The sequence below is a fragment of the Quercus lobata genome, chromosome 2, assembly GCF_001633185.2.
Source record: "Quercus lobata isolate SW786 chromosome 2, ValleyOak3.0 Primary Assembly, whole genome shotgun sequence".
NCBI lineage: Eukaryota > Viridiplantae > Streptophyta > Magnoliopsida > Fagales > Fagaceae > Quercus > Quercus lobata.
This window is the reverse complement of record NC_044905.1, coordinates 101,804,146-101,875,562: the sequence shown is the minus strand read 5'-3', so window position 1 is coordinate 101,875,562 and position 71,417 is coordinate 101,804,146. Positions and strand designations below refer to the sequence as shown.

Below are 71,417 nucleotides of genomic sequence, written 5' to 3'. Positions count from 1 at the left end.
AAGCTTTGCATGTGAGATTTGGAACTAGTTCCTACGATGATCCTATGGACGTGCTGACCAGGATGAGGCAAATTTCAACTGTGGCCTTGTATAAGGCAAAATTTGAAGCTGTGTCTAACAGAGTCAAAGGGCTTTCTCCTTTACATAAGCTTAGCTGCTTCTTGAGCGGTTTAAGGGATGAAATAAGGTTATCTGTAAGAATGCTCAATCCTCAATCCTTGAATGAAGCTTTTGGATTAGCCAAGATTCAAGAAGAAATGTGTGGAGCAGCAGGAAGAGCATAAAGAGTCATCAAAAATCAGGTAACACTTCAATTCTTGGTTTACCTAAGAGTAATGCAATGAACCAAAAATACCAGTTAAGAGAATTACTCCTACTCAAATGGATGAAAGGAGAAAGAAAGGTTTGTGTTATGCCTAGGCATAAGTGTAAAAATGTTAAATTGTTTCTTTTAGAGGGGATTGATATAATACCAAGATTGCAATCTGGAGTGCAAATTATTGAGGTGGATGAGGAAGTGGGCAGTGATTTTAATAAACAAATTGAACAAGAAGAAGATGTGGGGATTACATTGTATGCTGTAACTGGGACTCCTACACCAGGCACTATGAAGGTTAGAGGCAAGATTAATGGCAGTGGATTAGTGATACTAGTTGACGCAGGTAGTACTCATAATTTTGTGGATGAATTAGTGGTCTCTAGTTTACAATTAAAGGTTGATGTTTCAAGAATTTTGGAAGTTAAGGTGGCTAATGGTACTGTGGTGAGAACTCAAGGTTTTTGTAGTAGTGTTCTAATGTGTGTGCAAGGAGTGAAATTTTGTGTTCAATTTCATGTTTTGACATTGGAAGGTTGTGATGATGTGTTAGGCACTCAGTGGTTAAGTACCTTGGGTGTAATACACTAGAATTTTCAATTGTTAACTATGAAATTCCACTATAAGGATCAACAGGTCTTGTTGCAGGGTTTAAGTCCCTCTTCAGGCATTTCCTTCATGGAATGTAATCAGTTGCTTAAGGGATCAGTAAGGAAGGGTTTACTGCTTCAAATTACTCCTACAGCTAATGTGGTGTTGGAAGATAGTGTACCTACAGAAGGGGAGTTGTTATTGCAAGAATTTGGAGAGGTTTTTGAGAATTCTACTGGTTTACCACCTGTGAGGGGTCATGAACACCAGATTACTCTCATGGAGGGCTCTCAACCAGTCTGCTAGAGATCCTATAGATACCCTTTCTATCAAAAGAATGAAATTGAGAAGATTGTGAGAGAATTGTTGTCTATTAGGTCAGTTAGAAACAGCACCAATCCTTTTGCTTCACCTGTCTTGTTAGTAAGGAAGACAGATGGGTCTTGGAGGATATGCATTGACTATAGACCATTGAACAACATCACTATGAAGGATAAGTTTCCAATTCTAGTCATTGATGAGCTGTTAGATGAGTTGAATGTAGCAATTGTCTTTTCCAAGCTTGATTTAAGATAAGGATACCATCAAATCAGGATGAAGGAGGAGGATGTGCCTAAAACAGCCTTCAGAACACATGAGGGGCATTATGAGTTCTTGGTAATGCCATTTGGCTTAACCAATGCCCCCTCAACCTTCCAATCCTTGATGAACCAAGTTTTTAACCCTTATCTCAAAAAATTCGTTTTAGTTTTTTTTTTTTTTTTTTTTTTTTTTTTTTTTTTTAATGATATCTTGGTTTATAACACTTCTTTATCTGAACATGTGACCTATTTGATATCTGTTTTAGAGGATTTAGCCTTAAATAAATTGTATGCTAAAAGGTCCAAATGCAAATTTGCTTGTAATGAAGTGGAGTACCTAGGGCATGTCATCACTGGTGTTGGGGTTCACACTGAGCCTAAGAAGATTGTTGTACGATCTACCCCTACTGATCTTAAGTCCTTGAGAGGTTTTTTGGGGCTCAAAGGTTACTATAGAAAATTTGTTAAGGGATACGGACAGATTGTTGCTCCCTTAATTGCACTATTGAAGAAGGATGCATTTTCTTGGTCTGAGGAGGCTAAGCAAGCTTTCCAAAAATTGAAAGTTACCATGGTTCAACCACCTGTGCTAGCTTTTCCAAATTTTGATAAGCCATTTGTCATAGAGTGTGATGCCTCAGGCAAAAGGCTAGAAGCAGTTTTGATGCAACAAGGTAGGCCTATTGCCTTTCATAGCCAAGCCCTCAAAGGTAGGAATTTGGCCCTGTCTACCTATGAAAGGGAGTTATTAGCTTTGGTTACTGCTGTCAAAAGGTGGAGAGCTTACTTGGTTGGTAGACCCTTCATTGTTAGAACTGATCAACGAAGTCTTAAGTACCTATTAGAGCAGAAAATTGGTACTCCTACTCAACAGAAGTGGTTTGCCAAATTATTAGGATATGCATTTGTGGTTCAATATAAAAAAGGTAAGGATAACCTTGTGGCTGATGCATTGTCTAGAAAAGTTGAAACTGAGGCTGATTTGGCTGCTGTTGTGCAGCCCCCAGCTTGGTTGATTGATCTCAAAACAAGCTATGTCATGGATTAGCAGGTGCAGGGTATTCTACAAGCCTTGAGTTCAGGGCAAGCTACTCCTAAGGGTTATTCTCTGCAAAATGGCTTGTTATTGTACAAAGGGAGGATCTACCTAGGCACTTGTGAAGCTTTGAAGACTGTTGTTCTACACCAGGTTCATGACAGTCCATTAAGAGGTCACTCAAGATTTCTTAAGACCTTGCATAGGGTTAAAAGAGATTTTTATTGGCCTGGGTTGAGGGTAGATGTGAGGAAGTTGGCCCGAGAGTGTGACACTTATCAAAGATTGAAGTATGAAACTTGTAATCCAGCTAGTCTCCTGCAACCTCTATTAATACCAGAAAAGCCTTGGATGGATGTGAGTATGGATTTTGTTGAAGGACTCCATAAATCTTAGTTGAAGGATATGGTGTTAGTGGTGGTAGACAGATTCACTAAATTTGTTCATTTTGTGCCCTTGTCACACCCATATTCTGTAGCCAAAGTAGCTCAACTATATATGCAATATGTCTTTAAATTACATGGCATGCCTACCACAATTGTGAGTGACAGGGACCCTGTATTTACATCACACTTTTGGCAAGAGTTGATGAGGCTATAAGATGTGCAACTTGCCATGTCTTCAGCTTATCACCCCCAAATAGATGGCCAAACTGAGGTAGTCAATAAGAGTTAAAACATTACCTAAGGGCTTTTGCTACAGACAGACCACAATCTTGGGTGGAGTGGTTACCCTTAGCTGAATTCTGGTTCAATACCAATTTTCATATCTCTTTTAAGATGACACCTTTTGAGGCTTTATATGGTTTTGCTCCACCAAGATGCTTGGACTACATTCCTGGCACTACTAAGGTAGACAGTGTGGAGGTGCATTTGAGAACCAGACAGCAGCTCATTTCCTTATTGAAGCAGAGCTTGGTGGCGGCTTAAGAGAAAATGAAGGTTGCTGCTGATAAGCATAGGACCATGAGGGAGTTTGCAGTGGGTGATTGGGTATACACCAAGTTGCAGCCAAACAAATAGATGTCATTAAGGCATAAACGTTTGGGGAAATTATCACCTAGATATTATAGTCCTTTTCAGATATTGCAAAATGTTGGTAGTGTTTCTTACAAATTGGATTTACCCCCTGAATCAAGACTCCATTCCACTTCCATGATTCATGTTTAAAGCAGAGGTTGGGTCAACATGTGGTGCCTCTTCCTTCCTTACCCCCTGTAGATTCTGAGGGCATTATCAGACCAAAACTTGATGCTATTTTGCAAGAGAAGTCTCATCAGTTGAGGCATAGGACTGTTACTCAAGTCTTAATTCAGTGGCAAGGGGAAGGTACTAAGAATGCTACTTAGGAGAATTTGTACCAGCTGCAACAACAATTTCCTCACCTTGTCGGTAAGGTGTTTTAATTAAGGGGGGTTATTGTAAGATATAGTTTGTATGCTGTATAATAAGATGGGTTGTATGGCAGTAGTCTATGATGCAGAGGCTGTGATGTAGTGTTATGATGTAGTGTTGTGATGTAGTACTGTGATGCAAAGGTTATGTTGCAGTGCTGTGATGCAGAGGCTATGTTGCAGTGCTGTGATGCAGAGGCTATGATGCAGCAGTAGTCTACAACTAGTCTGGATAGTGTAAAGGCTGTGATAGAGTGTTAATAGTATACATGCCTAAGTGTCCATATGAGAGTAGTACATTAGAGTTGGTTAGGACTGTGCAAGTCAGTTAGAGTTAGTTAGAGACTGATGGGTCATTGACAGTTGTTTTGGTATTGTATAAGAGACCAATGAGTTGTATAGTGGGTAATCAAGTAAGTGTATTTTTCAATGCAACCCCCAGCATCAAGACTCCATTCCACCTACCATGTTTTATATTTAAAGCAGAGGTTGGGTCAACAGGTGGTGCCTCTTCCATCCTTACCCCCTATGCATTCTGAGGGCATTATCAGAACAGAACCTGATGCAGTTTTGCAAGAGAGGTCTCATCAGTTAAGGCATAGGGCCGTTACTCAAGTCATAATTCACTGCCAAGGAAAAGGTACTGAGAATGCTACATGAGAGAATTTGTACCAACTGCAGTAACAATTTCCTCACCTTGTGGGCAAGGTGCTTTAATTGGGGAGTATTGTTAGGCATAGTTTGTATGTTGTATAATATGATGGGTTGTATGGCAGCAGTCTGTGATGCGGAGGCTGTGATGTAGTGCTTTGATGCGGAGGCTGTGATGCAGTGCTTTGATGCAGAGGCTGTAATGCAGTGTTGTGATGCAGAGGATATGATGCAGTAGTAGCCTATCACTAGTCTGGATAGTGTAAAGGCTGTGATAGTATGTTAGTAGTATACATGCCTAAGTGTCCAAATGAGAGTGGTACATTAGAGTTGGTTAGGACTGTGCAAGTCAGTTAAAGTTAGTTAGAGACCGATGCATCATTAACGGTTGTTTTGGTTTTGTATAAGAGACCAATGAGTTGTATAATGGGTAATCAAGCAAGTGTATTTTTCAATGCAACCCCCAGAATCAAGACTCCATTCCACCTTCCATGTTTCATGTTTAAAGCAAAGGTTGGGTCAACATGTGGTGCCTCTTCCTTCCTTACCCCCGTGGATTCTAAGGGCATTATTAGACCAAAACCTATTGTTGTTTTGCAAGAGAGGTCTCATCAGTTGAGGCATAGGGCTATTACACAAGTCCTAATTCAGTCGCAGGAGGAAGGTACTGAGAATGCTACTAGGGAGAATTTGTACCAGCTACAGCAACAATTTCCTCCCCTTGTACATAAGGTGTTTAATTTGGGGGGGGGGTATTGTTAGGCGTAGTTTGTATGTTGTATAATATAATGGGTTGTATGGCAGTAGTTTGTGACGCAAATGCAGTGATGCAGAGGTTGCGATGAAGAAGCTGTGATGCAGTACTCTGATGCAGACGCTGTGATGCAGTGCTCTGATGCAGAGTCTATGATGCAATGCTATGATGCAGAGGCTACGATGCAGTAGTAGTCTATGACTAGTCTGGATAATGTAAAGGCTGTGATAGTGTGTTAGTAGTATACGTGCCTAAATGTCAAAACAAGAATGGTACATTAGACTTGGTTAGGACTATGCAAGTCAGTTAGAGTTAATTAAATACTGATGGGTCATTGACAGTTGTTTTGGTGTTGAATAAGAGACCAACGAGTTGTATAGTAGGTAATCAAGCAAATGTATTTTTCAATGCAACCCCCTGAATTAGTACTCCATTCCACCTTCCATGTTTCATGTTTAAAGTAGACGTTGGGTCAACATGTGGTGCCTCTTCCTTCCTTACCCCCTTATGGACTCTGATGGTATTATCTATCCAGAACCTGTTGCTGTTTTGCAAGAGAGGTCTCATCAGTTAAGGCATAGGACCGTTACTCAAGTCTTAATTCAGTGGCAGGGGGAAGGAACTGAGAATGCTACTTGGAAGAATTTGTACCAGCTGCAGCAACAATTTCCTCACCTTGTGGGCAAGGTGTTTTAATTTTTGGGGGGGGGGGGTATTGTTAGGTATAGTTTGTATGTTGTATAATATGATTGGTTGTATGAAAGTAGTTTGTGATGTAGAGGCTGTGATGCAGAGGTTGTGATGCAATGCTGTGATGCAGTGCTGTGATGAACTAGCTATGATGCAGTGCTGTGATGTAGAGGCTATGATGCAATGTTGTGATGCAGAGGCTATAATGCAGCAGTAGTCTATGACTAGTTTGGATAGTGTAAAGGCTGTGATAGGGTGTTAGTAGTATATGTGCCTAAGTGTCAATATGAAAGTGGTACATTAGAGTTAGTTAGGATTGTATGAGTCAGTTAGGGTTAGTTAGAGACCGATGGGTCATTGACAGTGGTTTTGGGGTTGTATAAGAGTCCAATGAGTTTTACAGTGGGTAATCAAGCAATTATATTTTTCAATGCAACCCCCTGAATCAAGACTCCATTCCACCTTCCATGTTTCATGTTTAAAGCAGAGATTGGGTCAACATATGGTGCCTCTTCCTTCCTTACCCCCTCTAATTCTAAGGGTATTATTAAACTAGAACTTGTTGCTGTTTTGCAAGAGAGGTCTCATCAGTTAAGGCATAAGATTGTTGCTCAAGTCTTAATAAAATGGCAGGGGGAAATTACTGAGAATGCTACTTGGGAGAATTTGTACTAGCTGCAGCAACAATTTCCTCACCTTGTGGGCAAGGTGTTTTATTTTAGGGGGGGTATTGTTAGGCATAGTTGTATGTTATATAATATGATTGGTTGTATTAAAGTATTTTGTGATGTAGAGGCTGTGATGCAAAGGTTGTGATGCAGTGCTATGATGCAGTGCTGTGATGAACAGGCTATAATGCAATGTTGTGATGTAAAGGCTGTCATGTAGAGGCCATGATGTAGTGCTGTCATGCAGAGGCTATGATGCAGCAGTAGTATATGACTAGTCTGGATAGTGTAAAGGCTGTGATAGTGTGTTAGATTTATATGTGCCTAAGTGTCTATATGAGAGTGGTACATTAGAGTTGGTTAGGATTGTGCAAGTCAGTTAGAGTTAGTTATAGACCGATGGGTCATTAACAGTTGTTTTGGTGTTGTATATAAGACCAATGAGTTGTATAGTAGGTAATCAAGCAAGTGTATTTTTCAATGCAACCCCCTGAATCAGGACTCCATTCCACCTTCCATATTCCATGTTTAAAGCAGAGGTTGGGTCGACATGTGGTGCCTCTTCCTTCCTTACCCCTGTGAATTCTGAGCGTATTATCAAACCAGAACATGTTGCTGTTTTGTAAGAGAGGTCTCGTAAGTTGAGACATAAGACTGTTACTCAAGTCTTAATTCAGTGGCAAAGGGAAGGTACTCAGAATGCTACTCAAGAGAATTTGTACCAACTGTAGCAATAATTTCCTCACATTGTGGGCATGGTGTTTTAATTTGGAGAGGGGTATTGTTTGGCAGATTTTGTATGTTGTATAATATGATAGGTTATATGGCAGTAGTCTGTGATGTAGTGGCTGTGAGGCAGAACTGTGATGCAGTGCTGTGATGCGGAGTTTATGATGCAGTGCTGAGATGCAAAGGCTATGATGCAGTGCTGTGATGTATAGGCTATGATGTAGTGCAGTGATGCAGAGGCTATGATGCAATAGTCTATTACTAGTCTGGATAGTGTAAAGGTTGTGATAGTGTGTAAGTAGTATAAGTGCCTAAGTGTCCATATGAGAGTTGTACATTAGAGTTGGTTAGGACTGTGCGAGTTAGTTAGAGTTAGTTAGAGACTGATGGGTCATTGATAATTGTTTTGGTGTTGTATAAGAGACCAATTAGTTGTATAGTGGGTAATCAAGCAAGTATATTTTTCAATGCAACCCCCTAAATCAAGACTCTATTCCACCTTCCATGTTTCATGTTTAAAGTAAAGGTTAGGTCAACATGCGATGCCTCTTCCTTCCTTCCCCCTATGGATACTTAGGGCATTATCAAACTAGAACCTGTTGTTGTTTTGCAATAGAGGTATTATCATTTGAGGCATAGGACTGTTGCTCAAGTCTTAATTCAATGGCAAGGGGAAGGTACTAAGAATGCTATTAGGGAGAATTTGTACCAGCTGCAGCAACAATTTCCTCACCTTGTGGGCAAGGTGTTTTAATTTGGATGGGGTTATTGTTAGGCAAAGTTTGTATGTTGTATAATATGATGGGTTGTATGGCAGTAGCTTGTGATGCAGAGGCTATGATGCAGAACTGTGATGCAATGCTGTGATGTAGAGGTTATGATGCAGTGCTGAGATGCAAAGGCTATGATGCAATGCTGTGATGAGTAGGCTATGATGCAGTGCAGTGATGCAGAGGCTGTGATGCAATAGTCTATGACTAATCTAGATAGTGTAAAGGTTGTGATAATGCGTAAGTAGTATATGTGCCTAAGTGTCCATGTGAGAGTTGTACATTAAAGTTAGTTAGGACTGTGTGAGTCAGTTAGAGTTTGTTAAAGAATGATGGGTTATTGATAATTGTTTTGGTGTTGTATAAGAGACCAATTAGTTGTATAGTGGGTAATCAAGCAAGTGTATTTTTCAATGCAACCCCTTAAATCAAGACTTCATTCCACCTTCCATGTTTCATGTTTAAAACAGGGATTAGGTCAACATGCGATGCCTCTTCCTTCCTTCCCCCTGTGGATTCTTAGGGCATTATCAGACTGTTACTCGAGTCTTAATTCAGAGGCAAGGGAAGGTACTGAGAATGCTACTCTGGAGAATTTGTACTAGTTGCAGTAATAATTTCCTCACCTTGTGGTCTAGGTGTTTTAATTTAGGGGGGGTATTGTTATGCAAAGTTTGTACGTTGTATAATATGATGGGTTTTATGGCAGTAATCTGTGTTGCAGAGGCTGTGATGCAATGTTGTGATGTAGTTCTGTGATGCAAAGGTTGTGTTGTAGTGGTATGATGCAGAGGTTGTGATGCAGTGTTGTGATGCAGAGACTATGATGCAATGCTGTGATGCAGAGGCTATGATGCAATGCTGTGATGTAGAGGCGATGATGTAGTAGTAGTCTATGACTATTCTGCATAGTGTAAAGGCTGTGATAGTGTGTTAGTAGTATACGTGCCTAAGTGTCCATATGAAAGTGGTACATCAGAATTGGTTAGGACTGTGTAAGTCAGTTAGAGATTGATGGATCATTGACTGTTATTTTGGTGTTGTATAAGAAACCAGTGAGTTATATAATAGGTAATCAAGCATGTGTATTTTTCAATGATACCCCCTGAAACAAGACTCCATTCCACCTTCTATGATTCATGTTTAAAGTTGAGGTTGGATCAACATGTGGTGCCCCTTCTTCCTTCCTTGCCCCATATGGATTCTGTGGGCATTATCAATCCAGAACCTGTTGCTGTTTTGCAAGCAAGGTCTCATAAGATGAAGCATAGGACTGTTACTCTAGTCTCAATTCTGTGGCAAGGGGGAGGTACAGAGAATGCTACTAAAAAGAATTTGTACCAGCTGCAGGAACAATTTCCTCACCTTATGGACAAGGGGTTTTTATTCAAGGGGGTATTGTTAGGCAGAGTTTATGTGTTGTATAATATGATGGGTTGTATGACCGTAGTTTGTGATGCAGAGGCTGTGATGCAGTGTTGTGATGCAAAGGCTATGATGCAGTGCTAAGATGCAGAAGCTGTGATGCATAGCATATGATGTAGTGTAGTGATACAAAGGCTATGAAGCAACAGTAGTCTATGACTAGTCTCGATAGTGTAAAAGTTGTGATGGTGTGTTAGTAGTATATGTGCCTAAGTGTCTAAATGAGAGTTGTACATTAGAGTTGGTTAGGACTGTGCAAGTCAGTTAGAGTTAGTTAGAGACTAATGGGTCCTTGATAATTGTTTTGGTGTTGTATAAGAAACCAATAAGTTGTATAGTGGGTAATCAAGCAAGTGTATTTTTCAATGCAACCCCCTGAATCAAGACTCAATTTCACCTTCCATTTTCCATGTTTAAAGTAGAGGTTGGGTCAACATGTGGTGCCTCTTCCTTCCTTACCCCCGTGGATTCTGAGGGCATTATCAGAGAAGAACCTATTGCTGTTTTGCAAGAGAGGTCTCGTTAGTTAAGGCATAAAACTGTTACTCAAGTCTTAATTCAGTGGTAAAGGGAAGGTACTGAGAATGCTACTAGGGAGAATTTGTACTAGCTGCAGGAACAATTTCCTCACCTTGTGGGCAACGTGTTTTAATTTTGGGGGGGGGGGGGTATTGTTAGGCATAGTTTGTATGTTGTATAATATGATGGGTTGTATGTCCGTAGTTTGTGATGTAGAGGCTGTGATGCAGAGGCTATGATGCAGTGCTTTGATACAGAGGCTATGATGCAGTTCTGTGATACAAAGACTGTGACACAATGCTGTGATACAGGGTTGTGATGTAGAAGCTGTGATGCAGAAGCTATGATACAGTGCTATGATGTAGAGGCTATGATGCAGCAGTAGTCTATGACTAGTCTAGATAGTGTAAAGGCTATGATAGTAGGTTAGTAGTATACGTGCCTAAGTGTCCACATAAGAGTAGTGCACTAGAGTTGGTTAAGAATGTGCAAGTTAGTTAGAGACTGATGGGTTATTGACAATTGTTCTAGTGTTGTATAAGAGACCAATGAGTTGTATATTAGGTAATCAAGCATGTGTATTTTTCAATGCAACCCCCTGAATCAAGATTCCATTCATCCTTTAATGTTTCGTGTTTAAGGCAGAGGTTGGATCAACATGTGGTGGCTCTTCCTTCCTTGCCCCCTTGTGGATTCTGAGGGCATTGTCAGACCAGAACCTACTGCTGTTTTGCAAGAGAGGTCTCATAAGTTGAGGCATAGGACCATTACTCAAGTCTTAATTCTATGACATGGGGAAGGTATAGAGAATGCTACTTGGGTGAATTTTTACCAGCTACAGTAACAATTTCCCCTCCTTGTGGGCAAGGTGTTTTAATTTGCTGGGGGGGTAATTGTTATGCATAGTTTGCATATTGTATAATATGATGGGTTGTATGGCCGTAGTCTGTGATGCAGAGGCTGTGATGTAGTGTAGTGATACAGTGCTGTGATGTAAAGGCTATGATGCAGTGCTGTGATGTAGAAACTATGATGCAGTGCAATGATGCAAAGGCTATGATGCAGCAGTAGTCTATGACTTGTCTGGATAGTGTAAAGGTTGTTATAGTGTGTTAGTAGTATACATGCCTATGTGTCCGTATGAGAGCTGTACATTAGAGTCGATTAGGACTATGCGAGTCAATTAGTGTTAGTTAGAGACTGATGGGTCATTGACAGTTGTTTTGGTGTTGTATAAAAGACCAATGAGTTGTATAATGGGTAATCAAGCAAGTGTATTTTTCAATGCAACGCCCTGAATTAAGACTCCATTCCACCTTCCATGTTCCATGTTTAAAGTAGAGGTTGGGTCAACTTGTGGTTCCTCTTCCTTCCTTACCCTCGTGGATTCTGAGGACATTATCAGACCAGAACCTGTTACTGTTTTTCAAGAGAGGTCTCGTCAGTTGAGGTATAGGACTGTTACTCAAGTCTTAATTCAGTGGCATGGGGAAGGTACTGAGAATGCTACTTGGGAGAATTTGTACTAGCTACAACATCAATTTCCTCACCTTGGGGGCAAGGTGTTTTAATTTAGAGGAGGGTTTTGCTAGGCATAGTTTGTATGTTGTATAATGTGATGTGTTGTATGGTCGTAGTCTGTGATGCAAATACTGTGATGCAGAGGCTGTGATGCAATGCTATGATGCAAAGGCTGTGATGAAGAGTCTATGATGCAACAGTAGCCTATGACTAGTCTAGATAGTGTAATGGCTATGATAGTGTATTAGTAGTATACGTGCCTAAGTTTCCACATGAGAGTGGTACATTAGAGTTGGTTACAACTATGCAAGTCAGTTAAAGTTAGTTATAGACTGATGGGTCATTGACAGTTGTTTTGGTGTTGTATGAGAGGCCAATGAGTTATATAGTGGGTAATCAAGCAAGTTTATTTTTCAATGCAACCCCTTAAATCAAGACTCCATTCCACCTTCGCTGTTTCATGATTAAAGCAAAGGTTGGATCAACATGTGGTGCCTCTTCCTTCCTTGCCCCCTGTGGATTCTGAGGTCATTATCAGACTAGAATCTGTTGGTGTTTTACAAGAGAGGTCTCATAAGTTGAGGCATAGGACTGTTACTCCAGTCTTAATTCTGTGGCAAGGGGAATGTACAGAGAATGTTACTTGGGTGAATTTGTACCAGCTACAAAAAAAAATTCCCCACTTTGTGGGCAAGGTATTTTAATTTGGGGGAGGGGAGGTATTGTTAGGCGTAGTTTGTATGTTGTATTATATGATGTGGTTTATTGCCGTAGTCTGTGATGCAGATGTTGTGATGCAGAGGCTGTGATGCAATGCAATAATGTAGTATTGTGATTCAAAGGCTATGATGCAACGTTGTGATGCAGAGGCTGTGATGCAGTGCTGTGATGTAGAGGTTGTGATGCAATGCGGTGATACAGAGGCTATGATGCAATGCAGAAGCCATGATGCAGCAGTAGCCTATGACTAGTCTGGATAGTGTAATGGCTATGATAGTGTGTTAGTAGTATATGTGCCTAAGTGTCCATATGAGAGTGGTACATTAGAGTTGATTAGGCCTGTGTAAGTCAGTTAAAGTTAGTTAGAGACTGATGGGTCATTGACAGTTGTTTTGGTGTTGTATTAGAGACCAATGAGTTGTATAGTGGGTAATCAAGCAAGTGTATTTTTCAATGCAACCCCCTGAAACAATACTCCATTCCACCTTCCATGTTTCATGTTTGAAGCAAAGGTTGGATCAACATGTGGTGCATCTTCCTTCCTTGCCCCCTGTGGATTCTGAGGGCATTATCGGACCAGAACCAATTGCTGTTTTGCAAGAGAGGTCTCATAAGTTAAGGCATAGGACTGTTACTCAAGTCTTAATTCTATGGCAAGGGAAGGTACTGAGAATGCTACTTTGGTGAATTCGTACCAATTGCAGCAACAATTTCCTCTCTTTGTGAGTAAGGTTTTTTAATTTACAAGTGGTAGGGGGGGGGGGAGGGCATTGTTAGGCATAGTTTGTATGTTGTATAATATGATGGGTTGTATGGTCGTAGTCTGTGATACAGTTGCTGTGATGCAGAGGCTGTGATGTAGTGCAATGATGCAATGCTGTGATGTAGAGGCTATGATGCAGTACTGTGATGCAGAGGCTATGATGTAGTGATGTGATGCAAAGACTATGATGCAGTGCAATGATGCAGAGGCTATGATGCAACAATAGTCTATGACTAGTCTGGATTGTGTAAAGGCTTTTATAGTGTGTTAGTAGTATACGTGCCTAAGTGTCCATATGAAAGTTGTACATTAGAGTTAGTTAGGACTGTGTGAGTCAGTTAGAGTTAGTTAGAGACTGATGGGTCATTGATAATTGTATTGGGGTTGTATAAGAGACCAATGGGTTGTATAGTGGGTAATCAAGCAAGTGTATTTTTCAATGTAACCCCTTGAATCAGGACTCCATTCCACCTTCCATGTTTCATGTTTAAAGCAGAGGTTGGGTCAACATATGGTGCCTCTTCCTTCCTTCCCCCTGTGGATTCTATCAAACCAGAACCTATCATTGTTTTGCAAAAGAGGTCTCATCAGTTGAGGCATAGGACTGTTACTCAAGTCTTAATTCAGTGGCAAGGGAAGGTACTGAGAATGCTACTTTGGAGAATTTGTACCAGCTGTAGCAATAATTTCCTCACCTTATGGGCTAGGTGTTTTAATTTTGGGGAGGAGGGGGGGTATTGTTAGGCAGAGTTTGTATGTTGTACAATATGATGGGTTGTATAGCAGTAGTTTGTGACGATGAGGCTATTATGCAGAGACTGTTATGCAGTGCTGTGATACAGTTCTGTGATGCAGTGCTGCGATGCAAAGGCTATGATGCAATGCTGTGATGTAGAGGCTATAATGCAGCAGTAGCCTATGACTTTTCTGGATAGTGTAATGGTTGTTATAGTGTGTTAATAGTATACGTGCCTAAATGTCCATATGAGAGTGGTACATTAGAGTTGGTTAGGACTGTGCAAGTCAGTTAAAGTTAGTTAGAGACCGATTGGTCATTGATAGTTGTTTTGGTGTTATATAAGAGACCAAAGAGTTGTATAGTGGGTAATCAAGCAAGTATATTTTTCAATGCAACCCCCTGAATCAAGACTCCATTCCACCTTCCATATTTCATGTTTAAACCAGATGTTGGATCAACATGTGGTGCCTCTTCCTTCCTTACCCCCTGTGGATTCTGTGGGCATTATCTGTCCAAAACTTGTTGCTATTTTGCAAGAGAGTTCAAATCAGTTGGGGCATAGGACTGTTACTTAAGTATTAATTCAGTGGCAAGGGGAAGGTACTGAGAATGCTACTTGGGATAATTTGTCCCAGCTACTGCAACAATTTCCTCACCTTGTGGGCAAGGGGTTTTAATTTTTTTTTTTTTTTTGGGAGGGGGGGTATTGTTAGGCATAGTTTATATGTTGTATAATATGATGGGTTGTATGGCAGTAATTTTTGATGCAGAGGCTTTGATGCAGTGCTGTGATGCAAAGGCTATGATGCAACAGTAGTCTTTGACTAGTCTAGATAGTGTAAAGGCTGTGATAGTGTGTTAGTAGTATACATTCCTAAGTGTACATATGAGAGTGGTACGTTAGAGTTGGTTAGGACTATGCAAGTCAGTTAGAATTAGTTAAAGACTGATGGGTCATTGGCAGTTGTTTTGGTGTTGTATACGAGACCAATGAGTTGTATAGTGGGTAATCAAGGAAGTGTATTTTTCAATGCAACCCCCTAAATCAAAACTCCATTCCACCTTCTGCGTGTCATGTTTAAAGCATAGGTTGGGTCAACATGTGGTGCCCCTTCCTATTTTACCCCCATGGATTCTGAGGGCATTATTAGACCAGAACCTATTGCTATTTTGCAAGAGAGGTCTCGTCAGTTCAAGCATAGGACTATTACTCAATTCTTAATTCAATGGCTAGGGGAAGGTACTGAGAATACTACTTGGGAGAATTTGTACCAGCTGTAGCAACAATTTCCTCACCTTGTGGGCAAGGTGTTTTAATTTTGGGGGAGAGGGGTATTGTTAGGCATAGTTTGTATGTTGTATAATATGATGGGTTGTATGGCCGTAGTCTGTGATGCAATGCTGTGATGCTGAGGCTGTGATGCAGTGCTGTGATATAGAGGCTATGATGTAGTGGCTATGATGCAGTACTGTGATACAAAGGGTTTGATGCCGCAGTAGCCTATGACTAATTTGGATAGTGATGGCTATGATAGTGTGTTAGTAGTATACATGTCTAAATGTCCATATGAGAGTGGTACATTAGAGTTGGTTAGGACTGTGCAAGTCCGTTAGAGTTAGTTAGAGACTGATGGATTATTGACAATTGTTTTGGTGTTGTATAAGAGACCAATGAGTTGTATAATGGGTAATCAAGCAAATGTATTTTTCAATGCAACCCCCTGAAGCTAAACTCCTTTCCACCTTCCATGTTTTAGGTTTAAAGCAAACATTGGGTCAACATGTGGTGCCTCTTCCTTCCTTACCCCCGTGGATTCTGAGGGCATTATCAGACTAGAACCTATTGCTGTTTTGCAAGAGAATTCCCATTAGTTGGGGCATAGGACTGTTACTCAAGTCTCAATTCAGTGGCAAGGGTAAGGTACTGAGAATGCTAATTGGGAGAATTTGTACCAACTGCAGCAACAATCTCCTCACCTTGTGGGCAAGGTGTTTTAATTTGGGGGAAGGGAGCGCGGGTATTGTTAGGCATAATTTGTATTTTGTATAATATGATGGGTTGTATGGCAGTAGTTTGTAATGCAGAGGCTATGATGCAGAGGCTGTGATGCAGTGTTGTGATGCAAAGACTATGATGCAGTGCTGTGATGTAGAGGCTATGATGCAGTAGTAGTTTATTACTAGTTTGGATAGTGTAGAGGTTGTGATAATGTGTTAGTTGTATACGTGCCTAAGTGTCCATATGAGAGTGGTACATTAGAGTTGGTTAGGACTGTGCAAGTCAATTAGAGTTAGTTAGAGACTGATGGGTCATTGATTATTGCTTTGGTGTTGTATAAGAGACCAATGAGTTGTATAGTGGCTAATCAAGCATGTATATTTTTCAATGCAACCTCCTGAATCAAGACTCCATTCCATCTTTTATGTTTCATGTTTAAAGTAGAGGTTGGATCAACATGTGGTGCCTCTTCCCAATGCTGTGATGCAGAGGTATGATGCAATGCTGTGATGCAGAAACTATGATGCAGCAGTAGTCTATGATTAGTCTGGATAGTGTAAGAGCTATGATAGTATGTTAGTAGTACGCGTGCCTAAGTGACCATATGAGAGTGGTACATTAGTGTTGGTTAGGACTATGCAAGTCAGTCAGAGTTAGTTCAAGACTGATGGGTCATTAACAATTATTTTGCTGTTGTATAAGAGACCAATGTGTTGTATAGTGGATAATCAAGCAAGTATATTTTTCAATGCAAGCTTTCCCTTTTCTTTTCTCGATCCTTTCGTTTCTATCAATTCTAGAGGCCTAGCTGACCTCGAATCCAGCCACACAATAAATCCATAAATTCAATCCTAACAACGTTATTGTGGTTTGCTTTATTGAATTTGAATTTACGGTGATTGCCGACCTTGATCATGGTAGGCCCATTATTGTGGTCACATATGACACAAGTATGAGGAGAGCAGGTTCGTTTTAAGAAAGACCAGTATAAGCATGGGACTTGTTTGGTGTAAATAAACCTGAAATGCATGAAAGAGGTAATGGAATGGATGTCACCAAGAAAAAAAAAATATATTTAAACAAAAAGAGAATCATTTTTACCCCCCAAAAAAAATTTCTAAAAATTGAGTCATTTATAAGAAAAAGTATGGAAAATAAATCAGATTTCCTTAAAAAATGTTTTCTTAAAAGTAGTCACTTACAAGTAAACGTTTTGTACAAGCTTTAATCAATTTGTAATTTGGAAAGGAGGAATTCTTCCAGTGAGAGAAAGACCAATTCCCACTATTCACCATTCCCCAATCCCCATCCAAAAGATCTATTACGACCGAAGCTGCCCAGCCAGCTTACTAGATCCCCAGAAATTTATTTATTGAACACCTAGAAAAGATTCAGCAAGGCTGGAAATACCAACTTTTTGTCCCATGAACATATCTTAAACAACAGCAAAAAGATGATCCATCATTATCAAGAAACATCAATATAAAATAATACTCAAGAAAGTGCAGATGACACAAATTGTACCAACCAAATTCCTATCTGACATGAATATATGCCTTCTTTGAAAGTATAAGCGCAATAACGGAAAATTAAGGGAAAAAATGGTTATAGAAATGGTACAAAAAGAGAAACACAGATCATAAATTTCTTCAAACAAAACCATCATATCTAAAATTAGAAAACAAACCAAGAATTAAAATCCTTATTGCAGCTAAACCCTTTACAATCAGTTTTTCTTTACCACAAAATTGATATTCACCAAGTACTCAGTTTCTCACTTGCTTTTAGGGTCCAAGAACTTGTGTAGGAGGGCGCATAGGCCAGCCAAGAAGTGGAGGAGATCCTGGTGGGGTTGCATCTCGACTAGGAGAGAAGAGACTCAATTCCACAAATGTCCCCATTGAAGTCCCATCCCTCTCAAAAGTACGAAAAGAAATCGATCCACGCTTTGTTGAGGCATCAGAATTTCTACTGGGACTAATCCGACCACTTTCTTCTTCAAGATGGCTTTGGTTAGCGATAAGAGAAATGGTATCATTGTGATCATCGTCAACCCTTCTCCTAGCCTCTATGTCCTGTATATTTCCCAGGGCCAAAGAATCTGCAACTGGGTAGTACACAAGCATGCATATACACACCCCCGCACAACCAAAAAGAGCAAGAAAAGCCAACAAAACAAGAACTTGAAACAGAATTGGATCTGGTTTAACCAAAACAGATAGACCAAGTAATAGAACCCTTAATGGTAGGAAACTGGAAACAGAGAATATCAACACGTAAACTCTCTTCTGCAAACCCTTATTGATGACCAATTTCAAAATCCGACTTCCAAGCCAAAACAAGTAGGCGGTTAGGATCATGGCAAAAATCCCTAGAAATATAGTACTCAGTAAGGGGTAAGTGCAAATGGTAATATTATCAACTCTTTCCGTCGCAGCAGTAAAATAAGAAGGCAGTTTCCTTTGGGAACTCTTCTCCCTGTTTAACTGAGGTCCAATTAAAATAACAAAGAGCTGAAGAAGGAACATTGGGAGGCAGTAAAGAATAATGTAACCGGCTGTTTTCCCATTCCAACTTCGGCTTAGAATTCCCAATTCCATCTTCTGCAACGGCGCACGAAGGAGAAACACAAGGGTGAGGAAAAGGCAAGGTTCTGCAAACCCTAAATTTGAGACAATATAGCATTTGCAAACCGTTTCCTGCCATTTCAAGTTAATGGCACGCCTCAACAGACTTAACCGAATTACCTCACCAAAACCCCACCAGATTGCAAACAAGATGAATGTAATTCGGATGATCCAAGGACCACTAAAATAACTGAGTTGATTAAAACCTTGACTACGAATACGAGACCGGAAGTAAAATGAGTAAATGATGCACAGTAAACCAAGTAAAATTAACAGAGCCACTAGACAAATTGTCACCACACCGAATGCATCGGCAGAAAATCTCGTCAGGGGCATTACCCGAAGCACAGATTCCACGCATGCTCTCAGCCAGCATGGATACAAAAAATCCTCTTGTAGCGTATGTGTTTCCTTCCTAGAATTAAAGAGAATAATAGAAACAGCTTCCAAAGTAATACCAGAAGATGCTCATTGACCTCAGATTAACCGTAAATACTAAATGACTCAGTATGATAGTTTGGCAACATCTCAACCACATTCAGGAAGTATCTTGCCCGTGTTCATTTGTAAGAAACAAAACCATAAATGTCAATACTTCAACAGTCTTGTTTGGGCTCTACAGTTGATTATCCAACCAAAATACCTACAATGTAGGAACAGAAAACCATGAGTGATAAAGGAACAAGAAAGGAGAGATAAAAATTTACAGGGTCACCATAGAGAAAAGTTTTACTCTGATCAAGACAAGTAAACATCAACCAATTACTAGAATTATTATATTCAAAGAACAAGGAAACAAGTAATTTCAAGCCGTGTAAAAAAACATAAGAAAATCTTCAATCACAGACCTAATTTTCCTCCACCCATTCAGTCAATTTGTTTTATTAATATTCCACAACTTAAAGCAATTCATAGCAAGCAAACAAAAAGAAGAAGAAAATAATATAAAAATAAACCAATCTGCTCTACAACTGTAGCTTAAAATTTTCATGTAGTCAAAGTGAAAGATGGAAGAAAATAGATTTCACCAGAATAAAGAACTGCAGATTCCTTCAAATTTCAAAAGAACCAATGTCACTTCAGCAAGCATCTCACCTTAAACTAACTTGATTCATGTGAAAATCAATAGAAAGTACTACTTTACCAGATAGCATCCAAATAGTCTGAGCACACACAATCTTATGAATATTATACAGAAAATCACAAAGTCAAATGTAAAATACAGAAACACTTGAATAAACCTTCAAAACTATCATTCAACTGCCTTTAGTTTTTACTCTTTCAACTCCACATTATTGTTTTTAAATTGGCGCATATCATCAACCACATTTTTCCTTTTAACCTTTGTCTACTAAACAAGATAATAGAAATTGTGCTCCCTCCCTCCTAGTGATGCTAATAAAGGAGAGTAACGCACTTTGTCCAACACTAAGTTAGTAACTTTTTTTCCAGAGCCCCACAAAACTTCATACAACTCGGTACACTACAAACATGAGGTTGCAATTCAACTGGTCTGAATAAGTTTCTTGCAGGCCAAAAGAACAATAGGTTTGGATCATGTAGTCAGCCTAACTACCTAAGCGCAAGTTCGTAAGGTTTCTAACACAATTTTTCTTTTTCTTTTTAAAAAATAAAAGATCCCACACATCAATTGGTGAGCATTACCAATAATGTGGCTCAAATAAATAACTTTAATTGTTGTCAACAAAATTTATATGCTTTCCCAGCTTTCCCAATCTTATTCCTTCAATAAAGTCAACATTTTTCATCCCTTTCTAGATTGTATTACTTGTTACCTTATCACTCCCAAATTTATCATCACAATCATGCAATAACTTTTTTCCTACTATGGGTGAGCAACAATTATAGTAATCATTTTTTATCAAAAAAATACCAATTCAAATCCAATACTCAAAAGTACTCTTATTAACCATCCCCACCAAAAATACACAAACTTTTATAATCCAATCAAAAGTAAGGACTGTATAAACAAATTTTTAGTGTCATTTAACTAGTTTTCGAACATTAAGATAACAATACCCTTTTCAACAAGAATCAATATGTAAACCACTAAACATGTGCACTTAGTGGGCTTAGTACAATCCACAAAAATTGCAAGCTTTTTAAAAGAACTTTCAACCCACAAACTACATCTACCAAAGAAACTCAAAACTACACATACTTCTAAGATTTAGTATCACCCTCACTTCCATGCATTAATTACACAACTTACCACTCCTTTGAAACCCAACACTAATTTTAGTCACAATTACTACTACTCTTGTTCAAACACTATCAACCTAAACCACAATATTTATTTATTTATTTTTTTTTTACTTCTTAAACTCATCATTATCATCAAGTTCATACCTTCTTCAACACAACCTAACAAAAACAAATTTCCAAAAAAAAAAAATCCATTTTTTTTATTTCACAACTACCAAAAAAAAAAACTCAAATATTTTTCAATTGCTCCACCAAAAAAGAACAAAAAGAACCAAAACCTTCAAATCTAAGCCTTTCATGCACTGAACAAAAATACCAAAAAAAAAAAAAACTTTCAATTACATGCTACAATACCAGCGTTTTGACAGAGATATATAAACAAAAAAAAAATATATATATATATATATATATAATATGGAATTACATCGAGTGAGATATGTGAATATGAAGTGAAAGGAGCGAAAGACAGTACCGAAAGGAGCAAAAGTAGGATCAATGGAGAGCTGAGGAAGCGTGGAATCTTGATCTGGTGAAGTGGAGCGCTGAATCGGAGAGTCGCAGAAGGAGATCAGCGAAACCCTAATTTGCTCTGTGCAAGAGAGAGAGAGAGAGACAGAGAGACAGAGCGAGAGACACACAGACAGAGAGAGAGAGAGGGATGAACGTAGTTAGGGGGAATAGAGAGAGAGAGAGAGAGAAGAGAGAGAGAGGTGAGTGGGACTTTGTTGGTGACAGGCTGTCTCCAGCTGTGAACTTGCCCGAGCCTGTTGCTTCGGAACTGAAGCCTCAAGGTGTTCGTTTGCCTCGGATCCTACGTGGCTCTTCTCCTGGCGGCGTTTACCGCTATTTCTTTTAAAAAAATCAAAAACAAAAACAAAAAAAACATAATCATAATATTAAAAGTAACTACTTTTCATTACTAAATACTCTAATAAACCATTTTCATTTTTTATAAAAATTTATAAATAAATAAATAAATAAAACACACACACACTTTCATTTTATTTTTTACAATTTCAATTTTTCTAACTTTAAAAAATAAAAATTAAACAACTATTTGAATTGATGAGATTGTATTTACTTTGGCGAAATTATGTTGTGTATTACAGCTATTACATTTTTCTCTTGAATAACTAGTGTGTATCTGGATCTTGATTATAAGACAGTTTTATTGCTTATTTTTCATACTATTTGTGGTTTCATCTAAGTCATTTACTTATTTTATTTAGATTTTTACCTTTTTATTTATAGTACTTTTAGTAAAAAAAAAATTCAGTAAAAAAGCTAGATAAGCTATTCTAAAACATAGATGCAAGATGCGCTGTTTATAGAATGTGCAAAAACATTTCCCCTAATCCTGACATATGTAATTTGAGTTGTTGACAATGTGATGAAATCTAAATTCTTCATTTATTCATGAATGGTCGAGATTTAAAGAACTTTATTATGAAGTTGTCTTATGAATTGTAGCAAACCTTAATTTATGTTTGCTCTATTAGGTTGAATTAGAATTCTTTATAAACTATTCATTTTTTTAGACTGATAAATACAATAAGATTTGAATTTAGGGCTTCCGTTCCATGAGAAATATTTTTTTCTTTTTCACCCTCAAGCCAATATATTGATATTTTGATTAAGCAAGATTCAAACTTAAATCCCTTATTTGACTATTAGAAATTTAATTAATTGAACTAATTAGAACTCACTATAAAGCATTCATGGTTAAACAAGTGGTTTAGATTTTATCTTATCAATAATAATTTTAAGTAAACATTATTATTAATTAAATGTAAAACAATTTTAACTAATATTCATATTTATTTAAATGTTCATAATAAAAAAAATGAATTAAATAAATGAGACTTTAGAAACTTTAAAATGGAGTAGAAAGTTTTTTATGGTTCATGGTTAAATAAGTAGTTCAAATTGCCTTTTCATAAAATAAAAAAATAAAAAAATGGTTCAAATTGTGTCACTTTATTTAAGTAGTCTAAATATAATATATACAAAACATTATTAATTAGTATTTATTAAAACATTGATAATGTGGTTAAATCTACATTACTCAATTAGATACGAATGGTTGGGACAGTGGGATTTAAGAGCTTTTATAATGAAGCTGCTCGATCTAACAAGTTTTGGAAGATCTTTCATTCAAAAAAATAAAAGGTATATAGAAGATCTTAATTTGGTGTGTTCTAGTTGTTGGTACAAGTGCAACTTTCATCAACTATCTCAGTCAAAAAATAGGACCCAAAAAGAATGACACATTCGCAAAGTTGTCTGTTCTAAGTTCTAACTACCACAGTTCCAACTATATGTGATTCTTCTTTTTAACATTAGATCTTGGACATGCATGGTTTTACTTATATGATTTTTTTTTTTCTTTTTGGAGAAACATATGGGATCCTTAGTCATAAACTTAAATTACTAATATAAGAGTTAAAATGATTTTATTTGACGTGGTAGTAGTCAGCAATAAGAATTGAGAAATGAAAAAATGGGTAGTAGAATTTTGATAAAATTGCAAAATACTAAAATGTTAAACTGTGAGGAGGTGTATTATAATGGGGGTTTGATTAATTAACTAGTGCAGATTTGCAATAAAGGTGGTTAAAAAGTTATGAGTTTATTAGGTAGAGGGGCACCTTCACAAGTCACAATGGTGTGAGTTGTCTTAAAACATAAATAAAAGATAAGGAATTTGAAAAAAAAAATCACATAATAATATAAGATGGGAAAACATAAGATGTTATAGCCAGTCAATAAATATATGTTGGTTCTCAAAAAATATATATATATATATATATGTTTATTAATTCAAATATCAAAAAAGTTAACATACTTTTGGTTACATTCACATGTCAATATTGATTCTAGAAATGTATTATGTTAAGATATAATACGAACAAAAAAAAAAATCCTAAGTCAACTCGTTCCATTCATCAAAACCAATCCATCACCCATCTAATATCCAAAAAATTAAAATAAAATAAAAAGTCTTAATCAAAGAGCTCTTTGCTACATGAGATTCTTAATTAATTTCCAATAGCTGTAAAGGGTGTTATATATTTTTAAAGTGGTTAGGGCTATAAATAAACCAAGCCATTCATAAACAGTTCAGGCTTGGTTCGATAAAAAGCTCGTTCATGTTTGTTTGTTTATAAACAAGTTAAACTTAAGTTTTAGTTTTAGGCTTGTTTAATAAACAAGCCAAGCCTGAGTAGAAAATATTGTTCATGAACAAGCTCGTGAACACTAAGGCTCGATACAAAAGTAACAAAACAAGTTGGGCCTAGGCTTATTTATGAGTTTGGTAATAAAATTGATATGAGCTCGACATATAAACTCATATCCTTCTAAAACTTTAATTAATTACAAGTTGATATAGGCTAGATAATAAACTTGATATAGATTTGATAATATACTTGTGTTAGATCTCAAGCTCAAAAACATGATATTAAGCTTGATATAGAGCTCGAGTTTGGCTTGATTAATGAACCAAGTCAAGCCAAGCCAAGCCAAGCTCAAGCTTTTATACTTTATGACAAGCTCAAGCTTAAACATTATTTGTAGGCTCGTATCAAGCTCAAGCCAAGCTTGAACATTCCACTTTTGCTATCGAGCCGAGCTTGAACATTCACTACTCGACAAAACTTGGCTCGTTTACAGCCCTAAAAGTGGTTATTCATAAATTGAACAATTAACAATTAATGAACAAGTCAATCTTGGAGAAAATCTTATTCATATTCATTTATTTTTAAAATGTGTTAAACCCAAACTTATGTTTAGGTTCAATTATCAAATGAATTAAGCTCAAATATAATAATGTAATCATCATTAAATTCACAAGTATAAAATAAGATTTAAGTATATATAATATTATGTGTTAAAATGTATATATGTATAGAAATATATTTATATAGATTTGATATTAGATTGTTTAAGTTTATAAATAAGTTTATAAAATATCAAATGATTATGTAATTTATTGTGATTATAATTAAAAATTAATTTTGTAAATTTTTAACAATATAAGGGTGATGAATCTAATTTTTATAAGATTATAAAACAAAAATCATTCTATATAATTATTTCAATAGTATAATTTCAAAATTAATCTAGTTATTAACTATTGCTGCATATATTTTTAAATAGGTAAATAAATTTAGTCGTGATGTTTGCTATTGGTAAGAAAATGAAAAAAAAAAAAAAATATATATATATATATATATAATTAGGCTTCGTAATAAAGTCAATCTCAACTTATAATCGAAACAAAATAAAATGAACAAATCCTAAACTTTTAATACTTGATTTGTTTACAACCATAATCTTCTAAATGTTCTTCTCCCACTAATTTTACATTGAAATTAAAGAACTTAATTGAAAACAAGGAAAAATAATGAATCTTCTAGAGCATGTGCATTTAATCAAATACTTTATTCTTATTGATTACATAGGATTTACCCTAACCAAAATTATGAGCATTATCAAATGGATATCCATTCAACAACTGTACCTTGTTAATGGAATCATCTATAATTAATAATGAAATTGAACTTGCCTTTACATGAAAAGCAATTAAATCATTCATACAAAGCATGTAGAGAATTGTTTGAGATTATAATCATGCAACCCATATATGCTTTTGTTGAACACATTGATTAGGTGGATAATAGAGTTCTTACTTCTTACAACTTTTATTTTTATTTTTATTTTTTGTCAATTTTGAAATTGGCTTCAATCATTTTAGGCTTGAAGCAAGGTAAAATGATACTTCCCTTTAACTTCAATTAAATGTACATGAAAAGCAGGATTCAGCTCATATATTTGTTGCACAAAATGTGAATTTAATGGGTAAAAATACTAGTAACTGGATTAGGTATGGCATGATGAAATAAAAGACTAAATTGAAATGTTCTCAAAGCCAGCAAAATGACCATTATATCAAAGCCAATCTTTCAAATATGGTACAATAATAATCAACAACTTTCGGCAAAGTTAATAAAATTGGAAGTCCTTTCTTCTTGAAAAAATAATGATGAATAGACAGCTTATCCTATCAAAGCTCTAAGGTGATGGGTCTCGGTAATGGGGGGAAAAGTCTAATTGTTCCTTGGTTAATACTATATACTATATTTGGAATTTAAAATCAAAGAACCTCATGAATAATTATTACTATAAATTAGTTGACACAAATATTAACAGTTCACATATCTGTGTCTTGAGAGTTTTACTTTAGTAAAGGTGTATGTGTGTGTTATGAAATTGGAATAACATTTTAAAGCATTTTCATAAATGTCATTAAGAGAAAAATACTTGTGTTGTTCATATTGTACACCTACAAGAAGCATTTTATTTTATTGTTTTTCTTTAAAAGAACAAGGACTTTAAAAGGATATTTAGTTTAAGGTAAATTGTCACTAATGCATTGAGGAATAATAGGAATTTTTTTTTAAGAAATTGTGATTTCCTCTTTGAAGGAATACATGGGTTGTTGGTAATCAGTTTCAACATTTAGTTTTGCTCTGTTTTTTGTGCATAAGGAGCTTATAGTAAGGATGACAATCGAACGTATATGAGATAAAATTCTTTTCTCCACTCTTCGAATACTTCCATAACAAAGAAAATTCTCTCCAAAATAATTCTATAACACAATGAACCAGTAAAGAATGAGTACAACTAAGAGAAGTATTTTAGAAGGATAGATAATTTAAGATAAAACGTCACCATAATGCATCTAGGACTAAAGGTAAAGTTTTTGGTGAAATTTGTTCCTCACCTCACAAAATGGGTTCATAGATAAAATTGGTAGGTGATGGGTTCCAAAATCTAGTAATATTTTTTTTTTTAGGCCTAGAAAACTTTGAGATGGCCCACTTGTTCATTAGAGTTAGGCTCAAAGCCTCCAAGTTTTTAGCAAAAATGGGCCAACATTGATTACTAGGCCCATATCAAATACAGACTAAAAGAAGAAGACAGACTAATCTCAAGTCCTGTCCAAAAAGACATGACCAATCCAGACCGAAAGAAGAAAACAGAGGGACCAGCATCAGAAGTCAGAACAATCCTGTTTGCTCCACATTTGCCACGTGGCATATTGTCCCCTCATTCTCTCTCCTCTTTATGCTTTCTGTTGAAGCAAGCAGGCAGAGATCCCTCTCTCTCTCTCTCTCTCTCTCAAGCCGTGTATCTTTCTCTGCAAAACAGAGCTCCTCTGTTTTTTACTCTGTCTCATAAGTTCATTCTGAGTTAAGACTAGGCTCTGTTCCAACGCATATATCCGTTGGATTTTCGACTTTCTAGGATCACCCAGATCCGAAATTCTCTCGCTCTTGTTTTTCCCTTCTCTCTATCTCTTTGTTTTTTTCTCTCTAGAATCTCTATCTTTTTTGTCTGTGATAACTTACATTCCGTATCCAAAAAGGCAAGAAATCAAAGCATTATTCGAAAAAATCTGAAATCCATTGTGTTTAGCACATTTTCTGGTTAGTCTGTCTTGCTTGGCTTTACTTGGCCTTAAACGAGTTGATAGCACCAAATGCATGTTACATTTGGTTATTCAAAGTTCTGTATTTTCCTTCTGTGAATGTTTTTGGATTCACAGGTCTCACTGTGGCTCCCCCTGTTTGGGGGGCTTTTTGTGATTTGGGTTCTTGTGGATTTTTGAATTCGGCTTTTGGGTATTCTTAATTTACGTCAAAGATATTAACTTTATCGATTATTTCCCTCATTGGGTTGTATTTGATTTAGTTTTCTTGATTTGGAGATCTGGGTTGTTGTACATTTTCAGCATAGGCTGTTTGGCTCTCTCTCATTACCATTGATGTTGGTTTTGTTTGATTTGAGGATCTAGGCTATTTCTATTTAGCGTTGGTTATAGGAATATTGAGTTGCACCCCTATCGATATTGGGCTAGTTAGGAGAGAAATATATCAATTGGAGAAGTGTGTAGTGAAATAGTATATATTGGAGCATTCTGTGTAAATAGAGGGAAGTTGGTTGGATTTGAGGCTCAGTACCACTAGAATTGCGTCAAGAAAAGTTACATTTGTTGTTGGGAATTACTATATTCGAGGACTAGGATAGCTTTCTGATTAGGAACATTAGGGGACTGTGAAGTGGAAAAATGGGGTGCATTTGCTCAAAAGGGTTTTTTCCTCATGAATATATAGCTGAGAATCATGTGAGAGAGAAAATATTGAAAACAAAAAAAGCTACAAAGCGGTTAGGACCGACCATGAGTAGAGACGAAGCTGTGGTGGAGGTTGATAGTATTGGAAGTGATTTCACTACACGGTTGATAACCAATCCGTCCGGAGAAATTCCGGGTTCTACTCCCGTTTTGTGGAATGAAGGGGAGAAGAAGGTGGTGGTTAAGGAGAAACTGGGGAGACAACAACTTCAAAGGCGGTTGACAATGGATTTTGGGGTGAGTGGAGCACAATTACAGCCTAGGTTATCTAGGATAGGTAGTTTGCCCCATGGGGAAAGAGGAGCACAAGTTATTGCTGGATGGCCTTCCTGGTTGACTGCAGTTGCAGGAGAAGCTATTAACGGGTGGGTGCCTCGAAAGGCCGACTCATTTGAGAAGTTGGACAAGGTCAGCTAACTATTTCTACATCTGTATATATGAAATTATGATAGCTCAATTACTGTATTGTTTCTTTTGTTGACTCCCATGCAAGTGGTAGTGAAGTGTATGAAACTCATATATCATTGTCAAGCCTGATTTTTATCACTCAATTTCATGTACTTGTATACTTACGGTTCTAATCTATTACTTCATCTTCATTATAGATTGTGTACAAAGAGAGAGCCTTCTATGAGGTTTTCTATTATATAAGAAACTTTGAAATTTATTGCTCTTAAGTGTATGTCAATATTGCTTTGCTTTTATATTATACAATTTGTCAGTATCTAAGGTATCACAATTGACAAACTGAAGAACAACTTTCCCGCTTCATAGGGTTTGATTTTTCATTTTGGTTTAATTAAAATGTCAGATATAATATACTTATAAAAAAAAAATGTCAGATATAATATGGTGGAGTTCTAACTCTGTGATGAGAATATAGTCAATGATTTGTTTGAACAAGAAGCTGTTAGGTTTCTCATGGAAGCAAGTTTTAGGGTGCAAGTCAAGTTGATTAAGTTCAAAACAAAGTGGGTAAGTGTGTGTACATGCGTGTAAATGAACTGTTTGTGTATATAGTTTAAATTGGTACAGTGATTTAAAGGCATTTACATTTCGATATGTCAGTAAAGGAAGCCCATTTGGGCCGTTTTATAAAGGGAAGGATGCACTGTGTTAGTTATGTGGAACCTAGATTACAAGAGGAAAATTTTCAGATTGTCAGGTAGCACTTAATACCACGTTCTATTACTTGGAGATTTAAACTGGATAATAAGGTGTTCACTTGTTTGCAAACTTGGTTAGAAGCCTTTACGATCTACTTAGGTGACTTGATTAGAAGTTTAGCTAATAATTTATCTAGGGAATTGTAACTTATATTTGGAATTGGTACCACTGTCAAGTACTTTTTTATTATTTATCTCATCGAGTAGAAAAGTTAATTTTGCATCTCTTTAAATTAGAATCAGGTACGTCTGTCTAATTGTGTAGAAAATTACACAAGTGAATCATGGATTGCAGTGCTAATCTGGTATAGTTAGGTGCTAGATTAAACTCATGTCCCTCGTCAAACAGTTGCCTTCACCAAAAAGGGGGGTTATTTTGATAAAGAAGATACGATATCCAACTAGTTTAATACAATGTTTGAATTTTCTGCCTCTTGATGTCTATTATGTTTGCTAATCTCCTTGCATGCTATTTTGGGCAAACACCCCATGTTTATGGCTTATTTTCTTTTCTTTATAATGATGTGTCTCGTCAATAATGCAGATTGGACAAGGAACTTACAGCAGTGTGTACAGGGCTCGTGATCTTGAAACAAACAGATTAGTTGCATTGAAAAAGGTGCGATTTGCTAATATGGATCCGGAAAGTGTACGTTTTATGGCAAGAGAAATTATTATATTGCGTAGGCTTGATCACCCAAATGTGATGAAGCTTGAAGGTCTGATTACTTCGAGGGTGTCTGGAAGCTTATACCTTATATTTGAATATATGGAGCATGATCTTGCAGGACTTGCAGCAACAACTGAGATCAAATTCACTGAAGCACAGGTACCTTGTTTGTTATGCTAATCAAATGGATATGGACCATGAAAGCTTGATGATAATAATGTAATATTTGTCAGAGTCAAGCATACTGTGATGCATTTTTTTGTTCCTTTTTTTTGATTTTTCGGTCTTTGATAAGCCAGTTGAGTATTCACATGAACAATTCCATAATCTTGAGAATATTTTTCATTTGTTTTGAAAATATCATGTTTGTTTAATATTGCCTCAAATTTTTATGTGGACTTAGTTACCAAGAGCCTTGTAGCTCAACTAGCACTTCTTGGTGTTACCAATAGAGATGTACAGGGTTCAAATCCCCCTCCCCCAACTATTAAATGAAAAAAATGTTATGTAGACATAGTTATCTATTTGGCTTTTCTTGTTGTGGAAGGTAAGTTGACTTAGTTATCTACTTAACACATGGAAGTATGGGTGTACCTTTTGCCAATCTGGAAAAGGATTTGAAGTTTCTCCAAGCTATCTTCCGATTCTTCCGAATGAACCTGATTGATATTTGACTTTTTCTGCTAATAGTATCATGTGCCAATTCTATTAAACTAGTTCCAAAAAATGGTTCTATGCATTAATTTGTCTTGTGTCTGGTGCATTCCTACTTGCTTAAAACCAGATTTAATAAACTATTGAATGAAGATATTAGTGAAAATAAACAAAGCCCTTGTTACTCCATTTGTCTCTTTTGTTTGTCCAGTTTAGAAATTTTTAAGGAACATCATCTAATGCTTTGTTTCTCAAAGAAAAATATATAAGTTTTCAATGTTGCCCATATAAACTTTCAAGAATTTAAACCCGAGTAAAACAAAGGGTAAGGGTATATTGAAAGTCAGTAAATAAATGATCATTGACTTTTAAAATTGGTCAAGTATTTTGATTACCTTATGTTATAAAGAAAAAATGGAGTTCGTATTTAGTGACAACAAAAAATGGAATACTAGACAAATAAAATGGCATGAAGGGAGTACTTTTTTGTTTTTGGGTGTGTGTATGTGGAAATATCCTTTTTTTAATGACAACCTGGCTGTACATGCCTCTGTGAGTTCTTTTCATGTGTTGACTGTCACAATAATACATTCTCATTTTGGCAATTATTTATTTCTTTTTCCCTATTTTTCACAACTGAAGCAAGACTTGTTTTTATTTCTGTGGTTTGTATATTCTTATATTGAAATTTACACTTCGGGCCTGCAGATCAAATGCTTTATGCAACAACTACTTTGTGGACTTGACCATTGTCATAGTCATGGTATTTTGCATCGTGATATCAAGGGATCAAATCTTCTGATTGACCAAAATGGAAATCTAAAGATCGGTGATTTTGGATTAGCAACATTTTTTAATCAGAAGCAGCCTCTAACAAGTCGGGTGGTAACTTTATGGTACCGACCGCCTGAGCTTTTGCTTGGCGCTACAAACTATGGAGTTTCTGTGGATTTGTGGAGTACTGGTTGCATTCTTGCAGAATTATTTGCTGGGAAGCCTATCATGCCAGGGAGAACAGAGGTACTTTTTTTTATCTTTCTTTTGGATATTGAGAAATATGCAAGTGCTTTACACTGAAATAGATGTACTGAATCTCTTCCATATCAAGAGAAGCAACCTTAGGAGGTTTGCTTTACTTTAAGGTGGTACGATTTTGGTGTTTAAATGTGCCAGGAAACGTGGAAAGGGGCTTTTAGATGATGCACGCCAGGAGAGTATTAGGAAATGGTATCCACATAGCATTCAACCACCTCATGGAGGGCTTTTAGATGATGCACGCCAGGAAAGTGTTAGGAAATGGTATCCACGTAGCATTCAAGCACAAGCCAATGGAGGGTTTACTTTGTGTTGATGTTCAAACTGATGGAAAGATCAATTGTTTTCTTTGAAATTCATCCCATTCATTTCCTTTAAGATAAAAGTGATTAATTACCCATATTAATCAACATTTGGTTGTTTCTATTATGAATGTGTAATAGATCCTCATCTGTACTGCTTAGGGTCACCGTCTAGTTTCAGGGACATGCAAGTACCTATTAATGGTGGTAAAATAATATTCACCCATGCATTTTTCATGACACACTCATTTAGTTTCACATCGAATAAAAGAATCTGAGCTTACCATGCAAGGCTTCTTTCATTAGATCATCTAAGTTCCATGGTTTTATGCAATATATTGTGTATTACATGCAATTATCAGCTGGTGGGTCTCAATGTTTTATGTCATGCCTAACAGGACATCAATATCTAACTTAACAGAAGGGGGAAAAAGAAACCCTTGGCATGGATATCTACCAACCTTCATCTATGGAACTGTTTGTTTCTCTTATTTGTTTTGGCGTCATGATGATATTACTTATCGTTCATAGGTTGAGCAACTACATAAGATCTTCAAACTCTGTGGTTCACCTTCTGAAGAGTACTGGAAGAAATCAAAACTGCCACATGCGACCATCTTCAAGCCTCAACATCCTTACAAGCGTATTGTTGCTGAGACATTCAAGGACTTCCCTACGTCAGCATTGGCCCTCTTGGAGGTCCTTCTTGCAATAGAACCCGAGGGCCGTGGAACAGCATCTTCTGCACTGCAGAGTGAGGTATATATGATTTTTCTGGTGCTCTCAAAATCAGGTTGTGTATTTTCATTAGGTAAAGCTTTTCCTGTTGTGAGCCTTCTTGTGAGTTAATACTCTCTATGCTTTCTCCAAGAATGACTTCACTGGAACCCTTTCACACGTTGACTTGAATGGCAGTTTAACTTATCACCATTCAGATCCTTTTTAGTTCAAAGTATCCTTGATATTTTGTTTGAGAATTTATGGTATGCTTTCTGACCATAATTATGCTCTATTTGGGATTGTCCTGCATTCTTTCCAGCCATAATTGGAATGCTTAGCAGAAGTTAATTATGACAAAGGTGATTGTTGCAACATTCATCATGTGCTCCCATCCAGGAGTTCATTTGTTGCAAGTTCATGGGATCCTGATCTTACTTTTTAATTGTTCCTTTATTATCCTTACTGGTTGCTCATTTTAATTTTTTATTTTTCATTTAGTATGAATACTGGAAGTTTGGAATTTTGTGATAACCTTATTTATGATTCCATTCTGCTGATTCTGGCAGTTAAATAATCTTGAGTTTTCTTTTACAGTTCTTCACAACAAGGCCTCTTCCCTGTGATCCTTCAACTTTGCCCAAGTATGCACCAAGTAAGGAGTTTGATGTCAGGCTTCGAGACGAGGAAGCTAGAAGGTTGGTCACTTCTTGATAGTATATTATCTAATTCAATTTAAACCCTTTTTTTTCTTAAGATCTGGTGCAGCGTTTCTATAGGACTGTAAGACAAATGCAGTGATGGCCACCCTTATTTTGCTTCTCATATTAATTTGGGTAAATTGAAATCTTCTGTAGAAAGTAGTGTTAATAAGGTTAGATTTAAAAAAAAAATGATTCCTCAGTGCATTAATTAAGCCCATCATAAAATTAGCCATAAAAGGTTGTCTTTTTTGTTTGAATAATTAATCTTGAAGATTTATTTTTTGCTTGCTTACACTTACACTACCCTTTTGCCCATTTGACAACCAGGCGAAAAGCAGATGGTGGTGTAGGGCGTGAACATGAATCAACTAGAAGTGGTTTAAGAGAATCCAAAGCCATGCCTGCACCAGATGCCAATGCTGAGTTACAGGCATCCATACAGGTATTCTTGTAAATTCTATATGTATTATACATTACATTTATATATATATACATGACTTCTATGGCTCTATGTGTATATACATTTGTATAAAAATTATGAAAGTCATATAAATTAAATTTTAATGATTCTGTTATTGCATAATACAGAAGAGACTAGTGCTGCCTAACCCTAAAAGTGCCAGCGAGAAGTATAATACAGAAGAGGATGGTGGCTCTGGCTTTCCTATTGAACCTCCCAAAAGAACAGCACTAAATGTCTCCCATTCTGGCCAGTCAATGCACCCAGCTGCGTTCAGATCTTCACACAATATGAATGAGAATGACCAGGAGGCTACTACAGTTCCCGGCCAAGCTCTTGGTTGTTCAAATGGTGCAGAATTGAGAAGTCAGAGATCTTGTACACGTGGTGAAGAAGCAAGTCAAGGTGATTCACTGTTAAATAGAGGTGGAGAAACTACTGTGGATTCACACTGGCCGGATGAAGATTTTAATGTTAGCTATAAACATCTGGATGATAGTGAGGTCTCTGAAAAGAGTCAGTGGTCCCACCATTTGCTGGATAGGCCAACAAAGTCTTTGTATAAGAAAGATCAACGCTCATCTGGAAAGCTGTCCGGAATGGTAGAATCAATTTATCTTCTACTCTTACTAGATTTCTTTTATTCTTTCACTTATGAAAATAAAAAGTTATCTTCTAGTTTATCATTTGACCGAAATTCAAAGAAAAATGCCTCAGCAAACCACCTAATGGCATTTTTCCATGAGTTTGCACATGGATGTCTACCTAGTCTAGATACACAATCAATTTTAAGTGAAAATAAATGATGAATTAAAGTAGACAAGCATGTTAGGCAAAGTAAAGACAAGAATGGAACTTATCATGTTTCTTTGTGGTTTGTCTTGATACAATGACCTTTAATTTATGGTTTTCAAATTGAAACCCAAAACCTTGGGATTCAAACATTTCTTTGTTGGCAAAGCAAGAAAGTTTAATTGTAAATTTTTATTTATCTTAAATCTGTAGCTATATGGCTTGAAAACAGTTGCCTTTGCAGATTACATGGTGGTTACCCATCATATCATTCAATATGACACTGGAGTTTTCCCCTAATCCCTTTTTGTTTGTGATGTCAGGGTTATAATGCCAAAAAGAATAGGATCCAATACTCTGGACCATTGATGCCTCTAGGAGGAAACCTTGATGAGATGCTCAAGGAGCATGAGAGACAAATCCAACATGCTGTCCGCAAGGCTCGTTTGGACAAGACAAAGAGCAAGAAAACCTCTAGTGAAAATGGACAAACTGAATCACTACTTTATGCTGGAAGCAATGGCAAGTGACTGTTGAAATTTATGCTGCCTTGATTTGGATGCAGAAGCTCCCACAGAGTTGCATAATTCTCATTTAGGAAGAAGTATTCCTTTTGGGAATTTGACAAGTCTCAATACGTGGAGATAAATCAGCATTCGTGGAGCTTCTTTGGTTTCATCGCTATCAAAGGTACGGTATAAAGTTCTAACTACCAAAGTTCTTTATATGATTCAAAAGGTGGATAACACTGAAGTGAATGGAATCCATGACCATTGACTGATAATATGTTTGGTATGAAGGCTTCTGAGATTGACACACCTGCTAATTATTTCATTACAAGACCGTGAGAAGGTCTTTTTGGCGTTCAATTGCTGGAGATATGCTTTGTACAGCTGAATTACTTTAACCTCATTCTATGTAAAGGCCAAGTTTTTGTCTCGGATTTGATGATTTTTATCAGCACTGGCCACCATTCATTCAAAATTACTGTAGGATAGAATTTCTTGCTCCAAATCCATCAAATATTATCTCTTCTTCTTCTTCTTCTTCTTCTTCTTCTTTTTTTTTTTTTTTTTTTTAAAGTTTCTTTCTGGCTTGCTAGACAGTTACAACTTACAACAATACTATGGGATAGATTGTCGAAGAAAATAACAGGAGAGGTCAATATTTATAGCATCAATATTAACTTGTATCTGATTAGGTGTCTTAGATGTTTCCTCATAGTTATGCAGTCATCAATCTGTGGTGTATTAAACCACTTACCTCTCCTTATACAATAAATAAAAACTGGATTTCTGGAGCACCAGGCCTTCTGGTTGGGTTATGTGCAATTTGAAGCAAATTTTGCTCAGGGTATATGTGATGTGATATCACTAATTTTCTCCTGTGCATTTATTTTCGAATTGGAGTTGTTGTGGGGTAAAAATCATGGAAATAAAATCTCAGGGAACTTTTCTCTTTGAACAATAACCGTTAATCTGATATAAATCAATGACCAGAACTTGACTTGCCTAAATAGATCTTGCATCATGATGCAAATCTACAATTTCAGTTTCAGAGGGTAATTGGGGGACTGAGGCTTGAGTTGACTTGGGGAAGCAGTACATCAGACTTTTGACAAAACCGCAAGTTGCTTTGCCATGGCTCTAAAGAAGAACGTGAACAAATAAAACTCACAATGAAGTGTTGGATAGTCAGAAGAAAGTTCCAAGAAATAATCTTTCTTCCTGGCTTTCATTCTAGGGGTGAAAATGCTTGACGTAGCTTTGGTAAGAATCGTATTGGGACTGGTCTCAACATGCCTGCTCACCTGAGGTCAAAGTTAAATTGGTTCCCTAATTGTTTAGAATCTCTCTCTCTCTCTCTCTCGTAGTATAGCTGTCCAAAAGGGATTTGAAGACTACTTCCATTTAAATTAATTCTAGGCTTGTTACCTTATTCATATCAGGCTTGCTTCAATATGACCAAACACATTTTTGCATATAAGTTTAACGTCACACCAAAATATTCTAAGAGGTCTACCAACTCCAACTTCAAGATGGAAGCCACAAAACAAAAGGAAACTGCACAATTGATTAGCCAACGAATAAAAGTAAAATAAGAAACAGAAATATAAAATAAAATAAAAATCAGGAACTCCACCTAACTTGCTGATCCACCAACTAAAATTTTGCTTCATCCAAAATCTTAGCAGCTCTCTTGTCTTCTTCAAGCAGCCAGTGTTTCTTTCCTTCATCCCTAAGCATCATAGGATAATTGCACTACATTCACCTCTCTTCCCCTCAACTCAATCCATATCTTCTTCCAACTCAAAACCAAAATATAATTTGCATTCATCCCCAACACCCAAAGCTCCATATTCCCTATCTTTACCCCCCAATTTTCCTAACCAAATCCAGCAAAACCCAGCTCTTGAATTCATTATAGTGTGTTTCTGTAATTCTCTCACCCATAAAATACTTAAAAACAGACCAGAAAATAATGAGGCCTAAATCCCACCCAATCCTCAACCTTAAGTTCCTCATTCTTGGCGTCTTTACGGCGTTCTTCCTCCTCTTTGTGCTAAGATCAAATTTTTCAACTTCCGTGCAAAGTGAGTCTCCCATTTCACCAACTTTCATACCCAAAGATTCGGTTATTACCAAAGATGCAAAAGCAGCAAACTGCTCAACTTGCACCAAGATCCCACCCAGCCTAGCTCAAGCACTCATCCACTACTCAACTTCAACCATCACCCCACAACAAACACCGAAAGAAATATCAGTGTCAGCTAGAGTCTTAGAAAAGAAGTCACCATGCAACTTCTTGGTTTTTGGCTTAGGCCATGACAGCCTAATGTGGAGTGCACTCAACTATGGTGGCCGGACTATTTTCCTTGAAGAAGATGAGGCATGGATACAGCAAATCAGACACCGGTTTCCCATGCTCGAGTCCTATCATGTCACTTATGATAGCAAGGTGAATCAGGCCAATAACCTCATGGAAGTTGGCAGGGGACCTGAGTGCACAGCACTTAGTGATCCTAGATACTCAATGTGTCAACTTGCCTTGAAAGGTTTGCCTAGTGAAGTTTATGAAACAAAATGGGATTTGATTATGGTTGATGCACCAACAGGTTATTATGAGGAGGCACCAGGAAGGATGAGTGCTATATATACAGCTGGGATGATGGCAAGGAACAGGGAAGATGGAGAAACTGACGTGTTTGTACATGATGTGAATAGGGAAGTGGAGGATAAGTTCTCCAAGGCATTTCTATGTGAAGATTACATGAAGAAACAAGTAGGCAGGTTAAGGCATTTTACTATTCCTAGTCACAGAGATGACTCTGACAAGCCCTTTTGCCCACAATAATTTTTCTTCCACTTGTATTTTTTTGCCTGATCCATGTTCATCCTTTTGAGGGACATTTGGCTGAATTTGTTTGAAATTTCAATGACAAAAAAGAATATAGGTTTCCTATGCTATTGGGCTAAATTTTGAATGCCTATGCCAAATAATACATGTGATCGACCTTGGCTAGTCTATTGAGGATTCATAGCCCATCCCAAATTTTGGGACTACAGCTTGGTTGTTGTTGTTGTTGTTTGGGTTCTCGTGATTGTATTAGAGTTTATAGAACTAAAATAAGAGCGGAAAGGTGTACATTTCCCAAGTGGGTTGCCTCCCTTTGTATGAATTGCCCTCAAAAGCGAGAGTATCATCAAATTGGCATCCTGACTACTTACATTGCAGGACCCAAAAACACTAACCCTAAGGTGAAGAGCAACAGAGAAGAATTGGGTTGCTGGATTTTTCTATTGTTTTTGTATTAAATGCCTAAATCAATATCAATATTTTCTGTGAAAAAGTACTCTGGATTGGTATGCCTTGCTTGGTTCCTTTTACAATACCTTTTGTTTGAAAGTTCTGAGTTTTTATGCCCTTCTCTCTCTTATCCAAAATGGGAGATCTAATAAATCTATCTAGAGCAGAAACTGAAAGGACATACCATCATGTAGTATTGTCATTATGATAACACAGATATAATTACATCTATGCACGCCCCAAAGTGCTGATCTAACTATGCAATGTTTTACACTCCCTTGCTCACTTTTCTCTCTTTTTCATAAAGGAGTCTTCATGACCTTATTTAAAGAGACAAGAGGTGCACCAAGAAAACCATCTCATGCAATCTGCCCCTACACAATACATACCTCTCCAAAAACCTCACTTTACAATTACAACTACTGTTTAAAAAATCTTTACAAAAAAAAAAAAAAAAGGAAAGACACAAATTGAAGTTTATTAACAGAGGCTGCATTTATTTTGCTGGTGATGATTGATAAAGGGATTCGAGCAATTTACTTTAGTGCAACACTTTTCATACCTACTCTTTTTCATCGGGTGAGGCTACATGCACTGGACCCGTTAAGATATCAACATGTGTTCAAAAATTGACACGTGTTATAATCTTAACAATTCCAGTATTACTGGACACTAGAACTAAGCTTGACCCTTTTTCATCACACTCATGTTTACTCTCATTACATGAAAATTTTATTGGTGAACTCATGATAATTTATTGTTTATCTACAGCTAAATTTACTAGTGTCTTCACTGCTGAACATGTGTTATACTTCATTGTTATTTCACAATTGAAAGCATGTTAACGTTGAACTCATAATTCTTTTCACCCTTAAATGCTTGCTTTAATGTTGAATTTGTATTACTTTATTAACGTCTTTACCGTTGAATGTGAGAAAAAGTCTCTTGACACCAAATGATTCAGCAGTTTTTTCATACCCTCCCCTGTGTTTTGTGTTATGGTGAGCTCTATGTAAGTGAGAAGTGAAATAGTCCATGAAAAATTTGGGGTCCCTAGATAAACTGTCAATGTAAAAAACTTTTTTTGTTGTTGTTTATATTCATTCTCTCTCAAGCTTCGGCCAATGTATCTTTTTATAGGCTTGAAAGTACAACAGCAGCCACTAACTACCTTCAAATCAATATGAGTTCCGAACTTGACTTCCCAAACAAACTCAAGTCCAACAAAACCAACCTTTCAGTGATTGACATGTTGCAGCCACAAAAATCATCCCAACAACTTTTAACTAGCTTAAGAGCTCAAACTTCATGAATTTTACCCTTGGAATCCCTCATTATTGCAGCCATGAAGGATCCTTCAATTTTTATGGCCCCATTTAGGTTCACTTTGGGCCAATCTAAAGGAGGGAGGATTCCACTTGCCTTCAGCTTTGTCATTCTCAGAAACCATTTGTAGTAGGTGAAGTCACTAAATTAGACGAGCTTATTTATGTGCCAATGAGCTTCCAGCACAATAAACATTCATTTTGGCCTCCCATTCATTTTGATGGCTTGCCACATAACTTCTAGGATTAATTCTACTTGAGATTTGAGAACTATTGGTTTATGAATCTTTTACTTTGGTCATATCGATGGATACGTTGTTTTGAGTATTTTGATTGTGAATCATCCCTTGAGATTAGGAACCCATTATTTTTATTCTTTTGACCGTGAATCAACCCTTTGGATTAGGAACCCATTATTTACCCTCTTTTTTAATAAAAGAAAAGAGTAGAAGATAGCGACTAGAGTAACTTCTCTGCCTGGGTGTTACAATAGTAGTATCCTACCTGCTAGATTTGGGTATGCAAGCAGAAAACTAGTGAGTCATAGCTATTATCCCAATCCCACGAGGACTCTAGTGGACATTGAACTGGGCTTAGGGCATGAGGTTTTTCCCCAGCGCTTCTTATTACGCTATTTAAACTTGGAACGTCCACGCCCAAACTACTTGGGAGTAAGCCTAATGATCGCTAGACGGACCACCACCCCAGTGGCAAGGAACTCATTATTTTTATATATATATATATATATATATATATAAAATCTAACCCATTATTTACGCTATCACTTAGGCTGTGTTTGTTTCATGTAAGTAATTTTCTGGAAAATACTTATTTTCCGGAAATGTTATTTTCCGGAAAGGAAAATATTTGTAAGTGTTTGGTTGCATTATGGAAAATGTTGTGAAAAATATTTTCTGGTGTTTGATTGTATGGTTGAAAATGTTATTTTCCTACAAACTCCGCCAAACTCACGGCAGCACACTCCGGCAACACCACCTCCCCAACATCACCAAAAATCAAAATCATACAGAACACCAAAACACAAATAAAACCCAGAAAAAAAAAAATCATATTCCGGTCAAATCGCGATCGGGGACGACGAATTGGTGCTGCGACTGCGGCGATCAGGGACGACGAATCTGGGTTCGCGATCGACGGCGCGATCTCGCGACGGCGCGAGATCGCGATCGACGCGTCGCGAGATCGCGAGATCGCGCCGTCGATCGCGATCTCGATCGAAGGCGATCTCGCGACGGCGCGATCTTCGCGGCGCTCTGGTTGTGAGGTTCGATCGCTCGTTCGCCGGATCGGAGCACTGGGTGTGACAATCTCGCGTGTTGTGTTCTGTTTTTTCTCTCCCTCTCTCTGCGTTTTGCAAGCCACGGAATTCATTTGAAGTGAAAATAACGACTGAAATCGTTTTCCGCCTCAGAAGCCTTATTTTACGGTCAAACTGAAAATATTTTCAGTTTGACCGAATTTTCCTAACCTACCAAACACGCTATTTTCCGGAAAAGAATTTCTGAATTCCGTTTGAAGTCGAAACAAACGGAGCCTTAGTTAGAGGGAATATACCATATCTATATGCATTCTGGTATTCGACAAATAAGGTTAGCGGTTACATTGTTCCAACTTCCAACCTACCATGAATACGATAAGTCTGATAACTTTGTGATGGGAGGATAATTACAGTACACGCATCGTTACATTTTGAGATAATTTACTAAAATTTTATTTAAAAAAACTAAAACACATGTGATATACGGCAAGCAACTCAAGTGAATTATAACGTTTTAGTTTTTTTTATTAAAAAAAGAAGAAGAAGGAAACGAGTGATATATACTTTTCGTGTCATTGCTCATGTAAGTTAAATGTAGACAACGGTATCATTAATTATTACTATCCCTGACCTTTTTTTTTTTTTTTAAACAAATAAAATAATGCTGACAAAATGAAATAAACAAAAGGGGTGGTAAAAAATTTCCGCACTGCCTCTACTAGGTTTTTTGGAATATTCTAAGTATCATTTTGGATTCATTTTTGAACCTTTTGATTTGCCCATTGGAACGAAATATTTCAAAATTAGTTTAGGTATACCATTTTGGGCTTATCGCAGAAGTTATATATACATATATATATATATGTATATTATATATGGTATAACTCTAAGCAATGTTATATTGCTCAATAACTAGTTATTGAATTCATATTATAAAAATATCACCATTAGATTATATAGAAATATGTTCTTAACATGTATGTCAATTTTTATATCAATCAAATGTTATTTACAATTCGATCTATAAACTCATCTTTTATATATTATTTTAAACTAAGAACACTTGAATTTAAACAATTAATTAATGACATGACTGTTAATCTTTGATCACCTTAAAATTTTGCAAGTATGGAGAATATACGAAAATAATGTAATCTAACGGTGGATTTGTCAAAATTCGCATCCAATTCAAAAATATTAAATGGTGCAGCATTACTTAAAGTTACTTCAGCCTTCAGGTGTAACTTGAACTCAATCTATATCTATATCTATATCTATAATAATATCTATAACAAGATTCTCCGCTTTGATGTGAACTTTTCTAAATGTCGAAAATATCTCATCTAGTAACCAATGACTTTTCCCACAAATATTTTAGGAATAGGGTCAACAACACCACACAATTCCCCATAAAAATTTTCTTCCTTTAATTGAACTTTTATGTAATTTAAAAATATCCCTAGACCCTATATTTAACATGGAAAAAACTTGGGGACAATCTAATAAAAAAACATCTCCAATTCCACGTAAAACACTACCTACAAAATAGGACACTCTACCACTAACCCATGTCTTCAAAACAACTCTACTTATCCAAAGATAAAATTGGAAAAAAAAAATTTCGAGTCCATTTTGTATATTTCCTTCCATACCACGTTTCATCTTTTTTTTGTTTTTGTTTTTGTTTTTGCTTCTCAAATCTCCTTTTCTTTATTTTGAATTTGAAGAGGAAAAAAAAAAAAACACAATCCTACTATAAAACCATTACCATAACTTCTCATATCCTTATTTAAACACCCCACATTTCAATTCAAATTCAAATAAAAACAATTTCAACAATTTAGAACTATACCAATATATATTTATTTACACTTCTTTTCTTTTAATTCTATTCAATTTTGAAAAGAATTCTGCCGGCACGCATCAAAATGATGCTCTCCTAGAAAGAAGATAAAGTTTTCATGTTGGTTCATAATGATTTTTGGTAAGTAAATTCTTTTTTGTTACTTTCTCTTTATTTTTTGCTTTTTTAATTTGTATATTAGTTTTTGTTGAATCTGTGATTTGAAACATCATTCTAGGCCAAGAGTTTCAAACATCTCACTCATTTTACACTAACAATAAAAATGAAAAAAAAAATAAATAAATTTTGAGATGATAGTGTAAAATGACAGGTCTAAGGCTCTTTTTTTGGGGTGTTAGTGTCATGATCCAAAAATTGAGATGAATGAAAAATTATAACACTAAACCCGAAAAAAAAGCCTCATCATCACGCTTTGTATATGTACACCTAAGTTTTCATCACACGATATTATATCATATCAAATTATTAATTCAAAATCAAATAACATACCTACTTAATATCATCATTACATAATATAAGTATATAACTTGTCATATGAAAAATATTAATGAAGAAAAAAGTCACGTCATATGTGAGTAAAGTAAACAAGAAAAACACATTGTTGAAGGAAAGTAATAATAAAAAGCCATATGTAAGTGAAGTAATAAAAGTTTCTCAAAAAATAAAGTGAAGTAATTAAAAAAAATGTGTTTAGGGAAAAAAAATTATGATTTGTTTTATATACTGGCCGAAATCACTATACCGAGAGGAATTTAATGGAATTGAGCAAAATGGGTGGAATGTGCCAAAATTTTGAACGGGATGTAATAGATGGTAGTTTATATCGGTTAACTAATTGGAATGGAAAATTTCGGTTATTCTGAAAGGAGCGAAATGGAATTCACAACTATACTTTTTCCAACATAAAAAAGATGGGGCTTGAATGGGTATGACTGTATGTCAATGATTTAATTTAATATAAGTGTAAATTATTTATACAAAAATATAAGTTATCTTTTTTAAACATATTATTATTGTTTTTCCCAAAACACTTGTATTCTATATATCTTAACACTCTCAAAATTGTCTTTAACGCTCTATCCTTCATCTATCTCATTAATATTGAAACCACCCTATCAAGGAAGGAAAAAAAAATCATCAACCCATCTCGACCTTAAGGTCCTTAACCAACTTCGCTCTTGTATCTCATGAGTCCGAAGTTAGTTTTTTCTAATCTAAAAAGGGGACAGAATAGGTGTAAAATATCATATTGACATCCCTTAATATAAAGAGAAAGTCTATAGATTCAAAACCTGGAAAAATTTAACACTTGTTCATGAAATGGATTGTTAGTCATAAAAAAAAAAAAATGATGTCAGGTTACAAACTTGCCAACACAACTATTGTAAAAAATGATATCAATTTTTATTTTTTTATGTAGCATTGCTTTAATAAGAAATGAAGAACACTATAAAGCATTGGGTTTTTATTTTTAATTTTTAAACGTGGAAGGAGGGAGAGATTGAAAAATGATTTATGAATGGTGAAGGTCAAACCCGGCGGGTGGGGCGGGTCAATGCCGGGTTTGTAAATTGTACAGGTCACCATTCTCCCCACCCCCCTGCAAATCCAAGGACAAATCAGTAATTTCACAACACCACAATCCAATAAATTATTAAAAAAACTAAATCCAAAATCAAATAAATAAATAAAAATCTTGCTCAAAAAGCAAATCATTTTCAATCATTATTTATAGGTGAGGTCCTCCACCACTCTCTTCTCTCACACCCTTTCCTTTTCTTAAAAGCCCCTCACAAATTTTCAATTTATATAAAAAAATTTCCATTTCGATCCCAAAAAAAATTCCAAACCTCAATCATGAGCAACGAATAGTAAGTCCATCATTTTCTCTCTCGTTTTCCTTCTCTCCAAACACCACTTATACTTTTTATTTTCAACACGTGCATTAATTTTCTTCCATTTTTTTTTTGGATTTTTGTAGTGATTATTTGTTCAAGCTTTTGCTAATCGGTGACTCCTCCGTCGGAAAATCTTGCTTGCTGCTCAGATTTGCGGTGATTTTTTTTTTCTTACAATGTTTCTTTGAGTTTCTAATCTTGCTTTTTGAGAAGAAAAAAAATGTTGCTTTTAGTGATTTGGATGGTGATTATGAATTAAATTAGTGGAATTTGTTAGGGTTTCGGTTTGATTGTTGTTTATTTGGTAATTTAGTGCTTAAAGTTTGTATTTTTATGTGTGTTTTGTTGGTTTTCAGGATGATTCCTATGTAGATAGCTACATAAGCACCATTGGAGTTGATTTTGTAAGTCTCTCTCTCTCTCTCTCTCATGTGTTTATGTATGTATGCATGCATATGGGGTTTTAAGATGCTCTAGAGTTCTCTTGTGAAAGTTTTAAGTATTTATTGTTAAATGGGTGGTTTAGAATTTGCCACATCATCACTACCTGAAATAAATGCCAAAAACAGTGCCTTATTAATGTTTAATTAAATGCTGATGATGAAGTATAATCTAAACCATTTATTTAACAATGGGTGATTATGATTTTTTAAAACTTTATGATGGAGTTTTATGTATGTATGTGGGTGGGTATGTATGTATGTATGTATGTATGTATATGTTTTGGGTTTATACTGTATTTGTTTGTGTGGGTCAGTAGTTGATATTTTGTGGTGGACGTTTCAGAAAATCAGAACTGTGGATCTGGATGGAAAGACAATCAAGCTGCAGATTGTGAGTTGAAACTCTTTTTTTTTTTTTTTTTTGATTCAATGGTTGGGCAATTTAGTAGAAGTTGTTTCTGGATTTAGTCTAAATAAGCAAGGGTTCATGTGGGTGCATTGAGATTTTAGCAAAATTTAATTTTGATTGCTTTTTTGGATGGTGGAGTTGGTCTAATTGAGATCTGTATAAACTTATGATTAATTTATTAATCGGTTCACCTTTCAAAGTATTAAATTAATTGGATCACCTTTCAAAGTATCATTCTTATACATCAGAATTCAGAAATTACCTAGTTTGTGTTAATCCAAGCAACTGTATTTATTCAAAAAAAAAATAAAAATTGTTTCTGTTTTTGCTGCATTCCATAATGCCAGTGCTAGGCTATGATCTTTTTAACAAGGGATACTAAGAATTTCTGCCTTGAGATCTATTATAGGTCAAGCATTGCAGCAGTAGGCCTGAATTTAGCCTACTCTACATTAAGTTTTCAGATTGAGATCGGAACCCCAAATGTAAGGAAAGAAACTAAATCATATGAAACTCTCCTTTGTGTCAGATTGCTGATTTTACGATCAGGTGCCAGTATAGCAAGAAAAATTTAATTAAAAACCATAACCTGATCTCAAATACTCCAGAAAACTTACACAGTAGAAATAGTTATTCCAAAGTGAATTTTTTTATCACAAAAGGAGAGAGAGAGAGATGCAGTAGCTGAGAATAGATTGACACAGAGCTCACACAAGCAAGAAAGAGCTAGAAATGGCCCTTACCCACAAGGCTTTGCCTGAAAACCATACTTGAGGTCAATTGCCCTCCAAATAAATTCATTGATCATGGTTAGAAAACCTAATAACTATTATAATTTGACATGCCTGTTCCCCTTGGTACCTAATCAAACCTATAAATAAGCTAACCCCATTTCAACATCAACAATAGTAAGAACTTTGTCCCAAAATGCTTGTCAAGATTTATCAATTTAAAAGACCATAAACTGGCTTTTGCCTGATTTTACAAGATTTTTAAAATACCCCCACTAAAATAGAAGTTGTGATCTGAAAAGAAGCTGGAAATTACATAAGAAACCCAATCCTGTGCTTTTATGCTACTGAATCATTTACTTTCTCAAAAAATATTACGTACGATATATGGAGCAATATACACCAGGGGTACGATATATGGAGCAATATACACCAGGGGTAAACACGGTTGGCTAGGGACCGCACCTCATGAAGCTAAGGTTGCAAGTTCGAATCTCCCCCTCCCCCTCCATTGGGTTCAAAACTCACTTATCAGAATAAATGGAGCAATAGAAATGCCATGCCTTGCATACTTCTCTATTCCAATTTCCCAGTGAAACTTTTACTAGTAGACAGGCGTTTTATGTTAAGGATTCAAGATCTCTGAACAAGAGCTAGGCATTGATTTATGGTCTGTATGAAGCTTAATCTTCGTTCCACTTATAATTAATGTTACCTTTTCATTTCCTGTACTTTTAGTGGGATACTGCTGGACAGGAGCGGTTCAGGACTATAACAAGCAGTTATTACCGAGGAGCACATGGGATAATTGTAAGAATTTATTGCCTTTTGCCTTCTTGTGTGAGAAACTTTGCTCCAATAGATCTTGCATGCAGCTTGTATGGTAATTTTCAGATAAATGTGAGGCCATTGCCAGAATTCTTGTTTGCTAGTTGTTGCATTCATGTCCATCTCTGTATCTGAATCTATCAGTTTTAATATTATTGTAGTTTTATTATTGTACATAATTGCTGAATCTACATTTGATCTTTATAGCCTTAGGCACTTTAGACAGCGTCTTGGATGTTCTTGTTCTTTTGTTCTCCTTCGCAAATGATTAAATATCATATTAACTTAGCCTATATCGTGCTTCAGTGTCATTTTCTTTTTGCATAACCACTCTCAAGTGCAGATAAATGAACATACAGTCCTAGATAGGGTCATCTAGGGCTGAGTTGCATAAATGGAAGGACTAAGGCTTAGTTAGTTTAATTAAATAGACTGTATGATATTTGTTTTTAAGTACTGAGTAATTGATTAATCATCTTTTAGCATTTCTCATGTTACCTGTTAATACCATGCTTGTTTCTGCACATTTTGTTGAAGCTTTACTGAGACTCCTTTTTCTTTTTTTCTCTGAAGCAAAGTATTTTATAAAGTTGGACGCTTTTATTTTTCCCCTTTTTTGTTGGCACTTGGGTTGGGGTGTTCGAACCCAGTATATATAATTATGAGCAACTTGCAATATTGGAAACCTTGATTTTGTAACATTTTCAAACATCAGCACTATTTAGGGTACTTAAGTATCCTGGTTCAAAAGGCTGCAGAAAGCTGTTTATTTAGTTAGCGTAGTTTTTCTTTGTAATTATCATTAATATCATTGTACCTGCCTGAGAAATCTTACATTTATTGGACTGTGGCAGATTGTCTATGATGTTACTGAGATGGAGAGTTTCAACAATGTCAAGCAGTGGTTGAACGAAATTGATAGATATGCAAATGATAGTGTGTGCAAGCTTCTAGTTGGTAATAAGTGTGATTTGGTTGAGAACAAGGTTGTGGACACTCAAACAGCCAAGGTATAGATCAACTGCCTTAACTCTTACTATTAAGTTAAGATAGTATGAATTGTGTTATTTTTTTGGTCAGTTTCTGCTTACCAAGCACACATCCAGTGTTTATAAGCCAAATTGGGATCTCCACATACAAATGCAAGAAACTTGTTCCTTATAAGGCCTTGATAAAACTAACTTGCATGTGTACACGTGTATGTGTGTATATATGTGTATGCATGGGACACAACACAAGGAAGAGTGGTGGTAGGAGAAGAATTCCTCCCTATTCAAAAAGGGTGCGTATGGTCTGTAGCCAAAAAGAAGTCACAATTTGGACACGGAAATGCAACATTTATGAAAAACTTGGACATGAATTTGTGTGCGCGCATGTGTATCTAAGAAACACAGACACAGAAACATGGTAATTCATGATCTGTGTGATTTGAGTTATAACCAGAAATGGTATGTTCATTGGTTTACATATTGCAATTTAGTGGCAGATGCGCCCAGTTCTGCACAAAATATAATATATTGGAGGAAACACAGGAAATCACGGGTATTATTCTTTTTCTTGCTGCTTATTTGCATTTAACTTCTTTCTCTCCCCTGTGCCTAAATGAAATGCAGGCATTCGCAGATGAGCTCGGAATCCCTTTCCTTGAGACAAGTGCTAAAGACTCAATTAATGTGGAGCAAGCTTTCTTAACCATGGCTGGCGAGATCAAGAAGAAGTAAAACCTCTAGTCTTCCTATTTCCCCTATTTTAGATGATATGATATTTTTTACCAGAATTCTGAATCAGAAACATGAAAAATCCCTGATATTTCTAAAAATATCTTGATCACTTCCATTTTAAAATATTAATTTAAAACACGTGTTCAAAATTAGCAAACTAATTTTGAACAACCCTGAAAAGAGGAGTCAGCAATATTTCAAATTCTGATATTGTGAAAAACATTTTTTACCTGGCATTACTCTTATACTTTTGGGTTAGAGAGTGGAGATAGTTGTTCCCTCCATCTTGTTATTGCAAATCAGACCAATAAGATGATCTTTGAAACTCTTTGATAGATATGAAATAGTTGTAATTGAAGCCATAGAGAAACTGTCATTTTAAATATCATATAGTGGTGTTTTTTCCACTGCTGCATAGGTTTCTTGCATTTCTGTAGGACGGAGTGTTTTGATACAGATCACTATAATATTTCAATTTGCCTCCTTTTTTTCTGATCCATATGATTAAATTTTCAATATCTTTGCTTTTAATGTTTTTTATATTTTGCAGAATGGGAAACCAACCAACTGCAAACAAGTCAACTGGAACTGTTCAAATGAAGGGGCAGCCAATTCAGCAGAACAGCAACTGCTGTGGTTAGCTATGCTGTGTAATGTTTATTTTCTGTTAAGATTGCAGGACAGTGAAACTATGTTGACTGTATTCTCATATGGATCTATCAAAACTGTTAAATATGCCTACTTCAATCCTGACTTAGTTACTTTCGTTTGGGAAAATGGATTTCTAACAAAAGCTCATTGCCATCAGGAAATTTTCTAGCCATTTCTTCAGTTAGGGAAGAATCCATCCAAATGGAGGTGTGCATACAAACATTTACAGAATTTTCTATCAAACCTATTCGGCGGATTTTAAAATTTTTTTTTAATATCTCCTCTACTTGACAATTCAAATTATTAGCATTTATGATTTTAATCAAATGGCACTTTACTCTCCGTTTGTTTCAAAGTAAAATATTTTCCTATTTTCAAGTGTTTGTTTACATGTAAAATATAGCCAAAGTTGTAAAATATTTTCAATTTGACTGAAGTTTGTGCATAAAAACTTCTAAAATATTTTACTAAAAAATCAATGGTATAACATTTTACAAAACATTCACTCCCTCTCACCCAATCCTATCTCCCTCTTCTTCTTAGTTCTTCTCTCCCTCTCTCAAACTCTCTCCCTAGCCAAACCAGTGAGACTAGTAACAACACCCTCTAGTGACAAACCACCAGTGGCGTCACTCCCTACCGAATTTGACCCAGTTCTTCAGCTTCGAAAATTGCCCTTCAAGACTCAGATTGAAGAGATTAAAACCATTCATCTAAGATTGTTGAGTTGAGTTTCTGGAGGTTGGATTGTGGTGGAGTAGCCTTTGGTGGGTCGGATTACGGTGGATTTGGTAAGTGGATGATTTTTGTGCTGATGGATTTTGGGTATGGTCTATGTTTGTTGACAGTGGCGGAGGCAGGGTGATGGTTCCTTGACGGATGGCATGGGTTGTTTGATGGGTTTCAAGTATAGGTTTCATTTGTCATGGTGGTGGGTTGACGGTGGCTTCACGGATGACTTGGGTTGTTTGATGGATTTCGTGTATACTATATAGCTTGGTGGGATCTGATGATTGTTGTAGTTTTTGTATTGGGTTGTGACTTTGGATTTGTTAGTGATGCTTCAATAACTCCAATTGGACAAAATTTTGCTTTGATTTGCTCTATTCTAGTTGAATTTTGCAGTGATGCAGTGGGTTGTGTGATTAGAAAATTTTTACAAAATGATTTCCTGAACATTTTCACAAATGCTACCAAATATGGTAAGATGAAAATATTTTACGGAAAATATTTTCAATGTAAAATATTTTACATCTAAACAAACAGAGCGTTCAACGATCCTACGTAAAATATTTACGTTAATGAGTACTCTAATTTGTGAAGTCATGGATTCAAACTCTTTCGGCAAACATACTAATTAAAATGAATACACGTAAATAGTCTTCTTAATCATCACAATATGGATTGAAAGAGTTCTTTAAATTTGAGTTTGGAGGAAATTTTCGCCATTCAATATTTTTCTACTTAAGTGAAAGATCTGTTCATCCAAGTTGTTTACTCAAACCTGTGACTATGAAATTTTTTTTCAAATTGAGTAGAAGAAAAATTGGATCTGGTTGTGCACGACTGCATGAAGGATGCTTGAGTTATCCTATGACTGGCGAGAATGTATCTCTTTCTTCTTCTTTTTTTTTTTTTTTTGATGAATGAATATCCTTATTAACAAGGAAGAGCAACATAAATACAACTAGCTGCCAACTTCATCCCTCACAACAAAGGCAAAAATAGGGGGACAACAGCCAATATCAAAAGAACCAAAAACATTACAGGACAAGGACCACTTTGCTAGAGAATGGGCTGCCATATTGGCTAATCTAGGAACCCAAGAGACAAAAAAATTAGACAGAGCATAAAGCAGGACCTGCATCTCCATAACTTTGGACCTAATTCTCCATGGGGAAGTTTGACTTGGATTAATAAGAGCATCACAACAGATCTTGGTGTCAGTCTCAATATAAATACCCTCAACTTCCAACTTGGCTGCCAACAACAAAGCCCATTTAACTGCTTAAGCCTTAGCTTGGAGAGGGAAGGTGGTATTCACCTTTTGAGAGCAAGCAAAGACCAACCTCCCTCTCCAATCTCTCGCCACTGCAGCAACAGCAGAAAATTTTAGCCCAATTGCAACATCCACATTAATTTTAATTGAGAATCGCCTGGGAGGTGACCATGCATGAAACAACTCTGTTGGTCTCACAGAAACTATCTTAGCAAATTTGGAATTTTGGAATTTAGCAAGAAGCCTCCTAATCCTATGTCAGTCTCAATATAAATACCCTCAACTTCCAAAGTCCATCATATAGAATAGCTCCAAACAACAAAAATTCATTTCTCTGATCAAGATTCAACCTACCCAAGAAAAAGGGGGGGGGGGGGGGGGGGAAAGAAATTGAATGAGCTCTAAGGTAGAAGAAAACCCAAGAGCATTAGACCTCACACCCCACTGACTATTGAACCAAAAAACTTTTGCCACAGGGCATAGAGCAAAAAGATGGATTGAGGACTTAACTTTTGCCTTACAAAGGGGACATAGCACATCCCCAATATCAAAAAATCTGGCTAAATTGGCCTTAGTAGGCAAACAATCAACTGCAATTCTCCAAATTAGCATTTTAAGCCTTTCGTGAAGATTGGATTTCCAAATTTGATACCAAAGTGGCTCAGATGACTAACTAGCTGAGAAACCCCGACAAATCCAATAGGCAGATTTAACAGTCAAATTTCCAGAGCTGTGGGGGTCCATGTCCACCCATCCTCAACAACACAAGAAGACAATGGAATTTTTAAAATTAAATCAATTTCTGAATCCTCAAACCATTACTTTAGCTTGTGAATATCCCATGCATTATGATAAGAATTTAGAAGCTGAGAAACCAGCAGTATCTCACTCAGATTAACCCCAACTTTGGGCTTAGGAATAAAACCCTGAAGATCAGGAATCCAGGGGTCATCCCAAATTCTTATGGTATTGCCATCACGAACAATCATACAAGCTGCATTGGAGAAGAGGTGCTTTACTCCTGCTAAGCTTTTCCAAATTGGAGAAGAGTTACCATGAGAGATATGGGACAGCCAGTTGTGTCTGATTTTGTATTTAACTCTAAGAACATTAACACAAAGACAATTCTTTCTAGACAAAATCCATCAGGAAAGTTTTGATAGAAAGGCTTGGTCGAACTCCCATGACTTCCTGAAGCTCAAACCACTTTCCTTCAAAGGTCTATAGAGAGAAGACCAAGAGATAGGAGTCCAATAATGACTAGACTTTGTTTTAGGATTCCACCAAAACCTTCGGACCATTGAATCCAGCTAGTCACACAAATTCTTTGGGAATTGTAAGGTAGCCATGGTGTATGTTGGAATAGATTGTGCTACTGATTTGATTAGAGTTGCTCTTCCTGCTCAAGATAAATTTTTACTTTTCCAGCCACTAAGTTTGCTCTCTAACCTGTCTTTCACCATCCTGAGGTCTTGGGATCTGCTCTTAGATAAAAAACAAGGGGACACCAAGATAGGTGGTGCATTGATGGAGTGAATTCAGACCCCACCAACATTTTATTTGATTGAGAAACTGAGAGCTAACACCTTTAGAGGGGAAGACACCAGACTTCTCCACACTAATTAATTGACCAGACCAAGAACAGTATTTTTCAAGGCACATTTTAAGCGAGGCAAGCTCAGAAATCTTAGCTTTGCAGAAAAGGATAACATCATCTGCGTAGCATAGTTTTGAAATAGCAGGAGCAGTGCAGGCCACTTTCACTGGAGATATGTTTTTTCGATCCACCTCTCTATTGACAAACCTCATAAGAACCTCACTGCCTAGAATAAATAGGTATGGAGAGAGAGGATCCCCCTGTCTAAGGTCACAACTAGGACCAAAGCTTGGACAAATTCCCCCATTTAGCAACAAGGAATATTGAACAGTGGAGATGCATTGAAAAATTAAATTAGAGAACTTATCGCTAAATCCAAAAGCTTTAAGCACCCTTATTAAGAAGCTCCATTCCATTCTATCATAGGCCTTCTAAAAATCTAGTTTTATCCTTAGGAAACCCTTCTTCTTCTTCATATGCTTGAAACTATGGATTATCTCTTGAGCAAGGTCTACGTTCTCTGTGATCCATCTATTAAGGACAAAGGCAACTTAAGCTAGATCCACTAATTTGTTCAACAGCGGCCTAAGCCTACTCACTAGGATTTTTGTTATAATTTTGTAGCACACATTACAGAGACCAATGGGTCGGAATTGGTTGAAATTGCAAGCCCCATTTCTCTTTGGAATGAGAGATATGTATGTTTGATTGAAGCTTTTTAGCATCCAGCCATTTCGGAAAAAGCTTTGTGTAGCAAGCATCATTTGATCCCCCACAACTCTCCAATAATGCTTGTAAAAAAGAGCAGGGAAGCCATCAGGGCCTGGGGCCTTTAAGGATTTCATCCCAAAAGCCACCATTTTAATTTCATCTCTGGAAGGTATTCTGCAAAGCTCATCATTTTCTTCATCAGAAATACAGGGATTAATTAAGTTCTCCAACTCTCCAGGGATTTGAGGATTACTAGACTGGTACAGAGAATTGAAACTTCCTCTAAAGCAATCTTGGATGTCAACTCTATTATTGATCCAAGAGCCATCATCCAATTTAATTTCTGAGATACGATTTCTTCTCCTACGAATGAGGGTAGATAAATGAAAGAATCTCGAATTCCTATCACCCTCTTTTAACCATAGTTCCCTAGATTTTTGCTTCCATCTCAATTCTTCCTTGGTCAACCAATCATCAAGCTCAAGATTTAGAGATGCCTCTAGCTCAGGTTTAGTGGGAGGTTTCTGTTGAATTTTGGCAATATTAGCTTGTATGGCTTTAATTCTTTCTCTTACAAGGCCAAAAACCTCCTTATTCCACTTCTTTAAATCTTTTTTTGTCTCTTCCAATTTTCTTGCAAGTCGAAACCCATGAAAACCCTCCACTTCTGCTTGCCAAGCATTCTCCACCACAACTCTACTCCTTTCATCCTTAGTACACATCGCTTCAAATCTAAAAGGGCGGTTGAGATTTTCAGGCTCGGATTATGGTCTGAATTTGCATTGGACAGATGCTTAACACCAGCCTTGGGAAAAAGAATTTGCCATTCTCGATCACAGAGACATTGATCAAGGCGTTCCTTAATATTTGCTAGACCTTCACACCTATTTGACCAAGTGAAAGACGGCCCATTAAAACCAAGGTCGATAGCTCCAGTGTTTGCCATGAAGTCCCTAAGACAATTAATAGAACTTTCAAGACTAGAGCGCCCACCCCTTTTTTCGTCTACCCTCTTAATACAATTCAAGTCCCCTATGACTATCCAAGGTCCCGAAAAGGAAAGCACCATATTCTCAAGCATCTCCCAAAACATGATCCTTTTATTTCTCCTACAAGGCCCATAGATGGCAAAAAGCAGCCATGGCGAATTGGGAGGGTCAGAATACACAAGAGCAGTAATCATATTTTTGTCAGAATACATAACTTCCAACTCCACCCCTAAACTCCAAAATAAAGCAAGACCGCTAGCTCTACCTGCTGGCTCCACACAATAATAATTAGCAAACTATTTGATTTTATTTATTCTTGGAGATTTAGATTTAGTTTCTGACAGGAAGACTTTCTCCGGGGTAGATTCACAGATAAGCTCCCTGAGACCCCTAACTGTCAGAGCTCGTCAGCCATAGTAAGAGTAGAAGAATTATCACCAGCCACAGATTTATCAGAAGAGAGATTAAGGGTTTCAGAGTTATTACCTTTCCCATTTTTGAATCGTACAACACGAGAAACAGCTTTAACTCTGGCTTGATCTTTCAAAGAGGTCCTTCTAGATGAGTGTTGACTAGAAGAGGCTACTGGGATGAGGTTAGGAGAAAGGAGTGACTGTGGATTACTTTCAGAAAGTTGAGGGAGATTGTTAAGAGAAAATTGCAAGGAAGGAGCTTGTTCAGAAGTCTTTAGTTTTTTTGACAAGGAAATAGGGAAATTTGGTGGACTAGTTCAGAAGCTTAATTTTCGTTTATACTCTCTGATGTAATGGTGGGGATGGGCTTGAAGTGTGGATTTGGGGTCCATTGGAGGGGATTTTGGGTCAAATGGAGGAGATATGGTATTAGGCCCGACTGAGAGGTCCTTGAAGCCTTGCTTTCCCCTCTCTTCCATGGCATTCCAGGACCTTACCAGACCTTTGTTGTTGAAAGCTTCTAACTTTAGACCAGGCTGAAACTCATCATTATCAGCACGGAGCCATCTTCCAAAAAAACCACATTGGACTCCATCCTTTTGAAGTAATTAAACTCCCTTGTCTTGGCAATATCTCTGATCATGCCCCAAAACTCCACAGCTAAAACAAAAATTACCAAGCTTTTCATACTTGAATGGTATCCAGAGATCAGGGAGGTTTTCTCTTTCTAAAGAAAACCCAAGAACAAGAGGACAACTTACATCTACTTCCACTTTGACCTTGATATTTGTCCAGCTGTACTACCGATTTTTAGAAGATTTTCATTACTTTGTCTGTCAAGAGGAAGGCCATGCACCTGAATCCAGAATTCTGAGGTTGAAAAATCCACCTCGGTAGTACTATGTTCTGGGCTGAAACGTTTCAAAATCAAATGCTCTCCTTTAATCAGCCATGGTCTCCTGTCTCAAGCTCGTCTAACATTTGCGTCATGTTTGAAAGAGTGCAAAAACATTTCTATCTACCATAGAGACTTCAACTTCATTTAGAACATTCCAAGCTTTTGTCAAAATTTCCTTGACAAGAGCTTTAGGGAAGGATTTCTTTGAGAGGATTTTACCAATAAGAAGACGTTTAGAGGACTCTTTGGATGAGGGGACCACATCAAGATTGACTTTGTTTTTTAGCCAATTAAATTTAGATGCCTGGGAGACATTTACCTCATCCATGGCACAGAGCCACAAACAAAAAGGGAGGCAAACTATATAGACCAGAGAAACAAGATATAGAGAAGAAAATTACAGGGAGGCTGAATGAAGTGAGACTTCAACAAGTAAAGAAAAAGAGCGAGAGAGAGAGAGCAAAAGGGAGAGAGATGAAAAGAACAGGAAAAGGACAGCTTCACAGAGAAGACACAGGTCTCACGTGGAGAAAGAAGACTTCACTCGGAAGATTAGAGAGGCATGACTCCCGCGAGAATGTATCTCATTAAGCGCACCCATAAAGAAATCATTATAAATTCATATCTGGATTTGCAAAGAACCTAAAATATATCTCATTAAGCGCACCCACAAAGAAATCATTATAAATCCTGATGCCACAACAAAATGCAGTTTAATCATATTTTTAAAACAAAGAACAAAAAATGAAACAACCCACAAGAAGGGGGACAAGCATAGGAGGGAAAACAAATAATCTATATAAATCATAACCATCCCTAGGAAGAAGAGCAGCAAGGCTTCTTGGTATTTTCCTCTGATCCCCCCACTACTAGGGTCTTTCCTTCTTTGATGCTAGCAGGTCCTGGCTCATCTGAGGAAAGTGACTTCTTACTAATTATCCGGTAAATCTCTGCAAGAATTGTCTGGAAAGACTTCTCAACATTTGTTGCTTCAAGAGCAGACGTTTCAATGAACGAAAGGCCTTCTTTCTCAGCATAACCCTGGGCATCCTCTGTTGCAACTGCTCGGAGATGCTTCAAATCAGTCTTGTTGCCGATTAGCATGATCACAATGTTGGAGTCAGCATGGTCCCTGAGCTCCTTCAACCACCGGCTCACATTTTCAAATGTTGTTGGTTTAGTCACATCGTACACAAGAAGAGCTCCAAGGGCACCCCTATAGTAAGCACTTGTTATTGCTCGGTATCTCTCCTGTCCTGCAGTATCCCATATCTGAGCTTTCACAGTTCTTCCCTCAACCTGAGAAGGAAAAAAAACTTTGTGGTGTAAAGACATGCAATAAAAAGCTGGTTTCATATAACATAAAACATCAGACTAGATGGATTTAACAGGACACATTTTGAAAGCGCATTATAAAGTAAGCAGTGAAAAGAATGAAATCTCATAAATCAAACCAAAGCCTCCTGACAGTTGGGCTTCATCAAACTTCTTCACTACTAACATAAATAGAAGGAAAAATGACGCTTCAATTAAGTAACAAATAACTTTGGATAGATAGAATGACATAAAAGAATATTTGTGGCCGGCCTTGACTAATTTGTTGAGGATCCATAGCTAATCTCAAAATTTATAAGGTTTGGTCATTGTTGTATATGCTCATTGCTCACTGGCAACAAGATAAAATGTATGTGAAAATGGGAAGATATTGACATCAAAGACGTACAGATATCACAAATATTGGTAGCCTGTGAACTACTAGTAGTACACCGCTAAAGACTTTTAGTGAAGCTAGTCAAAACATTAATGAATGATGAAAGAGGAAGCCCTTAGAATTTGGGAGTTGGTTTCTAGTCCAAAAATTGGTTGTAAATCATAGAACAGTGCTTAAAACTGGCAGAATCATTCAATATTCCTGGATCAGCACTCTCATGGGAATGCCTTAATGTGAAGCAGAATTGGTAATTACTCTAAACTAAAATCAACCAGCAAGGTTGCCAGAAAATTAACAAACTCTCCTAATCATGTAACAAATGCTAACAATGAGTTGAGCTGGGCTAAAATGAAACAGAACATTGCCAATTGAATGTATAAGGGCAAAATGCAGGCACCAGGATTAGTTTAAAAACTAAGATCTTGCAAGCATTTGGTGAGGAGAAGTACTTCCACCGTGCCCATTAACAACTTCCCCCCCCCCCCCCCCGGGCCCCCCCTTTTCCTCTTTCTTCTGTTACTTTTTAACAATGATCCTCAATCTCTAATCAAACCAAACTTTAACTGGGAGTATGGCCATGCAACTAAATTCTCCATATCAAATCGTCTATAAAGGAAAATCCCACTCAAGTCTAAACTACAAAATAAATGCTTTCCTAATGACAACTTCAAAATGACTTAGCTAGGGAACAAAATGAATTAACACCTTTTAAAATGGAGAATAAGGGAATCTAATACAAAAATGGAAATTAAGAGAAAACTCACAATATTTGTCCACATTCCACAACTTTATGCCATGTATCCTACATCTTTAAATCTAACATTCCACATGTCTTTTAACCTCTCCTCTGTTAATATTCTTCTGCAACTCTCTCTCTCTCTCTCTCTCTCTCTCTCTCTCTCTCCCCCCAAAAATTAAGCCTCCAACCACCCAATTGTGACAGCCTAGAATACCCATGTGGCAAAATTTGGCAGCTATTTAACATTCCATATAATGCCAAACCATGACAAATTTCTGACTTTAGAGTCTATTGAATTTGACTGAAAAACTTTGGACTCTATTGCATGGTACATGTTGAAAACTAGTGTAAAATGCAATGTGTAATGGGAAAGATAAACATTGACAACTCCCTTTAAATTTCAAATCAAAATCAAATTTACTGCATGAAGGAAGGTTCTTTAATGGTGCAGATAGAAGTTAGAAGAATTATTTAAATACTTTGACATATTACATAAAAACAAAATGATTCATACATGTATGTGCTATTGTTAAAATTTTCTTTCCTTTTTGAGTCAACAAACCCACAAATTCCACACCTTAACGGGTTGAACATAGAAGTACCACCAGACATACAGAAAATTGAGGGTTACTTGCATTTTATTTTAATTAAGCTTTGTTTTAGAAACATAACCCATTTTCAATTCACAGAAGATTAGAAACTAATTGCTCAAATCAAACAGGAGCTCCATTTGGACCACTTCCTCCAAACCCAGATCCAAATTACACACAAACCACCATAGTATTACTTTTTTTAAAAATTAAGCTAATTTCAAATCTAAATTACATGCTGGCATGCTCATGCCTACATACACATAAGTAAATATATATATGCACCACAGAATTACTAAAAAAGATTCAAATAACACCCCACCCCGGAACCCTCTCAATAGTTTACCCAAAAAAAATTAAGCAAAACCCAGATCCAAATTACAATCCCATGTATATACATTTTAAAAAAAAAAAAAAAAAAACAAAATTTAGGGAAATCCCATTTCCAAGTATACTTTGTGTACTGAAAAATAAAAAATTCAAAATATAAGCAAATCCCATATCCAATTATACACACACAGAGAGACAAGCATGTATGTATAGCAAACCCCAGATCCAAATTACACACACCTGTGTATATATTAAAAAGATAAAAAAATTTAAACAAATCTCATTTCCAAATTTTGCTATATGTATTAAAAAAAAATCAAAATTTAAGCAAATCCTATATCAAAATTATGCACACACAAAAACATATATGCATTTATACACTAAAAAAGATTCAAAGTTTAAGAAAATCCCATTTCCAGAGTATACTCTGTGTACTAAAAACAATTCAAAACTTTAAACAATTCCCATATCCAAATTATACACACACACACACACACACACACACACACAAGCAATATGCATACAGTTACTAAAAAAGAGAAAAACTTTAAGCATATCCCAGACCCAAATTACACACACATATTTAACATATAAGCATATACACACTGAAGTATATTCAAAAAGCAAATCCCATTTCCAAAGTATACTCTGGACTAAAAAAAATAATTTTTAAAAAAAAATCCCATATCAAAATTATAAACACAAGCATATATCCATACATATAATAAAAGAGTAAACTATAAGCAAATCCTGGGTCCAAATTCCAGAGAAATACACAATTATGTGTGTATAAGCAAATCTCAATTCCAAATTATGCTGTGTATTGAAAAAATTCAAAATGTAAGCAAATCCCATATCAAAATTATGCACACAAACATATATGCATTTATACACTAAAAAAGATTCAAAATTTAAGCAAATCCCATTTCCAAAGAATACTCTGTGTACTAAAAAGAATTCAAAACTTTAAACAATTCTCAATTCCAAATTATACACACATACACAAGCAATATGCATACACTTACTAAAAAAGACTAAAACTTTAAGCATATCCCAGATCCAAATTACACACACGTATCTAACATATATCCATGTATACACTAAACCATATTCAAAATTTAAGCAAATCCCATTTCCAAAGCATATTCTGTGGACTAAAAAAATTCAAAATTTAAACAAATCCCATATCAAAACTATAAATACAAGCATATATCCATACATATACTAAAAAAGAGTAAAGCTATAAGCAAATCCCAGATCCAAATTACAGAAAAACACACAATTATGTGTATACAAGCAAATCTCATTTCCAAATTATGCTGTGCGTATTAAAAAAATACAAAATTTAAGCAAATCCCACATCAAAATTATGCACAAACCAACATATATGCATTTATACACTAAAAAAGATTCAAAATTTAAGCAAATCCCATTTCCGAAGTATACTCTGTGTACTAAAAAGAATTCAAAACTTTAAACAATTCCCATATCCAAATTATACACGCACACACACAAGCAATATGCATACAGTTACTGAAAAAGACTAAAACTTTAAGCATATCCCAGATCCAAATTACACATACACATTTAACACATACGCAGATATACACTGAAAGATATTCAAAATTTAAGCAAATCCAATTTCCAAAGTATACTCTGTGGACTAAAAAAATTCAAAATTTAAACAAATCCCATATCATAACTATGAACACAAGCATATATCCATACATATACTAAAAAAGAGTAAGACTATAAGCAAATCCCAGATCCAAATTACAGAGAAACACACAAATTATGTGTATATATACAAATATAAAACTAAACCTGGAGGGTACGAGTAGCAAATTCGACTCCAATGGTGGACTTAGATTCCAAACAAAACTCGTTCCTAGTGAATCGGGACAGCAAGTTCGATTTCCCAACTCCAGAATCACCGATTAATACAACCTTGAACAAATAATCGTACTCCTCATCTGCTCTCCTAGCCATCTTTTTCTCTCTAAAAAAAATACAAACTTTGAAGAAAACTAAAATTTGTATAAGAAATGAAAAAATAAAATTACAAGAAGTTGTTTAAGGAATTGTTCTCTGAAGAAGAAAAATAGAAGAAGAAAGTGAAGAAGAAGAAGGGGATGGAAAGAAGTTGAAAGTTGAAGAAGTTGAAGTGAAGTATTGGAAAAATCAAATGGTTTTTGCTTGTGTCGGATATTTTTTTTATGTTTTTTACCTTGGCTTTGATCTATTTGACCCAAATGCCCTGTCTTTTTGCTGGGGTCCACCTTACTTTGAGGCTTTGTTGTGGCGTAAATAGGGAAAGCTAATTTTTCAGTCTCTCCTTTTTTTTTTTTTTTTTCTTCTTCTTATAAGAAAACATTTTGAATCTACATATTTGAAAAGTTTTTAAGCTTTTCTTTGACCACGTAAATGCAAGATTTTCTAGCCAATTAAATATAGAGTAAATCATTATTTTATCACAATCATTATTTCGTTAACACCATCTATGATTGAACCCTTTTTTTTTTTGATAACGATTGAACATTATATTAATACTAGACTCTTTTTCAAAAAAAAAAAAAATACTAGACTCATTTTTCAAAGGTACTTGCAATAATACTCTTTTTATTTATTTATTTGTTTTTTGGTTTAGTATTTTAATATTTTAAAGTGAGATAGAGATAATGTTCTAAATTTTAAGTTAAATAGAGAAGATAAAAGAAAAAACCTAAAACTTAAAAATAGTAAATAGTAAATTACTCTTTTAACTTAGTTTGTGTTTTTTAATTAAAAATTTTTTATAATAATTTAAAATTATTTAACTAAAAGATAAAAGTATTTTAGAGAGTTTAAGAATTTGTGTAATGGTATTTTAGTACGCAAAATGTTGAAATCCAAATGAGAAATTCTATTATTAATAGTATATATTCAACAAACATAAAATAAAAAAAAATTATATTAATTAATAACAAAAAATAATAGATTATATGATTAAAATTTGTAATGTTTATTACATGATAATACCAATTGATTTTAGATATTAATGGAGTTTGAAATTTCAAACTCGAGTCCCTTATTTGATTATAAAAGAGTTTAGTAATTGAGTTATATGGAATATGTTACTAATACTAATTTTGATTATGTATTGATTATAAGAATTCAACTTGGGTCCAATGTTACATCCACTAAACTAGATAGGATGTTGCTATGTATCAAAGAATTGTCACATGACAACATCTCATCGAGTCTAGTGTACAAGATGCATTGTGAATATTTTTTGAAAAAAATATTGTCTTTATATATATATTGCCAAATATATACTCCGCATGTCATGACATAAAAATTTTAATTTATTAATTAAAAATACGAGCTAGATGAAGCGTATAGGCCTGACTAGATTAGTCCCAAATAGGGCCATGCAAATAAAACCTGCTTGACCTGCCAACTCATCCAACCCACAGGTCACAACAACCCAACATTGGTCTATTATGTAAGATGGTGTGGGTTGGACCATCAAAATAGCAGGTCTTTTTTGATTAGTAGATTGAAATTTTTATAACTCACCAAAACCAAGCCTCCAACCTACATTTTACATATATATATATATATATATTGCAAAAAGTGGTAAATTTTTATTAAAAAAATGTTTATATTTTCTTCCTTAATAATTTGAGAAAAATAATGAATTATTTGAAATAATACCCATTAAGAAGGTTAACTAAAAGGCACTATTTTATGACCCCAATTAGAAAGGATTAATCTAAGAGTGGGTATATTGTATTAATTTGCCAATCTTCCAAAGTTGAAACCACCAATTTTTTAAATTAATTCGCTAGTTTTAAAGATAGGTGGGTCGGCAACGGATTGAAATTTGTCCAACCTACTAGTAGCATTTTGGTTATGAATACTTGTCTTAACCTACCTTAAACAACTTGTGAATAGTCCTAGTCCCAAATAATATTATATAAGAGTGGCTAAAAATCTATATAAAAAAGTTTAATTAAAAACCGATGACTATTAGATTGGCCTGTAGATGTTCTTAATGAAAATGTTAAGAGTTCAATCCTCTTCCCTAATTGGATGATGATAAAAAATTGAATTAAATAAAATTGATGGTGTCACGAAAAACACCAAGTCCTAAACTCGTCCATATGACTTGTCCAATAAAAGACAAGCTAGGGCGAACCAGGCAAACAAGGTCAACCCAAGCATCCATGTTGACCTCGTCCGTCTTCGAACGGACGAGATCCCATGGGAAGCTTATCCGTCCTTAGAATTATTTGGACAAGGACGACCCGTCCTTGATAATCTCGTCCGTCCTTGACGAAGGATGGACGAGCTCATTTGATTGAACTCTAAGTGCCAAATTCTCCATGGAACGCAAGTCCAACTGAGGTAACTTCCATGGCGGTTATGGAAGTTACCTCCAAATTCTTCGAACCCCTCGACATTAGGAATGGTTATTAAACAGATAACCGTTCCACACATGCTATATAAGGATTCTTCGATAAGAAGGTAAGGCAGTAAGATATTTTTATTAAAGAAATTACTCCCTTCTTACATAGAATTCCGAGTTCACTAACTTCACCATCGGAGGACTTTTGGCCAGTCCCCACCAGTCTCCTCTGATTCAGTGTTCTTGTTTACAGGATACAGCCCAAAGATCATCAGCGCTCGAGACTTATCAACCTACTGATATCCAGGGAACTATCAGTTGGTGCCGTCTGTGGGAAAGGAAGATTGTTTTACAGTTTACTTCTCCGTGACAAAAGGTTGATGGTTCGGACCAGATCAAGGGCTACTAGCCCAGGCCATCAAGGAAGCAGGGATGCTTCAAGCAACCCTCATCGCGATCGCCAATCTGCACTGGTCATGCAGACATCATCTGTCCAACATGTACAATCTATGGCGGAGTTGACTCGCCAAAACCAAGAGTTAAGAATGGAGATTAATATGAGGAGGCAGACACGTGAAGAACGTGAAGAAGGAGGACAAACACAAAGTCATGATGAAAGAGAGAATACTAAAATTGGAAGTCAGTTCAGAGGCACCACTTCACGAACGGTACCACACTTGAAAGAAGAAACGGACCAAATGAAGAAAGTCATGGAGGAAATGAAAGAGAATATGAGGAGGGCGAATCCGATAGAAGATTTGGTTCACAGAATTGATTCCCCCTTCACGGCTTCCATCAATGGTCACCCTCTACCATCAAAGTTCAAGTTGCCTTCTCTGGATTCGTATGATGGAACACGCGATCCGTTTGATCACATCGCCACCTTTAAGACCACCATGCATCTTCAAGGGGTGCCCAATGAAATAATGTGTAGAGCCTTCCCTACTACCCTCAAGGGCCCAGCACGAGTTTGGTTCAATAAAATACCCCCGAATTTGGTAAGTTCTTTTGAAGAGTTGAGCAAGTTGTTCGTTAACAATTTCATTGGGGGACAGAGGCACAAGCGTTCCTCGTCCAATTTGTTGACCATAGAGCAGGGGGAGAACGAGAGCCAGCGGTCGTTCATCACCCGTTTCAACAGAGAAGCCCTGAGTGTGGACGAAGCAGATGATAAGCTCTTATTGGTGGCCTTCCATAATGGGGTGAATTCAAATTTGTTTATACATAAACTCTATGAAAAAGAGCCCCAATCCATGGCCGAACTTGTCCATTCGGCTCAAAATTTTATGAATGCAGAAGACGCGATCATTGCTTAGAAGAGGAAAAGGTCTGAGAGAGTAGACGTAAACCCCAGATGCTATCCCGAGCAAGGCCCTCGTCCAAAGAAGGGGCGAACGGAAGAAAGGAAAGACCGAGATAGTAAGAAGCCAGGCTCTTCAGCACGAAACCAGCAATATACCCCTTTGAACATTCCACTTGAGCAAGTCCTTATGCAGATCAAGGATGATCCTTCCTTGAAGTGGCCGGAGAAAATGAAGGGAGATCCCAATAAGTGCAATAGGAACAAGTATTGTCGTTTCCATAGGGATCATGGTCATGATACAAACGAGTGTTTCGATTTAAAGTAACAAATTGAAAATTTCATAAGGCAAGGGAGGTTGAGGAATTTCCTTGGACGAGACCACAGGGACGAGAAACTGAAAGGGAAGATGGAAGAATCATCACGACCACCGCTCGGAGAAATAAGAGTCATTATAGGGGGAAGTTCGACAGACTAGTCGTCCAAGTCCAAGAAAACATACTTGAAGGTAGTGTAAAACGTCCAACTTTCTGGACGGCCACCGAGAGCAAGGTCCACGGAAAAACAAGTAATTACCTTCACGGACGAAGACACTGAGAGAATTCATCACCCCCATGATGATGCTCTCGTCATCACCTTACTTATTGCTGACTACACAACTAGAAGAGTACTTGTGGACAACGGAAGCTCAATGGACATTTTATATTATCCAGCTTTTTAGCAGATGAGGTTAGGACGAGACCAGCTCCGTCTAATAAACTCCCCTTAGTAGGTTTTGGTGGAATGAAGGTACAACCCGTGGGTACTATTTCCTTATCAGTGGTACTGGGGGCATACCCACGACAAATCACCAGGGATGTGAACTTCCTTGTGGTAGATTGTCCATCCTCCTACAACGCCATAATTGGAAGACCAACTTTGAATAGTTGGAAGGCTGTTACCTCTACTTACCACCTATCAGTCAAGTTTCCAACAGAACACGGAGTAAGGCAGGCACAAGGGGGCTAACTAGCAGCAAGAGAATGTTACCTGGCCATGTTGGTCATGGATGAACAAGTTCAAGCCATGAATATTGAAGAAAAGAGAGTTGTAGCAGAGCCTACCGAAGCATTGGAAGATATTTTCTTAGATGAAGATAACCCTGAGAGGTGTACCAAGGTCGGAACAGATCTAGAAGAGAAGAGGGTCCTTCCTCCAAGCCAGTGTGGCAAAAGAAGAGGGTGTTTGTCCCTGAGAGAGATGATGCTATCAAAGACGAGGTTCAAAAGTTGATGGTGGCGAAATTTATTCGGGAAGTGTACTACCCAGATTGGTTGGCCAATGTAGTAATGGTCAAAAAGGCAAACGACAAGTGGAGAAAGTGCGTAGATTTCACTGACTTAAACAAGGTTTGCCCCAAGGATAGTTATCCACTGCCACACATTGACCAGTTGGTAGACTTAACTGCGGGCCACAAGTTGCTTAGCTTCATGGATACTTTTTCTGGATACAATCAGATAAGGATGGATGAGGCAGACCAAGAGAAAACATCCTTTGTCACCAGTCAAGGCTTATTCTGTTATAAGGTGATGCTATTTGGCTTAAAGAACGTAGGGGCGACATATCAGAGATTGGTCAACCACATGTTTCGTCTGCAGATTGGGCGGAATGTGGAGTCTATGTAGATGATATGCTGGTGAAGAGTCAGGACGAGGGAAGACATCTAGACGACCTGCAAGAGACATTTGACACACTGAGACAGTATCACATGAAGCTGAATCCTAGCAAATGTGCTTTTGGAGTATCATCAGTAGGGGTGTCCACAGGAACCCAAAAACCGACCCACCTACCCAAACCGCTCGGTCCAACCCGAAAACTGGCCGACCCGACACCGGTGATGGTCGGAGACGGTTCTCCGCCACCAAAAGCCGATTTAGGCGGATCGGATGGCGGGTTTTCTTCTTCAAAACCCAATATACCCGATCCGACCGACGAAACCCATGAAAGAAGGCCGGAGATACGTAGATCCGTTCAGATTCATTGATTTCTAGTGAAGGTTTGGTAGTTTTTGGTTAGATCTGGTGAAGATCTAGGTTTTATTCCTTAGATCCGGCGGTGAGATGAAGATTTTGCTCAGATCTACGCTTGATTCGGCGGTGAGGTGAAGATTGTGCTTCGATTTCACTTATATCCGACGATGGAGATGAATTTTTCGCTCAAATCTGAGCTTGATATGATGGTTTTTGCTTCGATTTTTGCTTAGATCCGGTAATTTTCGCTCAAATCTGGGCTTGATGCGGTGATTTTGAGCTTCGATCCGGCGAAGATCTAGTGCTTGTGCTTCGATTTTCACTTAGATCCGGTGACAAAGATGAATTTTTCACTCAAATCTGAGCTTGATGTGATGTTTTTGCTTCCATTTTTTCTTAGATCCGGTTATTTTCGCTCAAATCTGGGCTTGATGTAGTGATTTTGAGCTTTGATTCGGCGAAATTCTGGTTATTGTAACTCAGCATAAACCCGATCAACCCGACCGTTGTTCGCCGGAGTCCGATCCGACTTGACCCGAAGTCGTCTGCGATCAGCGATGGGTCGTTCAGCCGTCCACCTGACGTAAGCGGGTTGGTTACGGGTTGGACATAAACCCGACCCGTGGACACCCCTAATCATCAGGGAAATTCTTTGGCTTTATGGTCTCCCACAGGGGAATTAAAGCGAATCCTAATAAAATTCAAGCAATACTGGACATGAAGCCTCCGCAAAATACCAAAGAAATCCAATCCCTTACTGGACGAGTTGCTGCACTCAACAGGTTTGTCTCTAAAGCCACTGACAAATGTTTGCCATTTTTTAAGGTTCTTAGAAAAGCATTCGAATGGATCAATAAGTGTCAGAGAGCTTTCGAAGATCTGAAGGCATACCTTACCATGGCTCCATTGCTGAGTCAATTAGTGGTGGGAGAGGAGTTATATTTATACTTAGCAGTAACCCCGCATGCGATGAGCTCAACATTGATAAGAGAAGAAGATAAAGTGTAAAGACCTGTATACTATACGAGTAAGGCATTGAGGGGAGCGGAAGGACGGTATCCATAAATGGAGAAATTAGCCTTCGCATTGATCACCGCTTCCAGGAAACTGAGGCATTATTTCCAAGCACATGTCATTAATGTCATGATAGATCATCAGCTCAAGAAGACAATGAATAGACTAGAAGCTGCAGGAAGATTGATCCAGTGGGCTGTAGAGCTCAGTGAGTTTGACATTAGATATCAATGAAGGCATGCCATAAAAGCTCAAGCACTAGCAGATTTTATTGCGGAGTTTACCCCAAGTCATGATGAGACAGAAGACAGTAAGAGATGGGTCGTCCATGTGGATGGTTCGTCTACATGTAATGCAGGTGGAATTGGTGTGGTCCGACAATCCTCAGAAGGAGACAAATTGAAACATAAGATTCGTCTGCAGTACCAAACAATTAACAATGAAGTCGAGTATGAAGCCCTCCTCATAGGGCTAGAATTGGCTAAGTCTGTGGAAGCCAAGTTTATACTCGTCTTGAGGGATTCTCAGTTGATCATGGGGCAAGTAAATGGGATGTATGAAGCAAAGGAAGAACGGATGAGAAAGTACCTTAATAAGGTGATGTGCCTTATGAAAAGATTTGAAAAAGCTGATTTCGTTCAAATCCCAAGGGAGGAGAACGTGGAAGCTAATACAATAGCAAAAGAAGCCTTAGCAAATGAATCGATGGACGAATTTGATGAAGTTCAGTATATGCCAAGTATAGATATCCCAGAAGTACAACAAGTGGAGAGCAGAGGAAATTGGATGACCCCGATTATATCATACTTGAAAGACAGACGACTACTAGAAGAGAAGGACGAAGCCAGGAAGTTGAGGGTGAGATCGGTTAGGTACGTTCTTATAGACGAAGTGCTGTACAAGAGAGGCTTTTCTCAACCTTATCTTAGGTGCTTGGCTCCGGACGAAGCAAACTACGTACTGAGAGAAGTTCATGAAGAAGCATGTGGCAATCACTCAGGAGCCAGGTCACGCGTCCACAAGGTCGTTCGTGCAGGGTATTATTGGCTAAATATGCAAGCTGATGCTAAAGCATACGTCAAGGTTTGCGACCAATGCCAACGGTTTAGTAACGTCCCCAGACATCCATCAGAGTACCTCACCCCGATGATGGCACTGTGGCCCTTTGCACAATGGGGACTAGACATTTTGGGTCATTTCCCTCTGGGCACAAGGCAGATGAAGTTTCTAGTGGTGGGCATCGATTATTTTACCAAATGGGTGGAAGTTGAACCGTTAGAAAATATCACACAACAAAATGTAAAAAATTTCGTGTGGAAGAGCATTGTGTGCAGATTTGGAGTGCCCAAGGTATTAGTGTCTGATAACGGATGACAATTTGACAATGCACTTTTCAGGGACTTTTGCATACACTTTGGAATTCAAAATCATTATTCCTCACCTGCACACCCCCAAGCCAACGGCCAAGCTGAAGTTGCAAATCGATCATTGTTAAAAATCATCAAGACTCGGCTTGAGGGGGTGAAGGGAATATGGCCAGACGAGTTACCAGGTGTTCTATGGGCATTCAGGACCACAGTGAGAACCCCTACGGGGGAAATTCCTTTCAAACTAGCTTATAGAAGCGAAGCAGTTATACCTGCAGAAGTACATATGGCTAATCATAGGATGATGATGTATCAAGACAAGGATAATGAAGAGCAACTCTGTTTGAGCCTCGATCTGATAGACGAGGTAAGGGCAGATGCGGAGCACAGGGCAGCAAAGTACAAGAACCTCATGGCTAGGCAGTATGATGCAATAGTGAAGTCAAGGTGATTCAACATAGGAGATCTTGTCCTGAGAAAGGTCTCTTTGGCAACCAAAAACCCAGCGCATAGGAAATTGGGCCCAAATTGGGAAGGACCCTATAGAGTTATCAACTGTAAAAGGTAAGGATCCTACTACTTGGAGGCCCTGGATGGGAGAAAATTGGAATATCCTTGGAATGTGGAGCACCTGAGGAGGTACTATCAGTAAAGTGAGCCTGGATTAAATATTACTAAGGACGAGCTTGGAGCTTGTCCGTCTACTTACGTTCTACTTATGTTTAATACTATTTGTGTTTAATACTGCTATATTATTTATGTTATGTCGTGATTATGGACGAAGTTATGGAGTTATACTTATTAAATAAAAAAGGCATTAGTATGCATGTGCTTTATCTGTAAACGATATTTATGTTATGTACAAAGTGTTGTGTGAATTTCAAATCTCCATGCTATTTCCGTCCAAGCTAACCCCCAAGGAGGCTAAAAGATTCAAGACGAATAAATTCTCTAGACGCAGAGATGTAACGTCTAGATTTTCCTGAGTAAAACAAGGAAAAAACCTAGGCACACTCGTCCAACTCATGGACGAGGAAAAGCCTCAAAGCATTTTCGTCCAATTTAAAGACGAAAATCAAAAGCCAACTGAAACAATCCAACCTCTGGGCGAGTGAAAAGTTAGGCAAAATAAACTGGGTAAGTATGTAGAATCAGCTTGTAAGTCTTGAGATGAAGAAAACTGAATAAAAAAATACTACCTGCAAAAACGAGTTAGACTAACATAATATGAAGAATATATGTATTCTCGCCATGGACGAGCCAAAGCTGGAGTTGATATAAATAATAAGCATAACAGCATTCGTCCATACAGAGAAAATAAACCTTCATTCATTTAAAGGTTGGACGTCCTACGTCCAAAAACCCTTGTTAAGTCCAAAAACTGAAATGATTGTTTAAAAACCCTGTCCTAAAATCATGGACGAGGCAAATGTACTTGGTTACATAAAAAGTCCCAAAACAGAGGACCAAGCAAAAAACCAAAAAAAAATATACAAAGATTGTTTGAGTAAAAGTCTCGTCCTTAAGAAGAGGGAGCATTGGCATTAGGGTCGCCCTGGGCTGGCTGAGTACTGGCATCGTCTTCCACATTGACATCTTCGGAGATAGTTTGAAGAAGAGAGCTAGCAGTAGCAACAAGGTTAAGGTTGATAGAGCTAAAGTCAACTTCTGGGAAGTTTTCCATAGCATCCGCCCTGAAGTCCTCAAAACCTGCTGCGTAATTCTTGTCCAGAAGATCAATGTATTGCTTGGACGCCTTAAATTCGACCACTGCATCTTCCTTAGCTTTGGACAAAAGGACACTCAGCTCGTCGTTCCTCTTCTGTAAATGATCAAGATGAGTGCCTTTCTCCGTTGCCTTAGTCTTCAACTCCTTAATCAATTTCTAAAGCTCCGTTGTTTTCTCCTCAGCCTGAGCAGCCACCCCAGCCCATTTCTTGGATTCCTCCTTCACCTCCCGAATGCTCGTCTCTAGCAGGACTCTCGTC

General features: G+C 36.9%; 6 protein-coding genes across 6 annotated transcripts; 4 read left to right on the top strand and 2 right to left on the bottom strand.

Moving 5' to 3' along the window:
* Positions 1-17,449: 17,449 nt before the first annotated feature.
* Positions 17,450-21,403, bottom strand: LOC115977590. Its single transcript, XM_031099519.1, has 2 exons — positions 21,191-21,403; positions 17,450-19,135 (listed from the first exon to the last, which is right to left on the bottom strand). The coding sequence occupies exon 2, from the start codon at positions 18,826-18,828 to the stop codon at positions 17,650-17,652; it is 1,179 nt and encodes a 392-aa protein (XP_030955379.1). The 5' UTR covers positions 18,829-19,135; positions 21,191-21,403; the 3' UTR covers positions 17,450-17,649.
* Positions 21,404-26,867: 5,464 nt separating this feature from the next.
* On the top strand, positions 26,868-35,716 carry LOC115977589 (probable serine/threonine-protein kinase At1g09600). The gene is made up of 8 exons (XM_031099517.1): positions 26,868-28,324; positions 29,627-29,911; positions 31,115-31,426; positions 32,275-32,502; positions 33,058-33,158; positions 33,492-33,606; positions 33,753-34,226; positions 34,740-35,716. The coding sequence occupies exons 1-8, from the start codon at positions 27,851-27,853 to the stop codon at positions 34,944-34,946; spliced, it is 2,196 nt and encodes a 731-aa protein (XP_030955377.1). The 5' UTR covers positions 26,868-27,850; the 3' UTR covers positions 34,947-35,716.
* Positions 35,717-36,655: 939 nt separating this feature from the next.
* Positions 36,656-38,071, top strand: LOC115977588 (glucuronoxylan 4-O-methyltransferase 1). Its single transcript, XM_031099516.1, has one exon. The coding sequence runs from the start codon at positions 36,898-36,900 to the stop codon at positions 37,768-37,770; it is 873 nt and encodes a 290-aa protein (XP_030955376.1). The 5' UTR covers positions 36,656-36,897; the 3' UTR covers positions 37,771-38,071.
* A 6,334-nt stretch (positions 38,072-44,405) lies between these two features.
* On the top strand, positions 44,406-49,490 carry LOC115977587 (ras-related protein RABD1). The gene is made up of 8 exons (XM_031099515.1): positions 44,406-44,562; positions 44,673-44,745; positions 44,946-44,993; positions 45,376-45,423; positions 46,911-46,982; positions 47,855-48,010; positions 48,614-48,717; positions 49,272-49,490. Exons 1-8 carry the CDS (start codon positions 44,549-44,551, stop codon positions 49,360-49,362), a joined length of 606 nt encoding a protein of 201 aa, XP_030955375.1. The 5' UTR covers positions 44,406-44,548; the 3' UTR covers positions 49,363-49,490.
* A 7,115-nt stretch (positions 49,491-56,605) lies between these two features.
* LOC115977585 (ras-related protein RABA2a) lies at positions 56,606-61,535 on the bottom strand. Its single transcript, XM_031099514.1, has 2 exons — positions 61,174-61,535; positions 56,606-57,278 (listed from the first exon to the last, which is right to left on the bottom strand). Exons 1-2 carry the CDS (start codon positions 61,336-61,338, stop codon positions 56,796-56,798), a joined length of 648 nt encoding a protein of 215 aa, XP_030955374.1. The 5' UTR covers positions 61,339-61,535; the 3' UTR covers positions 56,606-56,795.
* Positions 61,536-66,083: 4,548 nt separating this feature from the next.
* Positions 66,084-69,880, top strand: LOC115974074. Its single transcript, XM_031094293.1, has 6 exons — positions 66,084-66,224; positions 67,449-67,516; positions 67,723-67,830; positions 68,299-68,616; positions 68,713-69,412; positions 69,569-69,880. Exons 1-6 carry the CDS (start codon positions 66,084-66,086, stop codon positions 69,878-69,880), a joined length of 1,647 nt encoding a protein of 548 aa, XP_030950153.1.
* The last annotated feature ends 1,537 nt before the right edge of the window (positions 69,881-71,417 follow it).

Bases quoted from the DNA above. Each gene is read 5' to 3' on its own strand.
- LOC115977590 (XM_031099519.1), bottom strand. From the start codon at position 18,828: ATGCCCCTGACGAGATTTTCTGCCGATGCATTCGGTGTGGTGACAATT.
- LOC115977589 (XM_031099517.1), top strand. From the start codon at position 27,851: ATGGGGTGCATTTGCTCAAAAGGGTTTTTTCCTCATGAATATATAGCT. The intron at 29,912-31,114 runs GTACCTTGTTTG...TCGGGCCTGCAG, and splicing joins TCAAATTCACTGAAGCACAG to ATCAAATGCTTTATGCAACA. The intron at 34,227-34,739 runs GTAGAATCAATT...TTGTGATGTCAG, and splicing joins CTGGAAAGCTGTCCGGAATG to GGTTATAATGCCAAAAAGAA.
- LOC115977588 (XM_031099516.1), top strand. From the start codon at position 36,898: ATGAGGCCTAAATCCCACCCAATCCTCAACCTTAAGTTCCTCATTCTT.
- LOC115977587 (XM_031099515.1), top strand. The intron at 46,983-47,854 runs GTAAGAATTTAT...GGACTGTGGCAG, and splicing joins GAGGAGCACATGGGATAATT to ATTGTCTATGATGTTACTGA. The intron at 48,011-48,613 runs GTATAGATCAAC...AATGAAATGCAG, and splicing joins TGGACACTCAAACAGCCAAG to GCATTCGCAGATGAGCTCGG.
- LOC115977585 (XM_031099514.1), bottom strand. From the start codon at position 61,338: ATGGCTAGGAGAGCAGATGAGGAGTACGATTATTTGTTCAAGGTTGTA. The intron at 57,279-61,173 runs GTTTAGTTTTAT...TTTCCTTCTCAG, and splicing joins TTGCTACTCGTACCCTCCAG to GTTGAGGGAAGAACTGTGAA.
- LOC115974074 (XM_031094293.1), top strand. From the start codon at position 66,084: ATGGATGAACAAGTTCAAGCCATGAATATTGAAGAAAAGAGAGTTGTA. The intron at 67,517-67,722 runs GTTATTGTAACT...GGTCTCCCACAG, and splicing joins TTTGATTCGGCGAAATTCTG to GGGAATTAAAGCGAATCCTA. The intron at 68,617-68,712 runs GTATGAAGCAAA...TCAAATCCCAAG, and splicing joins ATGGGGCAAGTAAATGGGAT to GGAGGAGAACGTGGAAGCTA.